At 39.6% G+C, this 72,089-nt stretch overlaps 1 long non-coding RNA gene across 1 annotated transcript; it reads left to right on the forward strand.

Annotated features, from left to right (window-relative positions):
* Positions 1–9,069: 9,069 nt before the first annotated feature.
* On the forward strand, positions 9,070–36,492 carry LOC135318801 (uncharacterized). The gene is made up of 5 exons (XR_010377172.1): positions 9,070–9,299; positions 15,642–15,745; positions 19,043–19,254; positions 32,840–32,976; positions 36,063–36,492. It is a non-coding gene; the product is annotated as an uncharacterized LOC135318801 (long non-coding RNA).
* The last annotated feature ends 35,597 nt before the right edge of the window (positions 36,493–72,089 follow it).

A 72,089-nucleotide genomic window follows, 5' to 3' on the forward strand; every position in this document is an offset into this window, starting at 1 on the left:
TTTTCTCAAACATTTCTGTTTTATTGGACCTATTTTTATTTTTCTCACTCTTCTTATTTATCCCATATAGTTTTATAATTTTCAGAGCACACATTAACTTCACAATTGTTTTTCATGCTCAAATGAGACAAAGTTATTTCTTTTTTATGATGTTTTGGAGTAGAAGAAAAATAAAGTGTAGAATTTTCTTAAAATCTATCTTAAATCCTATATGCTAAAACTAATCAGTCAAAGGGAGGTGGGTGGATGGCTTTGAAAATAAGATTTTAAAATATTGTTTCCTATAAAAATTATAAATCACCCAATTGCTGTGAGGTTGGTCCTTCTAAAGTTAGAATCTACTCCTATTTCTGCTTTTAAACCTCTAATGAGGATTATTCTAGAAAAATCAGCAGACAAACCACTGCACTGACCCCAGAGTCAAGCAATGAGCTGGACACCATTCTGGAATGAAAAGGGCAGCCCTCTAGATCTCAGATAATCAGTCCTTAGGAGGCTGGCACCACATGGGAACCAAGGTGGTCACTCCACATATCCTTCAAAATCACTTTATTATTGATGTGCTTGATCAAGACTGAAGAAGACCTAGTTTATCTCCTATGGTTGTAGGTCAGTCTGGAGAAAGAACCAACGGAGCAAGGTGGCAAGTAAGTGCAGTATTAATCACAGAGAATGAGTAGGAGGGAACGCCTTTAATTCTCTTCTACTCTTAGCTTAGAATACTCTGTGCGACTATCTGTGAGCTTGATGAACCAGCAAGTCAACTCTGTAGCTAGCACCTAGCACATAATAGGTGTTCAATAAAAAGTCTGATGAACTAACAAATTCAGTCCAACGTTGTCATTTTTTCTTCTCCCAATGGCCCCCAAAGTTGAAGTGAACTATCCAGCCAATCATTGACGGAGTCACATAGTGGTCTCCAGCCTTTCGGTTGAAGTCTTGCAAATTCTCTCCCATGTCACCATTGTTTCTCTCCTGTTGAGGAGACTGGCAAAGAGGGCGGTGGGAGTGGAGAGTGGACCTAGACCAAAGGGAAGGCTTGCCAGCTCGCTGTGGAGGTGAGAGTCCCGTCATCCCCTCCCTGGCTCTTCTCTGGGGAGCTTCATCGCAGAATGATGTAACCTTCATGGTCTCAAAAGATCCCAGAAACTTCAGCATCACTTCCAAAATGCTGGAATTGAAGTCATCTGAAATGACTTACTAAGAATTACAACAAAAAAATAATGTTGTATCTAAAGATAGTGCATCAAAATCTGAGTAATTCTCTTATATGAGGCAGACTCATAACAGTCCTTAGGAGAGAAAGGCAGTACATTTTCTGAGAGACTAACAATCATAATTATTTTATTGAGATTAGGCCTCCTGTCACAGTAAGAATGACAATGTTGGAAATTGCTCCATTTTGTGAATTTTCCAGCCATTATCTGGGGAGATCTTTTAAATGTAGAGCAGGCACAAAAGAAAAAGAAATCAAACAACAAAAAATTTACCTGATTCTGTTCTTAATATAATAGTTTCCACCACTTCTTTGGTAGCAAATGTGTGCTAGGGACTTTATAAACCTTACCTCTAAGCTCTGTATATGCCTTGTTCCAGGATCTTGAATGATTGTTGAATCATTATTTAAATTTTAAAAAGTCAGGAAGAGACACTTAGCCTTTGCAAAAGGTTAAATGCGGCAAATGTATCTCCAACTCCTTTAAACTGTCCAGGCCACATGAAGAGGAAGGCGTTGGGGCGGGGGGTGTCCATAATCCACTGCTGTCTTACTGATGTCAGTCCCTCCTACACTCTCTGCCAAATTCAAACAGGATTGGGGTCAGGAGATCTAGCAAGTCGTCCTGGTCCTGTGGCCTTGAGCAAGACTCTTCTGGGTCTCGGCCTTTGCACACATGAAAACGAAATCATTAGAGCTGCTAACAGGGTCCCTTCACATCCTTGCCTTCTATAACCAAGATGTGTAGCTGCTGGTCCAGTGGGGAGACATAGATGAACTTGACATGGTACCTGAAGTCTGTTGCTCCAAGGACAACTCAGAGGAGAACACATCACTGCTGCGCTTCTCCGACAGAAGAACACGGGCCCTCACAGGTCTTTGGCATTCTGGTAGCAAATACGCAAACCTCAGATAAGAATGAAGTCTCTTCCTAGTGCATTAATTTATCTTGAAAATATTTGAGGAAAATTCATTTGTTAACGTTAAAACAAAGACTTCATGATGTAGAATTTCAAATTCTCACAAACATATAAGGTAAAACAGGAGGCAGTAAAGATGCTTGTCACTAAGCATGTGGTTCCTTGGACACCACTTAGATCCACTGCAGTAGTTCTTTGGTGAAAAAGTATGTGAGGTTGTCCGCGGTGGTATCTGGAGGGTAAGCACACTCAGACACACCTTTCTTTCTGAGTCCATGGCAGTCACTGAGGGGGAGTTTTGTTCTAGGACCGCAGAGAACCCTTGAATAGGATGGAGATCTACCAAGGGTAGCAGTGCTGCCATGAATAAAGACGTGCAGGGAGGAAGGGCCCATCAAAACAGGCTGTTTCTTGATTTTGTTGTTGTTGCTGTTGTTGTTAAAGGCAGATTCTTGGGCAGGATGCTTGGCTTTGAAACTCTGTTCCCTGAGACTTTTGGGCTAAACCTAGATTTATCCCCAGAGCCTGCTTTGAGATGAACTGGGTCATCCTTGAGATCCAGAGTTGGTACTTTGCAACCGTAACTGAATCGTTATCTTTCCTGGTGAACCGCAGACACCTCTGCTCATCCCTTTGCTCTCCCCTTGTCTCTGGGCTAAGGCGAGCGTATCCATGTAACCCAACTTCTGGGTCAAACTCTCACGAGATCTCTGGCCTGCTTCCTCATCTAGTAGGAATGCGACATGATAAAAACGCTGCTGAATAACGTGAAGGAAAAGTGTGTGTTCTGTTTGTTCCTCTAGAAATCTCCCTGTGGGAGGAGGAGGAGGGGGTAAGGATGCCGTGGGAGCGGCAGGCGCCTGGGCTACAGGAAGGCGAGACCAAACAACATGCAGACAAAAACAAGCTCATTCTGGGGTTCCACTCCTCTGGGCTGACTTGCCAGGTTTGGCCACAGCTCCTTATCCGTGTTCCAAGCCCACGAGTCTTTTCATTCTCATCTGGTGGTAATATTTAACCTGATCTGAACTCGTTTGGTAGCGAAACCTGATCTGAACTGATGTTAGTCTATTTATAGTCCTTATTTGTAAAACCTAGTGAGAATGTTAATTGATTTTACCACAGAAATATCCATGTATTTGATTACAGCCTACTGAGGGTTTTAATGCAGTAGACCATATATACACCATATAGCTTTCTTAAACCCCCCAATTCTCAATTCTGAAATTCATCTGGCCCCAAAATTTTGTGTAAGAGTCAGTAAGCCCTTATTACCCCAGCCGCCACCTGGAGTAGGGCAAACACGTTAATCCTCACTCCTCACACTTAGAAGCATCTTCCAGAATGTGATCTCATTTAAAGCTAGGATGCAGTATGACGGGGCAAGAGGTGGAGATGCCACCTAGAAGAAAGAGTGACTGACCAGATGCTAGTGTCCCCTGTTGATCTCATTCTTTCCTTGCAGCCAAATCAGCACAGAAAAGCCATTTCTCCAACCTTCTCTTGACAGGACCCACAGCAATCCCACGAGTATCATTTTATTTTTCACTTTATCCGTGGAAGAAATCAAAGCTCAGAAAAACTTTTTTACGATCAGCAGTTAAGGCCCTTGGTCCCTTGATTTTAATAATAAAAGTGTAATAACTCAGTAGGTACCTCCAGCCGGTGTTTAAGTGTTATTTGTATATTACTGCATTTAAACCTCACACCAATCTTAGGAAGTAGGTTATACAGACTGAGGAGACGAAGGCACAGCGAGATTAAGTAACATGCTCAGAGGTGCTCAGAGCCAGATCTGAGCGCAGCTATTCTCACATACTTCAGCACTTTGTCCTGCTGCCTCTTGGCGTCCTTGTTTCCTTGTTTTCTTATCAGAGACCAGGTTACCTCTATAATGATGGGTTGGTGATTATTTAATAAATGTCTCTCTGGAAACTAAAATGCATACAAATATATAACACAAATTCATTGTAAGTTTTGCTGCTATAAAAATCTGTAGGACATAATTCACAAATGGTGATAAAATAACCAATATTCTTTATTATAATTTCCATATAGTCAATTGAGTCTTCATCAATTTTTGCTAAACTTTTTGTCCCTGTGGCTTCTATTAACCAACCAGCGTACTTTTCACATGAACGTTGGTCGATATTTTCCTTTGTGTTATTAAAAGTTATTAATGATAAAAGGAAAGGGAAACAATTAAGACTTATGTCAGAACTTCACTCATTTGTCAATTACTTGAGTGACTTCGCCACATTGGATTACAGTTTCCAAATCTTGAAATGGTTATTGCATCAGTTTTTTTCTATTCCTAATATAAAGATAATATACACTTTTAATATAAATTCATTTAATATGAATTATCAACATTTTCCTCATCACTTTCCTAAGACCAGACAATGAATCAAACCTTCATTTGCATTATTTATCTGTTCCCATGATGTAAATACTCAAGTTTCCATCATGGCGTCACTGAGTGTGGAGTAGGAAAGAAACACGCCGCGGTACACCATTATGCAGTATTTCCACCGTAAAGTTATACTAGACATGAATAATCTCTGGAGCTTTCATGACTAGGGAAATGTGGTAAAATAATTGGGAAGTAAAGAGTTTTGAGTATTTATTAGTTTGCTTTACATATAATTAATCCCAGTGTAAGCTTTTACAATTTAACTTTTTAATAGTGGCTGTGTGTAAAAACTAGCTCACAGAACTCCTAAAAACTCAACAATGGCTCTCATGAGCTGCTTTGCTCTGGCTTCAGTACACATCTGCGTCCAGCCACTGGACACTTGGCTGGACCTGGCCCACTGGATTTTTCCAGAAGCCATTTGACTCAAGGCAGCCTTTACCACAAACTATTTCTCAAATAACTGTTTGCCCGTTTTTCTGGTGCCAAGAGCCTTCCTGGGCTGTTGTTTCTTTCTTTCTTCATTATTAAGGCCTTTCTCAGAGACCGTCCTAATCTTCTCAGCATTTGGAATCTTATTATTTAAAATAAAATTCTTCTGAGATCAGTGAAGGTTTCCCAATAATCCTCTTTGCTGAAATGCCAGGACTGCTCACATCTACATCAAAAATTTAAAAATGCATAAATGGACTAAACAATAAACTGTTTCACTTACGTTTGCTCATTGCTGGCAGGGGAGGTTAGTCACTGTTAAAGGGGGTGGCTTGGAATATAATCTGGGCAAAGCTTCTTTCTTATAGTAACTTTTAAAAGCCTGACATCCTTAGTGAGGCCCCTCTACCACCCACTCAGAGCTGTAAGATGTCACTAGAGTCAACTTACTTCCTAATTCAGGGTCCCCTGACACACTCACCCTTGACTTTGTCACCTCATAAATGTGTCACTTCCCGCACCACCTTCCTTCTTAAGAAAATGTTCTGCCCACCCCGAAGATGTGGACGTCTCTGAGAAACACTGAACCCGAGCCAAGATAAAGGAATTAATTTACTGGACCAACTTACATGAAGTGGCTCCAGTACCCCGGGCCCTGCGACAGACCCAGGAATAACAGGGACAACCCCTGTCTTCAAAGAGTTTACAGACCCAACCAGTGGCTCTCAATCCAAGGGGCACTTTCAAGCTTTAAAATCTACCAGTGTCCAGGTTCCACTCCCAACTAATTAAATCACAATTCCTCGGGGTGGAACATAGGCAAGAGAATTGTTTAAAGCCTCCCCATGTGGTTCTAATGTGAAGCCAGACTTGAAACCCACTGGAATAATAGTTTATCACTTCCTCCCTTTGCATAAGCACAATAAGCCATGCTGTTCTGAATCCTGAACACACACACACACACACACACACACACACACACAAAGAAAATCTTGTTACCTGTTGTGGACCAAGAACCAGTGCTATTAGCATCACCTGGATGCTTATTAGAAATGCAAAATCTCAGGCCCCATCTCAGACTTATTGAAGGAGAACCTGATTTTTAACAAGATCCCCAGGTAATTTAGATGCATGTTAATTTTGGAAAATACTAAACTGAGGCAAAAAAATCCTGTTTTCAAGAAGTTTCCAGTCCACAAGGGAAAGTACATGTACGTACAGATAATTTAAAAATACTGAGTAAGTTCCATGATGAGAGGTGTACAGTTTATTCCAGGAGGAGCCACCTCCAGAAGACAGATGGAGGGGGTGGTGCTGGGCAAAGCTGTGCATGGAGGGTCCAGGTTAACCAGGAAGGACAGGCGGTAGGAATAGCCCGTGTTGCTGAAGCATACGTGGACACAGGGAGGGTGGGAGAGGCAGGCTGCACGTGGCCTGACCCTAAGGTGGCCCTCCACTGGCCTCGGGAGGCAAACCTTAGTCATCCCCCCCTCTTCTGAAAGAGAGCTCACTTCTAAGTGAGTGCTCTTCCAACTTGTCAAGGTAAAGTTGCCTGGTACACACGACTAATGCTCCCCAAACACTTCCTCTGTTACTTGTGTTAGTCAGCTAGGGCTGCCATAACGAGATGACACAGACCTGGTGGCTTACACAAAAGGTGTCTCTTTTCTCATAGTTCTGAGGGCTGGAAGTTAAGATCAAGGTACCAGCAGGACTAGGGTCTGGTGAGGACTCTCCCTGGCTTGGGGGTGGCTGTCTTTGCGCTCTGTCCCCACGTGGGCCTTCCTGTGTGTGGGGGGAGAGGGAGGGATCTCTGATGCCTCTCCTTCGTCTGTAAAGGACACCAGTCCTACTAGATGAGACTCTCTTCATAGCCATTCCCACACGTGTTCCCCAGATTTCTGTCCCTGTAAATTAGAAAATTCAAGCAGTTCTTTCTGAGGGTAGCACACCTCTTTCTCTTGTACTTGAGTCCAGCTGTAGGCCTAGAAGCAAACAGGGGTTGTGGGGTGGGTCTGAGGAGAATCAGCAGGGTGTTGCAAGGCAGCTGCCTCAGGGAAAGCCATTACAGTTTCTCAGGCAACTAAGGGTTAATCCTCTCAGACCCTTAGATCCTCAGTTGGGGGTGGAAAGTCTCCTTCCACTGGCAAAGAAGACTCTTTAGAATTTAGGGGCTCGGTGTCTCCAGGTCCAACAGGGTCTTCCCCCACATTCTCATCCCAACCACCAGGATCTCATTCCTTCCTAATCCATACCCTCACTCTGCCAGTCAACACTCTATGAGGCTGGAAACTCAATTCGCGTGGTAATTCCGCCGTTAGCAGGAGAGAGTCTGGGTTTTGTTTTCAGCATGCCCAGTCTTGTGGTGATAGGAGTTAAAGGTTTCTATCAGAGCTGATGTAGAAGTTTCCAGGTCACTTACGTGGCACTTGAGCTGGGACTTCTAATCCCTGAGCTCATCCCATTTTTTTTTTTCGTTCCCCTACTTTGTCCAGCAACATTAGGAGCAACCTGCCAATCTCATTCTAGTCCATAGTTTGACAAACATGTTTGAAAGTGTCACGTACATGGTCACCCAGACCCTTGCTTCTCATATGTGTTTGATCAGGAGCATCAATGGTGACATTTTGCCTCTCTCTATTGCCAGATCAAGGCATAGAATCAGCGCTCTTCTCTACTGGAAATAGAATCACTGCCTTTTAAATCTAATGAGACTAAAGACCCAACTACAGAAAACCCAGAATCAATTTATAAAGTTCATCCTCAAGATTGTGTTCCTCCAGAACCACTCTTGACGCCAGAATTAATGGTGAGGCCCTAACCCAAAAAGACCAGTGTCCTTATAAGAAGAGGAGACCCCAGAGACCTCTCCCTCTCTCCAGACACACAGAGGAAAGGCCATGTGAGGACGTGGAGACAGAGTGGCTATCTGCAAGCTGGGAAGAGAGATCTCACCAGAAAGCAACCCTGAGAGCATCCTCATCTTGGATGCCCAGCCTCCAGAACTGTGAGAAAGGAAGCGTCTGTTGTTCAAGCCCCCCAGGCTTTGTTATGACAGCCCTAGCAGACTGGCAGCACCCATCACTATTCTCAAGAAAGCATCAGTGGGAAGGTGGTCAGGCGTTAAAAGAAAAAAACAAAGTGAATCATCTCCCCCAACTCTGCCCAAGTCAAATCACCGTGTCAGTGACTCACCCATCTAATCATGCATCTGTTAAACCACCCATTTCTTTAAACATTTAACCAAAATTTGTTGAGTGCTACTCCGTGCCAGACACCGTGCTTGCGTTGGGAATACAGTTATTTGTCTTGTCCTCAAGGAGCTTCAATTCAGTTATGTTCACCGTGACTTTTTAAAATTAATTTTCAATTACACAAGTCAAACGTAAATATAGTCTCCTTTCAAAAGCCACAACCAATAAATTTAAACTCCTGTTACTTCAGCTCATTGCTGCCATTAGGATCTTTAAACTCTGTTATTGGTTTTTTAATTATATATGTACCCACAGAAACTGCTACAATAGGTGTCAACCGGTACTTTTTTTTGCTCAACAATAATATTTTTTAGCATGAGCCATATTGTTATACAAAGATCCAGTCCATTTCTTTTAACTGTTACAGAATAGTGTGTCTTATGAATGCAATGCATTTTGTTGAGTGTTCCACTATTTGTGGGTTGTTTAATTCACTATTTCTTTAAGGAACACCCTTGTACCCATCTCATTACATGCATGTGCAAGTGTAGGGGAAATATGAAAAAGGGGAATTACCGAGTATATGCATTTTTAATTTTCATGAATACTGCTGAGTGCCCTCCAAAATGCTATACTAAGCCATCAGCAATGTGTTGAAGTACCTAGTTCTCCAATCTTCCTGCTCTTTGTCATTCTTTACATTTTTACTTATATGTTTGTTTGCTCAATTTTTGCCTACTTAAATGGTGAAAATGGTGTCTTATTTACTGTTTTATTTTGCATTTTCCTAATTAGTAATGTTGACCTCTAAAAAACAACAGAGCCAGTTATTATACCAGCAAAATGAGTTTGTTTGGGAATAAGCAGAGAATTGCAGTTAGGGACAAGCCAACGATGGAAAACCACAGGCAGGTCCAGAGAACAGAAGAGACAGGCTTGCTTTTACAGAAGAAAGGAGGAAACGGGCTAGGGCTCTGGTGGTTCTCAGCTGCAGGCAGTGGGCAGCTTGCTGCTGGGTCGGAAGGCAGGGCTCTGTGAGCTGTGCTGATATGTGTGTGAAAGCATCCACTTCAAGGCTTCCTGGTTCCTTTAAGTGAGGTTTCCTTCATTTCATTTCAGAGTAGGTACGTAAAATGAGCATCTTTGCATATTTTATTGACCATTTGTATTTTGTCTTCTGTGTGTTACCCATTTATATATTTTGCTCCTTTTTTATGTTGAGATGTCTGGGTTTGGTTTTTTTTTTTTTTTTTTTGTATTGGTTTATAGCCATTCATCACATATTTAAGGGGCTAGTATGTCGTCTGTGAAATGCGTGGCAAAAATCTTCTCCCAGTCTGTTACTTGTATTTTATCTTTGCTTATGGTGTCTTTTTGTTTTGTAGATGTTTTCTTTCTCTCTTTATGTATGGCACAATTTATCAATATATCCTTCCATTTTTGCTTTTTTAAATAAATCATTTCTGAGGTTTTATAACATATATGTAAACATTTTGGTCTTTAATCCATTTAGTTTTCTTTTTTTCTTGCATAAAATGTGAGGAAATCAGAATTTTTTTCTATATGGAGAGCCAAATGTTCCAGTACTATTCTCCCCTAACTGTCAAGTGTCAGTTTTTATTCCAAGTTCTTACATATGCATGTATTTGTTTCTTTATTTCAGTTTCTTTACTATCTACTCTGATCTGTTTCATCTCATGTTGACTCATATGAATACTATAAACTCATAATATCTGCTAACATCTAGTAGGACCAGTTCTTTTTTGCTCTCTGTCAATTTCAGCTTTATTAAAATTCTTACACATTAATTTGAGAGCCTATTTATGATGTTCTATGAAAATTCTGGCAATCACATTAAATTTATGGGCCAATTTTGGAAGAATTGACATCTTTACAATATTGAGTCAAATTTCATAACCTGATTACTTTAAATACACTCACTGACATCCATTACACTCTGAATGTACCCAGCTAGACGAACACACCCAGAACATCCACATACTTCAAATGATATGAGAGATACATACCCTTTCGTGACATCTGCTCTAGTTAATATTATTATGCAATTTAATTAAATATTACACAAACCCACGGCATTCAAAAAGAGAATTATTGTTTCTACCAAAGCTAAATTGAATGCTTTGAAAAGACTCAAGGAAGGGACATTTCTAAAATTAGATGGAAGTGAGAAATTAGTCAAATATTAGGACAAGCAAATTGTGAAATTCTGGAAGGATTCTGCTCTCAGATTGTTTCATCAATACTTTCAACTAGCAGTCTCACTTCAAAGAAAATGAAACTGAACACTGAGATGCTGCCTTTATGGATATCATTTACGCAAAAAAGTCAAAGAGGAACTCCAATCAATGATTTTGCTTAAAAATAAGACAGATCAGCTCTATAGAAAAATATTTGTGAATACATGTGTTACATGTTAAAAGTTGCAATAAAATATTTAAACTTACATTTATCTTTTTCTTTAATTAGTCCATGCCTTAAGAAACTTTTTCTTATCAGTTGACCAGTTATCAGTCCCAATCATGACAGAACAGAGGCTTTCTACAATATTTATCTCCACTTAACCAGGTCTTGTTCAATGTCCTGCAGTAAACATTTTTATCATTTTATCAAAAAGATTCTATTTTTTTGCTAATTTTATTTTTTTAATTGAAGTTTAGTTCAGTTACAAAGTTGTGTTATTTTCTTGTGTACAGCATATTGTTAATTTTCTTTGTAACTGCTTTATAGTTTTGCTACTATTGTGAAAGACATTTTTATCAGTCATATCTTCTAATTGTGTGTTCTGCTGATGAAAGCTACAGAGTTTTGGACATTGGTCTTGTATTGGTCAACTGGTCATTTTGATAGAGCATTTTATTAATCTTAGTATTTTGCTTAACAATTAATTATTAATACATTCTAATGATTATTTGGGAAAGGTTGTATTAGATCATGACATTCTCAGTATGGGTTTTAGGTCAAGTTCCCTAGGAAGTGGACTCTGAGATGGAGATTTTTATGAAAAAAGTTTATTAGGAAGATCCTTCTAGATTCACCCCTGTTGGAGGAGAGGAAGTAGCAGGACTGGGCAGAGGGAGGGGCTGAGTTATGATGCTGTCACAACAAAGACCACAGGGTTTTCCCCCAGAGAGCACCAGAGCTGGGATGGCTCCGAGTTGTTGCAGAGATGAAGCAATAGGACCAGACCTTTATATTCTCACTTATCCAGTCTCTTCATATGAGCCACACCCAGGAAAAGGGTGTGACCTTGAGTAAGGCAGCTCTCTTCAGCCAAGAGCCAACCACCAGGAGGGGGAACTCAGCTAGCTATGAGCTTTCATCCATCAACAGTCATAAGACTGGGAAAGTGAGTGTTCCCGTCATGAAAGAGGAAGATACGGATGACACATGACAGCATCCACTACAATATGAAAGAAAAATTTTGTTCTTTTTTCTTAAGTATTTACATCTCATTGAATTGTTATTACCTTGTAGCATGCATCTAGGCCCTTTACTACCACGCTTACTTAGTAAGAGCAGGCACCTTCAACTTCCTCCTGGGCTTTAACTGGACTTCTGATGGTTCACTGTTACATGATATTTGCTATAAGTTTCTAGTAGACATCCTTTTTTTAGATTAAGAATATTGTCTTTTACTCCAAAATAAAATAACATTTTTATCATGAATAAGTATTGTAATGTATGGAAGCTTTTTGTAACATCCAATGGAATGAATGTATGGGGTTCGCCTTTAATGTTATTTTTTTAACTATAAGTATAATTTACTACACTATCAAACAACTCTTGCATTCCTAAGATAAACCTCATATGATCATAGGTTATTCTATTAAAACACTACTAGATTCTTCTTTTCCTAATAATCTCATTTAGGATTTTCACACCTGTACTGACATTGATCTGTAGTTTTGCGTTCCTTTTTTTCCTAGCTTTGGATTATGGTCATACTGGCCTCATTAAAATAATGAAGTAATTTTCCATCCTTTCTATGCTCAAAAATGATTTGTATTTTGAAAGTTTTTTATTTTTTTGAATGTAGAATTATATATATAATATATATACATTATTTACTTCTTTATGTAGTTTATGACTTTTCTTTTTTTTTAATCAGAGTTGCCACAATCTTTGCTGAGATCTAGGTTCTGGGTTATTAACTTTATTTTGACTTTAATTTCTTTAATTTCTCCTCTTTAATATTTCCTTCTTCTTAATCACTCTGCGTTTGTGCTATTTTGTTATTTGCTTGTTTGGTTTTTTGTCTAACTTTATAAGTTAAAAGCCTAGTTCATTTACTACTTTTTCCTTTGTAAATACATTTCAGAGTATAAAATTTCCCCTAAGAATCGTTTTGGCATCATTCCTATGGATATTAGAAAATCCATTTGTTTTCATTTAGATCTAAATATTTTATAATTTCTATTTTAATTTCCTCTTCGCTCATGAATTTATTAATATGTTTAAATTTATAGACAAATAATGTTGATGCTATGGGGGAAACAGGGAGATATCTTTCTGTGTTTACTTATGAATGTATTGAATTATAATCTTTTTAATGTCTGAGACTCCTTTCATATAACATATACATCTATATACATAAATACACATGCATGACTTTACATATATATATCTCCAAGAGAGAGATGTATGTTATTCCAGTACTCTCTCTGTATATACACTTTGTTTTTAGCTGACTCTGTGTTATTTTGTGGGAAAATTGAGTTAATAATCCCCCACCATGTAATGGATGTAGGCATTTTTCATATAGTTATATTCATTTTTGTTTTATGTAGTTTACTTGTCTTTTTTATGCCCCAAAAATCTTAATTTGCGTGCTTCTTGCTAACAAATTCAAAGAATTTATTTCATATCATAGCAATCATAATTACAACTTTCAAGGGTCACTCAAGAAGCCAACCCTTAAACTTCAACTTCCAACCAGGCTTATTACTGGACCTCATCAGAAGGACGTAAGTGAGAAAAAGACACTATGAGTCACCAAGTGTTCTAAAATACCAACTGGTAAACCCTTTTCCATTCTCCACTCTCCAAACTCCCATCCCCTTTTTCCTCTTTTCCTCTTCTCTTTATCTCCCTAACCTGAGCACACACACACATAAACATACACATGCAAACCTCTCCAGAAAATACTCAGGCTATATACTTGACAGGTTCTATGATCCAGCTTAGCAACAAAGACAACTCAACTAGAGGTTTTAAAAATAAGAGCTATCTATAAAATTAAAAGTTAAAGAAAAAAAGGACCAGCAGAAATGCAGGGTTGGTTCAATATTTGAGAATTAATCACTATGATTGACCACACTGAAAGATTAAGAAAAACATGATTATCAACAGATTCAAATAAAGCATTTGAAAATGTCAGCATCTATTCATGACAACAACTTTCAAACTAGGAATAGAAGGTCACTTCCTTGGTGTAATATCCATGAAATCCTATGGCTAATATCATTTAATAATGAAAGACTGAATACTTCCTCCCTATGATCAGGAATAAAACAAGTTTATCTGTCTCACCGCTTTAATTAAATATTATCTTGAAGGTGCTGGACAGGACAACAAGGCATGAAAAGGAAACAAATGGCATACAGAATGTAAAGGAAGAAAAGCAGTTGTCATAGAGACTGACAGTTGTGAATAGATCACAGATGACATGATCATCTATAAAGAAAAGAGTTTGGGATTGGAATCAAAGTTATTTAATTTTTCCCTCTTTTTATCTATACTTCTTTCATTTTCATTTACTCTTTCTTTAGGATTTTTCCAGAAAAACTTCCAAATTAATAGTATCAAAAGGAAGACTAACTCATAGATTTGGGTAGCCAAAGGAATTATGAGTGACCTAAAAGCAGAACTCATAATGTGGAAAGTTGATATATTTGGTGAAAACAAAATTAAGAATTTCTGCTTAACAAAGGAAACCACTGACACATTTAATAGAAAATGACAATTAGGGAAAATTATTTTCAACACCTAAAGCAATATATGATTGCTACTTAGAATACAAAAAGTCTTCTGAAAATCAATATGCAAAAGATAGAAATTTCAGTAGTAAAATGGGAAAAGGATATGAACAGGCAATTCCAAAACTGTGAAATTCTAATGGCCAACAAGTATATGTAGTGATGTTAAAACACTTGTGTAATCAGAAAAATTTCAGATCAACAAAAGTACAGAGGTTGTTTAATGTTAAGAGATGGTAACTCTTACCCCTGCAGCTGGGAGCACAGCCAGGTACAGGGTTTCTGATGAGCAATGTGGTCCTGTGTAGTCAAACTGAGTCCACATTCACTCTGTGACTGAGAAGTTCAGTCCTGAGAATTCTACTACAAAAAAGGTGCTAACACAAGTCCACAACATATAATGATGTACACTGGATTTGCACTGTGACATCTTTAAGCTAGAATTACTTTTCCAAGAACGCACTTTTCTAAATAACTCTGACTTACTCTAGGGCATGGGGACATTTCATGTGAGATTTGGAAGGCAGAAACAGCCAACACAATCTTTCACATTTGGAAAGTCACTACTGTGCACCAGGCACTATGGCAGTTCATGCACATTGTCACCGATCTGCTAGGTCACCTTGTTGGCCAGCATCTCCTGCAGATCTTGCCAGATTTCCTTCCTTACCTTCTCCATCCTGCTCCAGCAATGAGCATCTCCTGGGAACCCCATACTGGACACATAATTTCCTGGCATCTGGATCTCGGACTTTCCAGCCTCTAGAACTACGAGAAATAAATGTTTGTGTTTAACCCTTCTGGCCTATGACATTTTTATCATAGCAACTCAAAGTAAGACAGGGCTTATCACTCAAGGAAGGGATAAGCAAAATGTGATAAATACCCATCATGAAATACTACGCAGCAGTTAAAAGTGGTGCATGGTATACATGGCAACATGAATAGGTCTTAAAAACAATGCTAGTAAAAAATTAATGACATGAAATCTATAGTGTAATGACTTTTATGAAAAATCTTAAATATAGATATACATACATATATACAGAAAATAACTCTATGACTACATGGTATGTGTCCAAGTCCATACCAAGTCCCTTAGAAGAGGCCAGTAGGGAATGGAGAATAAAATAAATGAAAAAAATAACTGAATCCATGTAGACATATCTATATCAATCAAAGCAAGAGAGAACATTTGCCCAGAGTGTGAACTGAGGATTAAGATTAATTGCCCCTAAAGTCAACAACAACGAAAAAGGAACCATCATCTGAGCATCTGAGGATTTCATTGCTCCCTGTTCCTGTTGACCCTCTGCCATTTTGCCCATTTCCAGGTGTGATCCAGGCTTTCCAAGCTCACCTGCCATTGCTGTCCCTTTAAAGAGAGGTTTTGCTCAGCTGTCTCAGACTAATGGAGTTCTTACACAGTGACCAAAGTCATTCTTGCCACATTTTCCTCCCTCCTACCAGCTTGGAAGCAGACTGTTTGAGGACCACTGGGAGCAAGACCTTTCCTGCTAATAAAAGCCCCAGATGACTGAACATAGGAGACAAGGCAAGATTCGGGACTCAAGGTAGGGATGAATTCCAGCTCCATGGGCCTGACTTCGGACTGTCTATGTCACTGTTTCTGACTCCACAGGGCCTTTGCACATGCTGATCTTCTAAAACACTCTTCCTTCCCCACCTTCACCTAGTTATCCCCTCTTCAACTTATTTCTGAGGCTCATTGTCATTTTGTAGAGAGACACATTTTCCCCTTAACTCCTTAACTGTGTTTAATAACCTTGTATTTTCATAAACACATGTAAATCCTTCTTCAAAGAACTTATCACAGTTCCAGCTCTGCAATTTCTTTTTATGGTTGTTTGAAATTTACCCTACACTGCGAGTCCAGGAGAACAGAGGCTGTGTGTGCTTTTCTCACCATCACCTGCTCAAGGATAGCCTAGAGCCCTGCACTTAGTTAACTGTACTTAGCAAAACTACATTGACTGAATGAGTGCATTTATTTTTTATTGGTTGGCACTTGATCAGTCTAAGTTCCTGGCTCAACAGAGGAGTAGAAAACTGGCTTGAATTAGAGCAGACTCTTAGCCATCGTCTGGCATTCCCAGGCCTAATTTTAGGGCCATGTACATTCACAGGCTAGATTCAAATTAATATATTCTAGTCCTGGGCTTTGCCCTTTAGAAAATTGCTGACAATTGTGAAACCTGTCCTCTGTCTTCCCCTCTGTCTATGCTTTATTTTCTTGTCCTTCACCCTCCTCTTTCCCCTCTCCTCTACACAGAACTATGAAGACATCCTGTGATTAGTTTTGTTAATAACCCTTCAGGTGAAGAGACTAAACTGTAATCAACTGAATAACTCTTGATGCAGGAAATAGACCACATTATATTAATAATCGCTTCTAGACACAAAATTTGATGATTGCATATCACTTTTTTAATGCTCCTGCTAAGAAAATTATAAATTTCATCCCTCTTTACTGAAAAAAAAAGATTACTATTTCACTAAGCCTGCTGTTAAACTGAGATTAATGTTCTATATCTAAAGTACAAATTAACTAATAATTCCTCACACCACACAGCTCAAGAATTTAGAAATCCTGTATGAGGATTTCCTCTGTAAACGTGTGTCGTGAATCTCTGCCTCCTTAGGACATGTACCAAAATGGCATTGTACAGTCACATAGTACTTAACTCCACCCTGAATGTCTCAACTTTGATAAAACTCAAAGGTATTGCACGCCAGAGCTGTCTCCTCCCTGCTTTGCCTTTATTCTCTCTCTCTCCTTGTTTAATTCTTGAGGACACACACACACTATATACACACACACACATATATATATACACACACACATATTTTAATTCATTTATCTTTCCTTTTTAAAAATAGTTAAATATTGGTATTTTTTAAAGTGCTTGAATCTATTAGTTCTTTATCAACCAGATTCTAGAATTAAAAAACATATATATATATATATATATACACACACACACACACACACACATATATATAAAGAGAGAGAAACTCTTTCCATTTGTGATTTTAAGAAATGTGGAGGCACTTCCTGGACTGGATTTCAACCCTGAATCCAAGGCTCTCAGGGAGTTTGGCTCAAAATTCTACTATCACTCTTGAGAAACAATCAGTAACATTTCACATAAACTATTAAAGTATGCATCCCATCAAAATATATATTGCCATGTAGGGACCCATGCAGTTTTACCACAGTTAGCTTTCATTTAGTCTGTACATAACTAAGAAGGCTTGCTTTGAAAGCTGGTAGTGAAGTCATTTGGTAAAATTAGAAGGTTTCTTTCAATGCAAATGACTGTATCCTAATATGTCTTAAAATGCAGGGGGTATTGAAATGCTGCCCCCTCCCTTCAAGCACCATGGCCAACTGTTCTGTCGCTTGCTATGTAACAAACCACTTGTCATGGCTTGAAACAAAAATTGAACCTTCTCTCTCAGAGGTTCTGGGGTGTGCCTGGGGCTCAGCTCCGTGGCTCTCTTTGGGATGTCCCCTGGGCTGGCTGAGTCAGACATCCACTGGGGCTGCAGCCTGAAAGCTTGGTGGGGCTGGGCATAAAAAATCCTTCCCTCAGATGGAGGCTGTTGATACTGATTGTCAACCAGAAGCTCACCTCAGGGGCTTTGGTTTCCCTCACATGAGGGCAGCCCCACTGAAGCCCTGCGCTTCCTCACAGGAAGAGGAAATCCAAGCTACCAAGCAGTCCAGGTGGAAGCTGTGAGACTTCTTATGGGACTGGACCTCAGAAGTTCCAGAACACTGCTTCTGCTTTCCACTGAGTCACTAAGAATGGCCATGATCGACGAGGGGAGGAATTAGATTCGATGTCTTAATGGAGTGGTGGAGGCACACTGCAGAAGAACTGGGAAAGGAGATGCTTTAGCATCCATCCTTGAAAAATACAGTCTGTTTCACTAGTTCAGCCCAACTTAAACCTCAAGGAGACAGAACACCTTCCCAATAGCATCTTTGATTGATCAGAGACAGACAGCATGAGTACTACTTTACCCAGGATGGTGTGAAAAGGTAATGTTATGGTGTAAATTGTATCCCCTAAAATATATATATGTTAATGCTCTAACCCTTGGTACCTCAGAATATGACCTTATTTGGAGATTGTCTTTATAGAGAAGACCAAGTTAAAATTAGAACATTAGATTGGGTGCCATTCCAATATTACTGGTGTTCTTATAAAAAGGGAACATTTGGACATTGAAATACACACACACACACACCATGTGAACATGACGTTGGAGCTTGGGGTGATGCATCTACAAAGCCAGGGAACACCAAAGATTGCTAGCAAACCACCGGACGCCAGGAGAGAGGAATTAAGCGGATACTCCATCACAGCCTTTGGAATGAACCAGCCCTGCCGGCACCCTGATCTCAGATTTTTAGCCAGAATGGTGAGACGATACATTTCTGTTGTTTAAGGCACTCAGTTTGTGGTGGTTTGTTACTCCAGCTCTGGGAAACTTACACAGGTAATAACATTAGATCAGCAGATCTGACCTTTCCCCGGGACTTACCCACCCCCACACTAACATTGACCTACTTCTCGGTAGGCACTAATCACAGGCAAACTCAGAATGACACAGAATGTTTAAAGGAGTTTTCTTCTGAGTCCAATAAAAGATGTAAATATTGTCTACCTACACTTGCCCACTAACAATGAATTGCATGGTTCCATTTTCTTTTTCTTTTTCTCCCTTCCTTTCTTCCTCTCTCTTCTTCCTTCCATCCCTCCTTTCTTCCTTCCTTTCTCTTCTTCTCTCCCCTGTGATCTCAGGAGCACCTCTTTTTTTTTTTTTTTTTTTTTTTTAAGGCTTTCATGCTGATGTCCTGAATAGGTCTTTGGTTTTTTCATTGAGTTTCCTGGGATGACTGTGAACCATGGTTGGACAACCTGCAGACAGAGAATCGGAAGACTAAGCCTGGATTTTGAACACCGAAGTTTTTGGAATCAACATTAAACTCTGGCAAAGAAGACCAGAGCCTCCTAAGAATGTACATTTAGTACCCAGCAGTTTCCTGAGGGTGAGCCTTTAGGATCTGGTGTTAGAGTTGAGATTCCTCCCAGATGTTAAGGGGGCAGCACTCTCCCAGGACCTAGAATCCTTTCAGCTGGAGATTATTAAAAGTTGTCGGGGGGTGGGGGGGGTGTTGACAAGACTTTGCAGGTGTGTTGATTAGCACCTGCAGGCCATTGTGTAGACACCCAAAGGGAAGACCTCAGCAGGATGCCTTCCAAACCCTTCCCCTGAAAGCACGGGAGAAAGCTTGACTTGGCAGAGCTGCCCCAGAGAAAAACCTTGTCTCTCCTCAGCCTAACTCCTCTGTTGTGACAAGGTGTAGTGGCTGGTTTCTGATCCAAGCAGCTCTTGTATGGGCATTCTTCTTTAGTACATTCTATAATGACTGTGGTGCTAGAAAACTGTACATTAAGGTGACATTGATAACAAAGACCACTTGTGAATCTATCTCTTATAAATATTTATTGAAACCAATAGGGCCTAAACTAAATATTCTAATTAGGAATGGCAATTCTGCATGTTTAGATGAGCAAAGAGACTTATCTCTCACACAGTAATATCATTTTTCTCCAATGAACTCACTGAGGGACTCTAGAATGAATTGGATAGTTAAAGACTGTGAAATAACCTCCCAGATTCTCTTGTTCAACCTCCCCATTTTATAGATGAAGAAACAAAGAGCCAGTGAATAAAGTAACCCCAGGTTACAAAGCTGGTTGATAGCAGAGTCCGGAGGGCCAGGAATTTCCATAGGTAACAAGATCTCCTGCAGACAAACTTGGTTCACATTCCTTACTGTCCACCTCCACAACATCTGCCATTGCTAAAAGACCTGTTGGGAATTAAGGTGGCTTTATTTTGTTTGGGGAAGCTGCCACAACCAACTTTGCATAGGGGTGTACATGCTGCAGCAGCTTAGTAGGTAATTTGCAGTGGTCATGACAATATGGGTCCTTTGAGCTAAAACACCCTCTTCCACTTTGCCTTCTACATCTCTGTGCAGGGACCAGCTTCCTTAGAAGGATGCCTTATTACCAGACTTTCACTGAACCTGTTGTTTCATTTGAGGAATGTCACTTATGAAATAGATCTCAAAAGTGAGCCTTGTAGAGTTCCCTAAGAATGTGGAGAAGACAGACACAAACACGTGCGGCTGTTCTTGTTTTTCATAAATGGAGAAAGTAACACCTTTGGTTTGTCAAGGTCAAAGCAGACGAGTAACTTTGCAAAGTTTGTGCTTCTGTTATTTCAATCCTTTTAAAAATACTCGGCACCGTTGTCATTCCCAGGCTGAAAGTCTCTCTCTACCCTCAGTATGATGCTTCTTTTCCCCTTGCTAAGGTTTTCCTTCACAGTCAAATTCAATAGATGATCAGGAAAACATTGTTGGGTTATATGAGCTGTTTGTATATTCTGGAAATCAAGCCCTTTTTTGTTGTATCAATTACAAATATTTTCAGTTGCATTGATTACAAATATTTTCTCCCATTCCATACGTCATCTTTTCATTTTGTTTATGGTTTCCTTTGCTGTGAAAAAGCTTATAAGTTTAATTAGGACCCATTTGTTTATTTTCACTTTTATTTCTATTGTCTTGGTAGACTGATCTAAGAGACTATTGCTGCGATTTCTATCAGAGAACGTTTTGCCTATGTTTTCTTCTAGGAGATATACGGTATCCTGTCTTATGTTTAGTCTTTAAGCCATTTTGGAAAACAATATGGAGATTCCTTAAAAAACTAAAAATAGACTTATTGCATGATCCTGCAATCCCACTTCTGGGCATGTATCTGGAGGAAACTCTAACTTGAAAAGATACATGCAGGCATACATGTTCATAGCAGCACTACTTACAATAGCCAAGACTTGGAAACAACCTAAGTGTCCATTGACAGATAACTGGATAAAGAAGATGTGGTATATATGCACAGTGGAATACTACTTAGCCATAAAAAAGAATGAAATAATGCCATCTGCAGAAGCATGGATGGACATAGAGATTATCATACTTGGTAAGACAGAGAAAGACAAACATCATATGATAATCACTTATATGGGGGCTCTAAAAGAATGGCACAAATGAATTTACTTACAAAAAAGAAACAGACTCACTGACATAAAAAACAAACTTCTGGTTACCCGGGGGGATGGGAGGGGAGAGATAAATTAAGAGTTTGGGATTTTCAGATACACACTACTATATATAAAATAAAAACAAGATCCTACTGTTGAGCACAGAGAACTATATGCAATCTCTTGCAGTAGCCTATAATGATAAAGAATATGAAAAAGAATATATATGTATAACTGAATCAATATCCTGTATACCAGAAACTAACACAACACTGTAAGTCAACTATACTTCAATTTTAAAAAAAGGAAAATATTGCTGGTATGGAGGAGTGGGCCTTCAACTTGAACATGTGTCAGAACCCCTTGGGGGGCTCGACAAAGCAGAATACCAGGCCCCACCTACAGAGTTCTGTTTCAGTGGAGTGGTGGCCAAGAATTTGAATTTCTCACATATTTCCAGGCGATGCTGATTCTGTTGTTCAGGGGACCCCACTATGAGAGCCATTGGTGTGAGTGCTCAACCCGGAACCCCGTGCCCAACCACCTTTTACACACATTCGCCTCCATCCCAGTGCACCTCGACCTGAAAATGGTCCATGTTTGCTACAGCTCCCTTTTCTCTGTACCCCTACTTTCTTTCAATTGTCCCTCCAAATTTAGGGGAAATGAGAAAGAGGAAGAGAGAGATTGTGGAATCCTGACAATCCACATCCAAACCAAGGAAGTTTGATGTCGGTTTTCTTTGTGTGCTGTGTGAATATCCCTCAATCTCTAAACAGCCTAGTCCAGACAAAGAGACGTAATCCACTAGCAGGGTCATTTCGAGCAGCCCCACGATGCTTCACGAGTGTCTAGTAGTAAAGAGGCTGGAAGGAGAGGCAGCGAAGACCTGGCGAGACTTCATCTCTCCCGGACTGTCTGCCTTCAAACCAGACGAGTGCCTCTTAAGCTTTGTGGGCAGAAGCCCGTGACCCCCCTTTTGTGTCTGTGAGGAAGTCAGTAATGAAGAGGCTGTCGCCGGCTGCTTGGAGACCAGCGCGGCTTCCTTGATATTTGCCGTTTGGAATCGCACTTCGCCGTGGTGCATTAGCCAAAATCAGACTTAGAGGCGGCAGGGCCCAGATGGAGGCATAAATAAAACAACAAATACATTTCAAAGGGACCTAATTCTGCTTCTGCTTGTATCCTGATGGAGTAATATGAGCTCCATCTGGGCCTGGGACCCGCACGGTCTGTCCTTCGGTGCCGTCCGGGCCGAAGGGCCCTGTGCACATTAAAATCCAGCAGGTGCACAGCCTCGGTTGTTTTTCTTCCTCAGCTCCTGAGGAAATCATAAACCAAATATATTACTAGAGGATGGTTTCTGGGGTGCCCTGTGAGCAAACGGAGAGGAAAATGGATCAACAAGTGGCCAACGGGGACAGTAAATCAACAGACTAAAGGAGGAGTTTGAATAGACTCTCAGGGGCCTCCGGGGCTCAGCTCAGGACAAGTCCCCTGTCAGTCAGGGCCTGAGCACTGATGTCAAATCCAGCTGGTGCCGGGAGCCCGCTGGCCCTGAGGCAGTGATTGAGCTGTCTGTCAGCTGCTCCGGGCCCACAGGGGCCAACGGGATGCCCTGGGAAGGGTGGTGTTCCTCGGCCCGGAGCTGCTCTGCCCCAGAGCCCAAAACCTACCTTCACATGCATCCCATTTGCTCATTGCCTGCTGTTCTCAGCTCAAAACTCAGCTAGGAAAAGAGATGAATAATCATTCCTGCATCAGAGACTGTGACGGATGCAAGATTGATGTGTTCAGGTCACACCTACTCCTTCCAGGCAGATGAAAACCATTTTCTTCCCAGATTGTAGGGGAGCTCGGCACAGGAGGTTGGTGGAATTCAGGGAAATTGGGAAGACAACCAGAAGAGGGCTTTCCAGGAAACCCTCTCTTGAGCCCCAGGCATCTGACTCCATACAAGCTGTCGGAATCTTGGACACAACTTCCATGCTTTTCTCATCTGCAGAGATTCTCCCCGAAATGAGATGAGATAAGGAAAGCTGATAACATCCAAGGCAACTTGATCATTTCTTCAAGACGTGATTAGATGTGGGGTCTGAAAACCAAAATATTCTTGATTCTTTAGTCTCCTGTTTACATAGAATGGGAGGAATTGCCGAGCATAACAATACTTACAACAACATTGTATTTTCTATGTTCCAGACACCGTTCTGAGGATTTTAACTGTACTAACTCTGAATCCTCATGACTGCCACAGGTAGATATTATTCTTATTCCCATTTTTCAGATAAGAAACCTGAGGCACAGAGAGTTTTAGTGACTTGTCCAAGATTAATTCCCTGCTCTTTATCACTTTACTCTAATGTCTTCACTCATTTATTCAAGAAATATTTATTGAGATGCCACTATGTACCAGAAACTTGCTAAACACTAGCTTTAGAGCACTGTTGAGGACATACAAACCACCCTTCCACAAAGTGACCCTTTGTACCATTTGTTGAAAGAGATCCAAACAATATTTTTTAAAAATCAATTTTAAAAATTCTGGCTGTTGTAAGATTCAGTAACTGTTTTCCCAATGCCTTCTGTTTTACTTATAGAAGTTTTATTTTTGTTGTTTTATTTTTTTCGGTCATGATTTTACAATGGAAGAAAGCAACCCCAGCTTTGTCATGTTGACAGAGGTCAGTTTAAAAGTGAAGGAGGTAATGAAGGATGAAGGATTTGGCACGTGAGGAGCCCTAAAGACCTTGTTTCCTGGTGCAGCCCAAAGAATGCAGATAGACGTGTACCATATCACAGACACACACACCCCACCACCACACACCATGTAGCACACGTGTATACATACCACACCACAGACACACATCACACACAGAAACACCGTAGTACACACGCACAAAACACACATATACACATGCACACGCACAGCATCTCTCTCACACACACGCACACTATGACTTTAAGCCTGTCCGAGAAGCATGAGTGCAAGTTCTTGAGCTGCCTGTGTTATTCCAGTCACAGTAATTTCTGGAATCAGGAGATCACAATATCAAGAGACCATGCAAACATCAATTTTAACACCCCCAGTCTTTGGCTTATACCCATTTTGAGAAAGCTTTTCAATAAATTGGAGCAGATTTCTTATAAGCCTGAAGGAACTGAGCCCAACTGTTCAGATCTCTATTCTTCCATTTTGTGTGGGTTTTGGGGGGAGCTTGGCTGCAAGTGGCTGTCAGCAGTGACTCTAAGACTAAAAAAAAGAAGGAAGTCCTGATTTATGACCCAAAACACTGAGTCTCATTTCAGAAATGTAAAGAGTGCAGGCATACACATACCACATACACACGTGCACACACACCCACCCACGCACACGTGCTCTGCTCATATACACATTTACACACACACAATCGTGTGCCACTCCTACATATACCTACATATATACACACACACCCCACATGTGTCACATGTATACATATATACCCATACACAAGAAACGTACTCTGATATTGATGTTCAAAAAATATCTAGAGACAGTTAATTCTCAAGATGGATTGTTCATTGACAAAAATGCAGGACTTAGCCTTCATCTTTCTTTGTGCTTGCAAATGAGATTTGTAAAAAGACTATCTTAAAAGACTGTCTCATCCATGCAAGAGGCTCTTCTGTCTATAACTAGTAAAACGATACCCTTCAGGATGAAAAATAAAACAGTAGTTAATCATTTATCTAACCGCTTACTATGTGTCAGAAACCACTAAACTGAGCTAGGTTTGTTCTCAGTTGTTCAGAGGCTTGTTTCATGTGAGAAGGGGTGGTGGACAATAATTTTTATTGAGTTGCTCAGATAAGTACCTGGTAGATAAAGACGATATTACCTGATTCCTTGAGGTTTACAAAGACACTAAGCATGCCGAGAATCACACTGCTGATCAAAATCAGGGAGGAAGCTCTGGGGATCAAGAGTAATGTAATTTCTACCTTCCTGCAGGTTTTAGTTACATTATGAGATCCTGAAACCCTAAATCTCTTCTGTCACTTTTTATGGTTTCCTATATCCTGTAGATAGTTTCAAGCTTTTTGTTTCATATTTAAACTTTGGAAGCACAGCTATTTTATAATGTAGGTCTGATAATTCCAAGGTTTGATACTCGTGCTGACCAATGTCTGCTGCTGCCTGCTGCCTCTGCCAGTTCTTACTCAGCCCCTGTGTCCTTGCGTACCTACTTATCTTTGAGTGCATTCTGATCGTTGCTCTTGAAAAATACTCTGCAACCTAGGACCACGAGTTTACCACAGAGGCTTTGTGTTTTCTTCTGCCAGATATCTGGGACACTTCTAGACAGAAACTACCTCAAACCGAAGCTTGAGGTTCTAGGATTCACCCAGGTTATGTATGTCCAGAGCACAAACCTGTATGAGTCAATAGCCATGTATGGGTTAGCTTTCTTCTTTCCCCCTCTCCTTTCCTTCTCTTCTGCTATGCTCAGCACTGATAGAGTTTTTTCTACACTCCCTAACATTAGGGAGAAGAGAATGGATTTACTTCTGGTTCAGCCCTAACTTATAGCTCTTTGGGCTCCCACTTAATTAAAGAGAGTTTCTGATAAAACTCTTAATCCTCAGCATGTCTTTGGACTTTACTTCTGTCCCTCTTATTCCATTGAGCCATTGACCCAAAATCCATGTGTGTTGAATGGGCAAATGTTTCAAAGGACATAAGCAGCCTGGGCGTTCCAATAGTCTACCTACCTTTCTGCATACTGGCTTTCATCCATAAATTGGGATTTTCTCATAATTTTTTAGCACTTCAAAGATTTTAAATTGATTTTTAAATAAAAATTTGATCTAATATTTTTATTGTTTTTGACACAATGATAGACCTGAATAACCTAGACCACAATTACCATAAATAATCTACAAGAGGGCATTTTTAATTTGGAAGCTGAATGGGAAATCTATCTTAATCAATCTAAACTAATGCCTCCCACAGTGCTCTGAGTCTCCTCAGAGGGCTCTGTAGTGCACTGCACATAAGTTCATGTCAGTATTCTACCTGAGACCCTTGACTATACTGGTTATAAATGACTTCTAGATAAAAGGATTGGGAAAAACCCCAAAAATTAACTCCAAAAAGGCTCTTGCATTTTTGTAAATGTTTCAGATGTGCTGGTTGGATGTAGAAATGCATACATACATATTTCTATATATGAACATTTCTATATATTGCATTGCTCAGGTCTTTGATCTTGCTGCTGCAACTGCTGCTACTCCGTGTGTGTGTGTGTGTGTGTGTGTGTGTGTGTGTGCGCGCGCGCATGTACATGATCTACGAGCTTTTGAAAGGTGTGTATAAAATCTCCAGCCACACTTGATGATTTATCTGTTTCTTCCTGAAATTCTACTGGTTGGTGCTTAATGTTATTTACAGCTGTGTTATTAGGTGCATAATGGATCAAAATAGCTATATCTTCCTGTCCTATTGCTCACATTGTGTGTCACCCATCATGCCATATCTAGGTCTATTGACAGAGACCCTCCAGATTATTATCCAATATGGGAGATTTTTGAAAGCACAGTGTGAACACTTTGCAAAATGGCCTGTTTCAGTGGAACGTATCTGCTTAAGGCTTTTTTTCAGATTTATCTTAGATTATATTTTCTCATATAACCACACAGTCCATTTAGACTCAGTTGACTAGCAGTTCATTGAAAAGGCAGACACTATAATTTCACCTCAGAAGGAAAAACCTGTGGAGATCTCTGGTTTCATTAAAAATGAACTAATTGTGGTTATTTGGGGTTTTTTTCCCCAGTTCTAATGTCAAAAGCAATAGTCCCTGAATAAAGAAAATGCCAAAGAATAAAAACAAGCCCATGCATTTAAATTGTAGCATTAGTTTTTAAAAAATAAGGCTGGGCTAGACTGTAATTTTATTACTGAACCACATTTTAATTCTATCTTGCACAAGGTCATTGCACACATGATTTGAGTTCTCCTTAGAGCTTTTACTTATCTTCCTACGAGGCTGAAGAATTTATAGAGACAAAATAGGTAAGGACATTTCTTAGAGAATATGCAATGCAGTTCATCCAGAATGACATCTTGGAGGTTATTTTGTCCTCCCTGGTCTCATATAAGTCATGCTGATGCTGTAAAATATTTGTGAAATTCATAACCAAAGTGTTCTGTTATATAAAAAAATCAAGTACTTCCAGCCAAAGTCCTAATGAGACCAGTCCCAGCTTCACATTCCCCATGAATAATGGAAATGCTCCTCTTGAGAAAGAATGAGATTTTAATTTTATTAGTCCTGATACCAGAAAAATCCCCTCGTGTACTCGTCCTCACTTTAAGGCACCTTTGTGATTATTACTAGATCACTCAGGATTGAGCATTTGAAAATACGATACTTTTCATACAGTAAACCACATACAGTTCATATAGTTCTAGTTTCTAAATATGGAAGTCACAAAAAGGTAGATTCCCATCAACATGTCATATTAGAGAAAAAGAAACTGGCCTTCTTTTGATTTACCTGCTACCACTGAGCATTTCCAGAAAACTGTGCCTTACACAGCACATTAGGATCATAAATGTGTTAATGCATAAAACATCCCATTATTCTTGCTATCTCCTCCAGAGGAGGAAACAGTGATAGAGAGAGATTAATGGATGGACCAAAAGCCATCCAGGAAATTAGTAGCAGGTCTGGGATTAAACTTCTGAGTTCCTGCCACCCACTGTTAAGTAGAAGTCAATAGTCCACGCAGCCTCTCCAGATTCCATTTAAAGCTGTAGTGGAAATGTGGGAGGGGAGGGCACTGCTCATTAGCCTTGGCAGCTGGGTATGCAAATCATCAGCTAAGACACAACTGTGAAAACAACCAGGGAGCCCGGTTACCTTCCAAGTTGTTCAGAAGCCTCCTGCTGTCTCAAAGGTGTCATCCCAACAAAGAAACCTGAAGGCAGAACATGGAGAAATGCCGAGGCCGTTTGAACTGCAAACATCTAAACTACGTCATCTCCACATCCCTGCAGAATGATGCTGTGAACTGCCTCGCAGAGAAGGGAATACCCTGAGAGTCACATTAAAGTCATAAGCAGAAGTAGGGTCCCGAGGTTGCCGCAAGGCCTTCTCCATTGACTTTTTTGTACGATGGCGACTGATGGCTCACAATGGGCTCCTAGCCAGCCTTCGGGCACAAGAGCCAAGGGTCTTACACCGGGAGTTGTTGATGAGATAATGAAGAGTAAAAAGACCTGAAAGAGGTTACTAGGTCTGCCACTTTCCAGCAGGATGAACTTGGGCAAGCTACTTACCTTCCCGTGACCTCATTTTTTTGTGTCTGGAATTCAAATTACTGAAGCTTATATACTACACAGGCCCATTGTGAAGAAATACGAAGAAAAATGAGATGGCAAAGACATCGTTTTTTATAAAATTGAAAGCCTTGAGTCGGTAAAAGGAAATACAATAATTGAACATAAGGTCATCCAGAATAGTTTTTTAAAACTTCAACCTTTTTAAGCAATAAATGTACACTTGTGTATCTGTGATGAACTGAATGTTTTATTTTTCAGTTGCTTGCTTTTAGGACAGCAGTGTGATTGATGACAGGAACATAGGCTTTGGAGCTATACAGACGTGAGTTCAAATCCTGATTCTACTACTTTCTAGCTATAAGCTATTTGATCACTTACTTAGTCTTTCTGACCCTCAATTTCTTCACTTATAAAATAAGAACATCTATACCTACCCTAAAGGGTGTTGTAAGAAAAAGTGTTATGGTAAGGGCAGGCTTATCCATTGTACATGGTAGGTGCTTAACATATGTCAACTCTGATTATTATCAAAGTGAGTTATACAGAAATGTATTCACTCTGCACATACTAACACATTAGGATAAGTAGGGCCATAAGCCATCCAGGGCAGGGTTCTGGATTCTGATAAAGTAGAGATTCTGGTTTTTATGCTCTGATTTACTAGCCACTGGCCCACTACCCTAAACACAGAAGCATAAATCTACAGCGAGTGGTGGGAGGTTTACCCTGGGGTACACCCGAGAAGGCAGTATTGGGGGAGGAAGGCCTGAGGACAGACAGTACACCCAAGACCGGACTCTTTGGGAAGTGAGTTTATAATAATATAGCAATTCAAGAGCCTCCAGTCTGAAGCTGTCTTTCATTAACCCATCAAGTATACCTTAGGTTTCTTGTACGTACTGTGACAGGTACAGAGAAAGACTTTTTAAAGTGTCATAATTTTTTTAAAGTATAAGGCATGGTCCCTACCTTTCAGAAACTCATAATCTAGTTGGTAAAACAAGATTAACACCCTTGGGGTGGGGGTGGGTATAGCTCATGCTTAGCATGCACGAGGTCCTGGGTTCAATCCCCAATACCTCCACTTAAAAAAAAAAAAAAAGATTAACACTCATGAAACAGCTAAATAATAGCCTCCTGCTGCCCTTGGCCCAGATGAGACAAGGCAAACCATTGGGTCGCTCATCTTCTGCAGGTCAAATGCAGAGCTCAGGGAGTTGCAGTTACGCTACTCTTGTAGAGCACATCAGTGTCTCTCCTGGTCCACAGAACTATTCTAGGTCGCCGAGAAAGATCAGCAGAATCCATATGTTCTCACTACGCCACCATTCACTGTGTTGTACAAAAGACTTCCACTTTAGGTCAATGATTAGCCAAATAGAGAGGTACTGAGAAGGGTAAAGGTCATTCCAAAACAGATTAAAGCACACAAATGCACACACACACACATGCACACACTTCCAGCTGCACGCGACTCAGCACACACAACTGGAACTCTTGGGCTCTGGTCCCTCTAAGCGCTGTGTTTCCAGTCACACAAACAAAACACAACCCTCTATTTCAATGGATTGAATGGCCGCCTTCGAAAGAAGTGACGCCTCCATGTTTTCATTATAGTTTAGTTATTTTCTGTATCAACAGTAGGAACTTCACTGCAGCTTCAGAGTAACAGCTCTTTGCCGCTCACCAGTCTGCTGAAATTCTCTCCATTTTCCTCAATAGCTCCTCTTGGCATCAAATTCCTTATCTTCATCAAATACAAAACAGAGGGTGGGGTTGAAAGGCCCTGGAGCGTTTGGGGAAGTACAGTCATTTGCTAAGCCTTACATTTAAAAAGTGATTAGCCAAGGTTTGAGAAATTTCTCAGAGTGACTGTAGTGTGGAACCAAATAAAAAACCACAGAGATATTTGTAGTTTAAATGTTCTTTAAGTAACTGCATTATTACCACAGCACCTCAGAGGCTTCCCCTTTCTGCAGATTGCACATTGTCACCACTTCCTAAATAGCTGGCCTTATTAAAACACTACAGGCTTTTATAAAAATATCTCCTGCTTCGAATATTTTAATATCAGTGTTGAAAGGGGAAGACCTGGTTTTGTCCTACAAAATCCTACCTTTGGGTTTACCACCTGAAAGAAAGGAATTGATTTCAAACCTGCATATGGAGTACAAAATCCATGCCCCAAAGCATGCTTGACACAGAGGTGGATGGAAAAGAATTCACACAGGAGATGGCAGAGATCACTGACACGCTCAAAATGATATGATGAGATTTTCAGGGGTTGGGTTAATCAGATGGTCAGAAGAAGGAGAAAACATTGAGTGCCAAGCTCCCCTCCAAGCTTTTGTTCACTGTTGTTCCTTTTAGTTACTAGCTTTACCTTCAATTGTTCTTATGAAATTAAGTTATCACAATCTATACTGGGATAATGCTTCAATCAACTCAGTTGTGCTCTTGTTCTTGTGTATATATCATCTTGATACTTACTGATTTCCCACCAAGAGATTGAAAATGGTCAGAATGCTCATTTATGTCCCGGCTGTGTCTTGATTAAAGACAGCAGTGGCTATTGGGGAAGAGAGCCCACTGATACAGAAGAAATTTTGGTCCTTTCCCTGGCAGCCTCGTGCCCAAGTTAATGATTCTACAATGTGGGTTTGTTTCCTAGGAAAAAGCATCCCAGTTAGAGCAGGGTTGGGGGAGGCGTGAGTACTTCCCGTCTTCACAGCAGAGTATGTTTGTGGTAGGCTTTTTTTTCCTTTCTGCTAATTCTTGTCCTGAGCAGGTAAGTAGAAATGAATCTCAGGCAAGGAAAAAACAATTTTAAGCACTTCTTGCAGGGGCAAGTGGTATATAACAGGAGACCCAAACAGAAACATTCTGCCCAGGTGCTGGCCTGGTCTTGGTTCCATAACATGCTAGTTAAAATTCTTATCATCACCCAATGACAATCAGTCCCTGGGAATTCTGGAATGGTTGCAAACCTACCATTTCCTGCAATTCATCAAAACCTGGTCTTCAAATAGTCTTGCCTTTCTTCAGAAATATCATCATATATCACAGTCAAGAGAGTTCCCTGTGCTCCTCTTCCCCACTATGTCTGGGTCACCTTTCAGAGCACTTATTTTCATCAGAGGAAACAGTTGGATGGAGTGACCTCTGATGAGACATGTCTAATCTAAGAAAGATGGTTGTTCATGATCTAAATTGCAGATAGGTTAGATGAACTTATCTCCCAGAAGAGCTAGAGCAAGAGAAACAAAACAAAACAACCAAAAATTTCAGCAAGTATTCAGTCTGAGGTTTAGGAGAGAGGAAAACAAACAAACAAACAGACAAACAAACACCCCCAAGGATTCCTGGATTGAATGCAAAAAGAATATAGATTAAGGGCAAGCAGAGCATCCTTGGGACAATGTGGCAAAAAAGAACACTGGATGGAGGAAGTCTGAATGCCAGGTTCTTGTTCCAACTTGCTAGGTTGTTTCTCTCTGGTCTCAGTTTCCTCAGTTCCATGGCCTTCCAGTACTAACATTCTTGAATTCAAATCAAGAGATCACTGTAAAATCAGCTGAGAAGGCTTCATCATCTCTTCTCCCTCAGGAAGGGGAAGGAAATAAGACAAAAGCAGATGCTACACTGAATGGCTAGATCCTTCCCACTGACACAGCCATTGCTCACATCCTGCCTCCCATCTTCTGCAGGGACCTGTTCAAAACCTATGTGGTGAATTCATTTATCAGCTCTAGTATTTTTTTGTGTGGAGTCTTTAGGGTTTTCTATATATAGGTTTTGCATATAGTGACAATTTTACCAAGGGGAACCAATTTGGATCCCTTTTATATCTTTTTCTTGTCTGATTGCTATGGCTAGGATTTTCAGTACTAAGCTGAATAATCAAAACAAATCCTTCTTTTCCCAAAAAGGACCAGAGTCTCCTTTTTCTAGTTGCAAGCTGAGAATAATGTGTTGCTCATCCTTTTATCTCTTTATTTCACATTTTCTAGATACCTGCTGTTTCATTCCTTCATATGGTTGCATGGTCAGAGGTCAAATTTGGGACCTGTTAGAGAAGCTTTACAGACTTCATAGTTAAGGGTCAGCCTGTTTGACATTTCTTCTAGTTCAAACCAGAGACTCCACCGCCTTTGCTCCATTAATCCTCACTTTTGCCCACTCTGTGCAGGACCTTACCTGACATGCTAGAAGGCTTGGAGCATGCCATGAGGAGGTTGCCCAAGTTGGAGGGAGCAAAGCAGAGGAAATAATGACCTCTGTACAAGTGGAACTTGGATCCAAAATGCCAGCAGGGAAGAGCAAAAGGTAACTAGGAAGTGTATGAACTGTCCTTTTGTTTAGTTTGTATTCTCAAGGCTATCTAAAGTTTTTAGATTCACTGAATTGGAAGGGGCTTCAGAGACCATCAAGTCATCTCTGGAATTTTAAATAAATCTCTGGAATTCTTCTTTAATTATAGGTTCTTACTTATATATACTCATACAAATTCACAACACTTTCAAATTTGTTTGAATTTAATACTTCTAATTCACACCTGGGAGTTAAGTTGGGTGCTTATTTAATGCCCTTAACCATAATGTAATTCATCATAATTATGCAAACTAATGTTTCAGGTTCAGAATGGAAGCCCAGCTAGAAACACAATGATTATTGTTTTCTGCTAACATCAACAATAGAGAATATTAGACTATAAAGAGAAATGACACTTCCTCATATAAAAATCTGTGAGTTGCATGAAAATTAGGTCTCTAGCTGCTCTGCTTCATTTTTCAATTGTGCTTTTAAAATTTGCCTTATTTCCCATTTCTTTAGTTAGCCCTCATGTCTTACTTACACAAATTAGTATGTCTTCTGATTAATAATTTTATAGCTGAGTTCAAAATTCCAGTGTCATGCAGGGGAGCTTTTAAAATTATAATTTATTTTTATGGAAAATAGCTTTTTCCTACCTGACCTTTTCACATTCACATGTAATGCGACCCAAGCCATGAGTCACATATCTAATCTGCTATGCCTGGCCCCCCAGGATCCCCTCACTCTGTGCGGAAAATCCCTGGCCTACACCAGAACTTTGCTGTTGTAATTTACTGGCTGATAAATTAGAAAGCCCAAGCTCTGACTTGTTTAGTCCCTGCCTAGGAAAGGGGAAGTTGTACTTGACTAAAAAAAGGAATGCTATCTAATCTATATTGCAGTGGGGCCCTCAGCCCAGCTGGGGGACGCATCCACCACAGGGCCTGTTTCAGGAAATCACATCACATACCATAGCAACGTTCTGGTCGGGATTTGGTTGCCGTCACTTTAATAAGGCAAGTTGTGAAAGAACGAGGGTTTGTAGCTCAGAATAAAATTGTCTCGGAGTATATCCACCCATTTAAGAAGTGTAATTGAATGCCACAACACTTTTACTAGTTGTGGGGGATACAGAGATCAATAAACCATTACTTGACCCCGGGGGCTCGCAGTCTAAGGCGTCCATCCTCCCCCAGAAGGTAGGCACATACCTGAGTTTATCCCATTAGCAAGCAGTTCTTAAGCAAGGCCAGGTCTCATTGCCTCTCGATTGAATGGGAAGAAAGATTCTGTAAACTGACTGAGGTCAGTTAACAAACTTATCAACAACAGAACTTTGTCACCACCCTGTTTTCAGAATGGCTCCCAGGTGTTAAAATTTGAAAACAAAAAAGCATGTATTTTTCTTCTTGTATAAAGTACATTTCTCTTTCACTCATGATTGGGTGAGACCTTTTTGCAAAGAAGAACCATATATGTCAAAGCCTAAATGTTTTAATTCCCTTCTCAATTTTTGCCGAGTCCTGAAGCGGTGCGGTTGTGTATTGATCTTGTAGCTGCTTTTCAGTTTCCTTATTTGGGTCATAAACATACCAATGGCTCTTCCGCATATTTACCAAGTGATCGCTCCCTGCCACTGGAGGGGAATGTACTGGAGAAAGCTCTGAATGTGGAGTTGGATGCTAACGTTCTAGTCCTACCCCTGTTGCTAACTAGCGTGGTGACTTCTTAACCAGCTGCTTCATCTCTCTGTAACTCAGTTACATTCTCCATAGAATCATGGGTTACGTTACACCATCTCGTTACTCCCTTCCCATCCCATAAGTCTAATATTTGTATATTTTAAACAATTACACCTTTGGGGCAAAACATGACTATTCCACTCTCCATAGTAACACATCAAGGGTTGACAGATAGGGACAGGGGAATTAATCTCTGTTTATATTAGAAATAGGCAAACAATTAGAACTACACCCTTGTCTAACTTATCCAGAGCCACCATTTGTTTTTTTATAAATACTGTTAATGACCAGAGAGTCCCAGTTCACTCCTCTCTATCCCTCTTCATTCCATAAGCCCTTCTGCAGACCGATTTCCACTGATTCTGTACTGTATTCCAGGGCTCAGCTCAAAAGCACTCCCACCAAGAAGCCTTCCTCAGTTCCCCCAGCCAGAAAGGCCTCCCTCCTTCACATTCTTCACCCAGGGTGCTACCCTCTCTTGCATTATTTAACTCTTCCTACTGTGTTTTACAATAAGGATGGCTATTTTTAAGTGTTCTTGGGCTTCCTAGAAGGAAAAGCCTGAGTAACTGAGATCCTGGTCCCTGGCCTCTAATTGATGTTCTTAGAAGCCAAGAAAATGTGTAAGTCTCACTCTGATTGGTGGCATTCTTCAGGGCTGTTCAGAGCCATAAAAAAGCTCACGCTCTACCTCTTGTTTGAGTCTCCATCACTTAGGACCCTGTACCCAGAAATGACTCATCCCTCAAGGTGAAGCATTGTCCAACAGACATTCTGATGTGAGACTTAGAAATCCAACCAGTATGTCTGGAAAAGCTACTTTTTGCTCCCATTTTCTTCTTCCTTCCTTGCTTGCTTGCTTCCTTCCTTCCTCCCTTCCTCCCTCCATCCCTCCCTGCCTTTCTTTCTTGCTTGCTTTCTTTTCTTTCTTTCTTTCTTTCTTTCTTTCTTTCTTTCTTTCTTTCTTTCTTTCTTTCTTTCTTTATTTTTCTTTCTTTCTCTCTTTCTCTCTCTCTTGTTCTCTCTCTTTCTCTTTCTCTCTTCCTTCCTTCCTTTCTCTCTCACACATATATAACCATGCTGATTCATTAGAATTCTGCCCCATGTGAAGAGGAAGTCCAAAATTCAGCAAGTTGCTGAGAATTGGGCTCTAACTGATTTCACCAAAAAGTTTACAGATTTACCGAGACTCATGGCTCATCTTCCAAGTCTCCGTCACGGAGTCTGCTACATGACAGCAAAAACGACAAATAAGCTCATGGCCCAGCAGCCAGGAACACTTGGACTTTCTGCATTTTCAATTATTTAGGCCAAAATGAATCACTTGCTTTCTTTTCTTTTTTCTTTTGGAAACAGTTTTACTTCTCATTTCCTCACTGGACACATAATTTTGATTTATAAACCCAACAGTCCCGAGTAAAAGGAAGTTTTAAACAAAGCCGATGCCCCTGCCTTGGGTTGTTTTTCTCCTCTGCCTGCAATATTTTCAGAAAAATGCTTTGACTGGACTTCGTGAAGATGCAAATCCAACTTGTGCCCAGGAAACCTCCTGACTCTGACTCCCCAGGGCCTCTGAGTTCCTCTCGTTCAAGGGCCTCATCTTATAAATTCCACTGAACTTGCTTCAACGGCAATGTACTTTCAACTGGGATAAATCTGTCTTCCAATATTACGTCTTGTAAATCTCACTTTGCAGGGTATTTGCAGTCCAGCTACTGCCTGCTTACTTTATTGACTAGGAATGAATAAATCAGTTTTCCATCTCTCTCCATTGCTGATATTTTGATTTGGGGGCTATTCAGAAGTTTTAGCTCAAAGTGCATGATTATAAAAACATCTCTTGATCTGAAAATTATTTAAGAAACAGACAGTGGAATTTGCATCTCTTGTTGCTATATTCTTAAAAGGAATCTCTCTGTGTTGAAATGGAAGGATAAATATGAGATGGGCAATTTGCCTTAATAGCCTAAAGACAACACATCTATCCCCCCGCATGCCCAGATGTTGGAATGGATATTGATTATAGATAACATTTATTGAATGCTTACTATGTTTGCATGTACTAACATGATTAATGCTCACCATAATCCTTTGAGGTAAGTACCCCGATTGTGTCCATTTTACAGATAAGGAGAGTGAGGCACAGAAAGGTTAAATAATTTGCCAAAGTTTACATGTTAGTAAATGGAAGAGCCTGAATGTAAACCCAGACATCCTGGCTCCAGCAGACTGAGCTATCTCGTTTTAAATGTACAACCTCAGTTCTACGTGTTTTACCATTATCCTTTACAATTACAGAATGCTTTTTTGTCTATAGACCATTATCTCATTTTTGCCTTATAACCTAGGCAGCAATATTATCTGTATTTTACAGATGAGCACACACAGCCAAAGAGTTTAGTGACTTGCTCAAAGACTGTAAGGGTTAAGCCGGTTTCGGGGCCCCATCTTCTAACTTTCACCGTGGTACCCACCCATCCCGGGGCCTCCGTTTCCTCATCTCTATGCAAAGTAGCTAAGGATCCTCCAGTCCTCAACAGCTTGGATCTCTGTACTAAGTATTCTTTCACCTATTTATTGGATACTTCTCTAGACTGTAAACTCCATGAGAACAGGGGCAGGACATCATTGCCTCCTGTGATCCCCACGTCCAGCACAGAGTGGGTGTTCAATAAGTGTCAATGTGCCAGGTACAGTGCTAAGTGCTGGGAGTGCAAAAATGAATGAGGCTTGGCCTGTTAGTCACAGGTGAGGCTCTCAGGAGGCCCCTTTGCAGTTACGTGGCCCCTGCAAGCCCCACAGTCATTATGTGGACAATGGCTCCCACTGTTAAAGTCCACCAAAAGATAATTGACCGTGACGTGAGTTATGTGTCCCAGGCTGAATGGCGCCAGGGTCGATTACTTTATTTTAGAGGCCACAGCAAAGAGGGCCATTTGCAATGTGGGGCTCACATCATTAAAACAACATTTAAGGATTTTATTGTAATCGAAGCAACGGGTTTCCAGTGCGGAGCAGCTATCAAAGTAAAACAACTTGTGCTCTAAACACATCTCCCCAAACTCTCAATAGGACTCAGAGGACACCAGGGAATAGAGCTCTGATGGATAGAAATGGCGTGTCTGATCTGTTTAACTCAGTCACAAGACAAACTTGACCAGCATTTCATCTCTGTCCCAACAAACCTAAGATAACCATCTCCAAGAGATAAAAGTGATTTTTACCGTGTTGACACTCAGGTTTGAAGCTCAGCTTGTTTAGGGTTGCTGGATAAAATACAGGATGCCCAGCTAAATTGGAACTTCCAATGAACAACAAATAATTTTTCATGTAACAATGTACCAGGCAATATTTGGGATATACTTCAAGTGTTTGTTGCTCATATGAAATTCAAATTTACTTGGGCACCCTGTATTTTTATTTGCTAAGTATGGAAACCCTAAGCTTATTGCAAAAGCCAAGCAAATAAAACATCTGTATGTGACTGACCTTGCCTATTTGAAATCGGATAAGATATAGAAGCCAAGGAAGAATGGGAGATTAGGCCCTGAGTGAGGTCTGGCTTTTGGAGGACGTAGACCTACTGTCCTAGACACAGCCTCTGTCATTCATGAGCACGCCAGAGGGAAGGATCATTTTGAACATTTAAGTGTAATGGCCCAGATGCGGGCTCTGGAGTGAGACTGCGGGGATTAAACTCCAGCATTCATCAGTTACTAGCTGTGTGACTTTGGACGTGTTGCTTCCATTTTGCCTGCTTCTGAATGTGTGAAATGGACATAACATTAGTCCCCATCTCATAGAATTTTGTGAGGACTAAATGATTTGCTACAGTGGCTTTAGTAAGCTTTCAATAAACGCTTATCAACTCCACTACCACCATCAACAATCCCACTTCCACAGACACACTGGCTTCAACTAGCAGTTCAGCTAGCTGCAACTTTCCCCTGGATGTCTGTTTCCTTATTTAAAACATCTCAATGCTAAAGAATAGCTGATTCTACTGCTGGAAAGTCACAGAAGTTTGTTCCAAAAACCCTTAAAGAAGGAGGTGATGATGGTTGGGCCCACATTGCACTAAAATAACCAGGTGAAAAAGTAAAGGCTTAGCTGAAAAATTCAGTAGAGATAGCTATTCAGAACACTTTCCATCTCCCAAAAGATGTTTTGGTGAAGATTTAGCGCTTAGTGAAACAGGTTTCTGTAGCCAGACGCAGCCCAAGAGTAACTCAACCATCCATCCGTACATCACTAAAGACAGCTAATATATTGCTGGTCTGTTTCTTTATGCCTTTAGACTCACACCTTCTGTTCAAACAAGTGAAGTCCAGTAGTAATTCTCACCGGAAGGCTGCAAAACTGTGGGAAGGAATATCATTTTAAGGGACTCCATTTATGATATAAGAAGCCATTGTAGCATGTTGTTAATTTTACGCACACAGCGGACTGCTGAAAAGCAAGGAGCACTTGTAGGAAGCCAGAAAAAGATCTCCCGAGATCACTCCACTAGGTGATTGAGTGTCCTTGCCTGGTGCTTTTCAACAGTCAAGACCGGTGAGATATGTGAGCTACATGCCGCACACTCCTTTAACCTTTTGAATCAACCTCGTAACTCCAGCTCTCCCATAATTCTTCAGTGGATGTCTTGAACCAGTTGTAAGATGCCAGAAATCTCTTAGCCAAAAATACTCTATTTACCCGTAATGGAATATCTTTAAGCTTGCCTTGTATGATTTATTTTGTAGTCTCCACATTTTAAAGAGTTTTTTTTTAAGTAAAATTAAGCCCAATGATATTTTATTACATCCAGAACATACAACTTGGATACCTAGGGAAGGGTAATTTGATTCATTTTCAAAAAGTCTAAAAATCACTTTCGAATCATTCCTTTAAAACTACCTCACAACAGTGTAAGGACTTAATTAGTGTTTCTTTCTCTAGAGCACCATCATATGAAGATTTTAATGGATACAAAGTTCTGTGAAAATATTGTTAATAAATAGGCAGGTACAATAACAAGAAAGACAGTCTTTGTAGATAAGGGTCACTGAGGAATCGCTCATACATTGCATCATTAACTCTGCTGGAAATTCAAAAGTGAGAAGTGGTTTATAATTTCCCCATTTTATTTTGATATGCACTAAATAAGCAATATGCTTTGCATAACTCTAAATGCATCTCCTAACATTTTCTTCTAACACAGTATTTTTTTAAAAGTGCTACTTAATCCTGCCATAGACTTAATTTTTTTTTTTAGTTTTTTAAAATATTAAGCACTAGAATAGATCACAAAACAGATCTTAGTACCTGCAAATACCTTGAAAGAGCTTTGCCATTTTGGGGAATTGCTTGTAAGAAGCTGTCTATCTTGCTTTCTTCAGCTGTGGTCTGGTTTTGTTTTTGTTTTTGAGGAAGCCCTAAACTAGTCTTCCTGAAAGCACTCTAAGCCTAAGGGGTGTCCCCATTTGCCCTCACCCCTGCTATTTAAAAAAACTGTCTAATTGCCCCACTGGCAATTCATGGACTGCACTCTTGTTTAACTTTCTATTGCCAAGTTTGGTTATTTAAAAATCTTGACTATAGCCAAGACTAAATTAAGTTATTTCAATTCCTCAAGGTTTGCCTTTTTCACCAGGTATCCGATGCAATTATCATCAATGGACTGCTGGCAAACTGACTCTCAAAGGAAAAAAAAAATAGCCTTGATTTGTAGTGTGTGCTGATTTCCATGGTGTAAATATTCCCAGCAGAGCCAATTGTAAGCTATCAATGATTTAGCAACTGACTCCAAGAATTCCTGAATATTTAATAATCTGCTCTCTCAAATCCACACAAACCAGCTCCAGCACATCAATAGAAGCTGTTGTCAATAACTTTTCTACAGACCACCCGTAAAATTGTGAATTATTTCCTTACACTGGATATTAATTGGCATTTAGTCCTTCATCATGGCACATAAAATTTATTTTAATTTATTTAACATTAAAGAGTGCCTGCTATAGACAAGATGCTATGCTAGTTCTGTGGGGATTGCAAAGATCCAAACATGATCCCTGATTTCCAGAAACCCACAGTCCCTCAGAAAGGGCAGACCATACACAAGAAATCATAATACAAATCTGGCCATGATTAGTGCTATATTAAAAGCACAAATTTAAACAGGAAAACAGGAGAGGAAAAAACACCACATAAACATAGCAGAGGAAAATACCTCTATTTCTAACAGTTTTAGATCAAGTTCAAGCCAGTCAGTGATTTTTTAAAAATAGAAATAGAACATTTGTGCATACTTTTAGTTAAAAGGAACAAGGAAAAAGGGGAATTTATAAAGCTTTAAACCGAGTCTCCCAAAAGATGATGTGATGATTCTGTCCCAAACTGATAATCGTAGTGAACCAAACACTCCTTTTTCTACTTCCAACAGCAAGATCATATTTCTTTTTCTGTTCCTACAGTTGAGCTTGAAATGTCATGTGACCAGATCAGCCTAGTATTAAGCTTTACAATCTCCAAATGCTGTAATGTATTCCCAACCCAACCTCCCAAAATACTATCCCATAATAAGCCAGTAGTGAACAGCACAAATTAGGAAACACCCTGTGGCAGCCACTGTAAAGTGTTTCATTGTTATCACATTTAAATGTATGAGGTCCTACTCTTCCTGGGGCACCTTTCTTCCCGAAGCACTACTTCCAAAGAAATCTTCCCGGCAACATCAACCCATGGTCCCCAGAGGAAGGAACAGGGTCTCCTGCAATGGCTGTGAGCTGGAGATGCCTTAGAGGAATGAAAAGGGCACAGGTCCTGTGGGCTGTTGGTGGTGGAGAACCAGTGAGAGCAAAACACCCAGGAGGAAGAAGCCAGAGTCTAAGCAAATAAGCTAGGGGGACCCCAGAGAAAGAGAACCAAGCATGGCTTTCTTGACATAAGAGGAACCATTTATGGCCTAAGGCATTTTGGGATCTAAGTCTGGCCACAATGCTTGCTCTTGAACAGGTCTCAGTAATGAAGGATCTTAAGGGGAAAAAAGAATGTAGAAAAGAACAACTGTTATTAGGCAAGAGAAGTAACAACAGCGAAGATAATATATCAGTTGTAAAGACTCCCAGTTCTGTTTTGTTGGCAAAGATTAGTCTGAAATGCTCAACCACCAGATCAACTGCAACCTAAGGGATGATGATGTTGAACTTCTCTGACCTTCCTGACTTCAATCAACTAAAGCTTGTTTTCTGTCCACCACCCGAGCCCCTTTATGAATATGCTAAGGGTACTTCCCTAATTTTGCTGTTCGGGAGACACTATCTTGGGACAGATCTCTGGTGTTCCCTTTGCGGCAAGTAATAAACCCTTCTTTCTCCCGATCTTTGACTTGGTTGTGTCTTTTGGCTCCACATCCACCAAGTGGTGAACCCCGTTTTTGGGTTACAAGGGTATTTTTCTGGAGACAGCATTAGGGAACATGATAACATTTAACCCAGGGAAGGAAAAATTTGATGCAGGGCCAGAGAAAAAGGGAGTGATGGAGTAAATGAAAGAAAAAGAAATCATGTCCAGCGCCTAAAGTGGTTTCTTGTGCAAAGCTGGGAAATCCAAGATGGAAGCAACAGATAAGACATCTGTCAAAATCTCTACCTAAACAAAACATTCGATATGAAGTTAAATGATGAAGACAGGAAGAAAAGATAGGAGAAGTGAAGAGCAAAATGGGGCCAGGAGGATACAGAAAAAGTCAGGTGGGAGGCTACTAAAATGATCCATGAAGATTTCAGATAAACATAACCAAGTTTGAAGACAAATGACGACGGAGAAACTGCAGCAATGAGGGCAGATGATTTCCCTCAAGGACCTACGCACAGAGGAGCATCCCATCTTAGAGAATCTGTCTTCCTCTGCCTGGCAGACACCATGGCGGCACTGAGGACAGAACAGCTCATTTTCTACCCTCTTCATCCTCCTCACTCTGGGAAAAAAGCAGATCCTGAGGCCAGCAGGAAAAGAGCAAAGTTCTTAACTGTCATTTCTTCTTACAAGGAAGAAAGAACTAACATTAACTAAACTTTGTTAGCTTACACAAGTCTACTGCAACCCTGAAAGAGATGTTATTATGTCCATTACAGAGATGAGGAAACTAAATCTCAAAGAGGTTAGGTTACACAATTTGCCCCAAATAATATACAGTTGGGATCAGAACCCAGATCTACCTATTTCAAAGTCATTCATCTTTCCTCAACAATACGCCACTTCCCAATCTAGCCACTGATGATTTTCAAAGCCATTTCTTGTCTGTTGGTTTATTTTTACTCTCATAAGAGCCTGTGATGTCCAAGAGAGATGCCATAATCCCTTTTTGAATGGTTGAGGAAACGGAATCTGAAAGTCTGTGATCAGTCTCAGTGTGAGTCTGGGGAAGGACTGACCCCCGGGGTCTTCTCGTTTCTAGGCCTTGCTTTTTCCAAGATAATATATCTCCCTTGTCACAATTAAGCTCAGTATACGGCCATATCCAGAGAACCCACTAAAACACAACTAAACTCTGTATTTTTTACCCCAATTTGAAAGTGTCAAAGATTTACTGAACATATACCACGTTCCTGGTAGTGTACTGGAGTCCAGTCCCCTTACCAGTGTCATAAATAGATTCTGGGAGAAGGGTATAGCTCAGTGGTAGAGCACATGCATGCTTAGCACGCACAAGGTCCTGGGTTCAATCCCCAGTACCGCCACTAAATATACATACATACATACATACACACACACATACCTAATTACCTCCCCCGACAAAAAACAAAGAAAACGAAAAACAAAAAAAGAGATTCCACTGACATCCAATATTAGAAGACAAATGCTTTTTGAAAATAATCTTTTTTTATGATCACAAATGATTTTTAGAAATGATCTTTTTTCTAAATAAATGACCATTTTACTACCGTGCCCAAAGTAGGTTACTTTATGACTCTGTATTTTGCCAAATATGAAATCACTTTCTTCCTGTTCTCTCCCCACTGCCACCACCCTGGTTCAGACATCCGTCACCTCCCAGACAGATCCCTCAGCTGAAATCACTGCAGAGCTAAAAATCACCAGAGAAAAGCCAAGTACAAGTCTCACGAAGAAGGACAATTTTGGCAAACAAATTAAATTATTAGATACAAGCCTGGATAGAAGAGAGCTGAGAAGAAGCTTATTATCAAGTCATATGACTACCATGTTAAGGAACAGGAATGGGACATGAATTTAAAACATACCTAGCCAAGCTGGCCATACTTTCTAATCTATCCAAATAATGTTAAAACCACAGGGTCTCAATGATCTCATTTTCCTCCAAAGGTCTTAAAAACACTATCACCTAGAATTCACCAAACACACCCAGCCATCGTTTATCCAATCCACCCTCCAGAGTGAAAACACAGATCTTACTATTTAATTTCTGTGTTCAGAAACTCTCCATAAATCTAAAGCACAGTCTCTCTACCCTTTGTTTCCCCACATCTATACTTCAACTTTGTTAGTCATCATGTGCAAATATCTTATTCATCTTCATCTTCCCCCTACCTAACACAGGACCTGAGACATTGTAGATACGGCATATTAATGTGGCATTTTTGCTTATAGGCAAAGAAGAGAAACTAAAATCAAACCTGATTAAGCAGAAAGTGGAATCTGGCTTACAGAAAATTTCAGGCACATCTTCTGCAACCTCAAAGATGTAGTCAAAGCCTTGTCTCCATCTACCATCTTCTTTTTGTATGTTAGTTTCTTCCCACGGACGGGCACTGTTTTGCAGATAAGATGGCTACACACAACCCTAGATCCGAATCTTCCCAGCAAAAAGGGGACTTCTCTTTGCTAATGCAGGAAAGTGATCTGGCCTTGCTTGAGTCACACCCTCATCCTTGATTGGTCCCCATGATCGGCCCTGTCTGAATTATTTCTCACTCTGTGGCTCTTAGGGACTGGAGGGTAGCTACAACAAACACTGCTACTGACCACTAGAACCAGGTGCATTTAGGGAGAGGAATTTCCCCCCAAAAGTCATATAGTACCAAGTGGACAAAAATAGCAAATATCTTTTAAACTCAATACATTATAAAATCTTAAATCAGTGCTTTAAGAGAGTACACCCAAGTATGCACAGAAACCACACACTGTGACCATGATGGACACTGAATATCACTGTATGTTTGAACTTGACGATTAACCTCAAAAAGGTGTTATGTGGGACAGTGCTATAGGAAGAGCTTCCCTCATGGGAAAATGTCAAACAATGATGGCCTCTGTTACCCAGCACTACCAGGAGCCCATGATTTCCTCAAGACAGCCGGCTGAAGCTAACTTTAACTTGGAACATTGTGATTAAAGTCCCTCCCTTTGGTTAATTCCCTAGGCTCCAACCAACACCCTTTCCTGGGTTAGAGATCCTGTCTGTGTGTGGAGAGGTGACTAAGATTTGACTAAGCAGTTCAACTCTAATCCGAATGCCTCTGACCATTTAATTCCAGCTGTCAGGGGGGGAAAAAAAGCATTCATAATGCAGAAATGATAGGGTTCAGAGGCTGGATCTGGCAGCCTGCTCAGCCACCTCTGAGTAGACCTTCCAGATGAGGGTGTACGGTCACGGAGTTCACAGAGGTGTTAAGTACCAGAGCATTCCTGAAAAAAAAAACTCTTTGGAATGAAGGTTTGAAAATTACATTCATTTGAAAGTCAAGGAAAGCCTAAAAGGCAAGCCACTACCACTGGCTTTTTGCAGCACAAACAGCAACATAGTCTGTCCCTGGGAAGGTAAAACCCCCGCAATGACAGCCTTGTCTAGACGCGCCCCGTCTGCAGGTCAGTCTGGTTCCCCTGTGCCCACCAAGAGAATGGAGGACACTCAGAGAAGGGACACATGATCATCTTTCCTGATTCTCTGGCCACGTTCTGCCCACAGCAATCAAAAGTTTATGTAGTTAAAGGATAATCAGAGGCAAAGTATATTTCCTTAAAAGAGTCTCAAAAGTCAGACATTTTCTAATTATTCGCTCAAGAGACTGGTCATCTTGAAAGAAAGTTTCCAGACTGTAGCTTCTAAACTATCCTTAATACCTTTATTCCTTCAGTGAAGACCGACAGTAGAGGCAAGGAATAAGGACTTGACCACTAGACCATTTCATTTCGTCTGTTTGTTTCCTGAGTAAAGCACGAATCGCTGCCTTCATTCAATGCATCACAACCCTTCGTGGTTAAGACTAAATCTTGGTTCACGAGACAGCAGATTTCAAATCCCAGTTCTGGCACGTGTCAGCTCTGACACCTTGGACAAATTACGTAAACTTGATAAACCTCAAGTGATGTAAGGTGATGGCATTAAACCTATTTGACAGGATTGCTGAGAGTATTAAATTAGGTAATACATACCAAGTATTTGGGACAGTGTGTAGTATAGAAGGTAACATCCAACAAATGTTACCCTTAATTTATTTCACTAAACACTGCTGAGAGTTCCCCACAAAAAGTGTGCAGCTTCAGTTAGTTCAGTAGCTTGTTCACTTGGGGTAAATTTGTGCTTATGGTTGTGATTTTACTTTACACACATATATGATAGTCACCTTTGCAGCTGAGACTTCCCTAATCACAGAGTGGAAAGAAATATGTATTATCTGACACTGTTCTATTAAAAAGGTAGTCTCACCCAGGTTTCCATGATTTCCAGAAGCTCTGGAACAAACTGGAGAATCACCAATTTGGAAACAAAATATATAACTACTCTGCTTCTAGAGTGGGTGGTGACTTGAGTGGAAAAGGCCCAATGGGAACATTCTGAAGCATTTTTAGAATAATCTGCTGCACAATCCTGGTCCCATAAAAGACCCCAGCAAGGAGAAGATGTCAGAACTCATCCTCAGTGATGACTATTCTAAACACTGAATAACCCCCTTCAGCATCAGGGAATGCAAAGTGTGTGTTTTCCTTCCATACCCATCTGAGACCCTTTGTAGAAGAAGATAGGCAGGTAGACAGGAAGGAAACTGGAAGAAGAGGGGTGGAGGAGGGAAGGAGGCGCCCACAGACCTTTAGCAGTAGGGCACAGACTCACTTTTTGAACATTCGGGGTAGAATTGCAGGACTTCATTCATACCTTCACAACTGATCCCCCCGTGATCAACAACATAGCACAGCTTGTGTTCGTGTGAGAGATTTGTTCCAGTTTTGTGGATTATGTTGGAGATAAGGTTTAATTCTTGGGTCTTACTGGCATGGTGCTATATCCCACTTGGTTACATGTGATGGTAAATATACATCTATCACAACTGATGCTCTCCATAACTCTCTGGAGGTGTGGAGATGTGGTCCTTCCTCATCCTTCCCAACATGAGAAAGCAACCATTTCCTATACTAGGTGCCCTGTCCCCATGTCTTTTTTTGACTTACTGCTACCAAAGTTACACTTTTTCCTTTCTCTAAGACCCAAGCCAGTTTATCAATAGTCTAGGACAGAGCCTAAGCCAATCCAAGGTCTAGACTTTTGTGACTGGATTACTGAGATTCAGGGGAAGGGAGAGTGAGAGAGAGAGAGGTGCACACCACCTCTTCTATTCCCTTACTTAAAACTTTCTCACCCACCACCCTACCTCTAGGTATGTCAATCCTATCTCACATGACAATAAAGCTACATTAGTCAAGACAATATGATGTGCCATAAAGATAGATTTTATATATATATACACATACATATGTGTGTGTATATATATGTGTGTGTATATATATATATGTATATATATATACACGCACACATACATCAGTAGCACAGAAGTAAACCTTTAATTTATAGTTAATTGAATTTCAATGAAACTGCCAGGGCAACTTAACGGGGTAAGGATAAGCTACTCAATAGCCAATGCTAGAATAATTGAATATCCACATGCAAGAAAAAGAACTTAAGCCCTTACTTCACACCATACAAAAAAAATTAACTCAAATGGATCACAGACCTAAATATAATGTCTCAAACTATAAAACTTCTAGAAGAAAGCATAAGAGAACATTTCCATGACCTTATGTTAGGTAAAAAGTTCTTAGATATGATGCTAAAACTATAAGCCATATAAGAAAAAAAATTGATAATTTTGACTTTATCAATTAAAAAAGTTTCATTCTTCAATGAACCATTAAGAAAATGAGAAAACAAGTCACAGAATGAAAGGGAATATTTGCAAATCATGTATCTGATAAAGACTTGTGTTCAGACCATATAAAGAAAACTTTTGATTCAATAATAATAAGATTAACAACCTAAGTTTTAAACAAGCAAACATTTGAATATATATTTCTTCAAATAATATTTACATGAAGAGCTACTGAGCATATGAAAAGCTGCTCAACAGGATTAATCATCAGGGTAATGTAAATTAAAACAACAAGATCCCACTTTGCACTTACTAAGATGGAGATATCAAAAAAGAATGACAATGCCAAACGTGGCAATTATGTGTAGAAACCAGAATATTTTTGACAGTTTCTTAAAAAGTTATATACACTTATCATATGACCCCATAGTTTCTCTCCTAGATATCTACTCTAGAGAAATGAAACCATATGTATTCGCTAACATGCTTGTGGACGTGTGCTGGGAGAATATCAGTGGTATAGGATGAATTGTGGGCTCCCAAAATTCATATGATATTGCCTTAACCTCCTGTGCCTCAGAATATGACTATTTGGAGATAGGGTCTTTAAAGAGGTAGTGAAGGTAAAATGAGGTTATTAGAGTAGGCTCTAATCCAATCCGACTGGTGTCCTTTTAAGAAGAGGAAACTGGGACACAGACATTCTTACACACGGAGGGAATACCATTTGAGGGCATGGGGAGAAGCTGGCCACATACAAACCAGGAGAAAGACCTCAGAAGAAACCAAACCTGCTGACATCTTGATCTGAGACGCATAGCTTCCAAAATTGAAAAAAAATGAAATTCTGTTGTTTCAGCCACCCAGTCTGTAGCGCTTTGTTATGGCAGCCCTAGCAAAGTAATAAAACCAGCCTATCAGGATCTGTACCTTCTTCCTAAACAGCAAAGTGGCCTGACAGACTCACATGGCCCCTTAGTGTTCTACTACCCATATCCCGTATCATGTTAACATTGCCTAGCATCCCAAGATATTTTATCACTTTTACTTTCAGCATATCTCTTGCACAATCTTTTGAATGTGTTTCTCTTCTCAGATAAGTACTTTTCCAAAATATATTTTCAATGTGTACTTTCATAAGACAAACTTTTTGAGGTCTCACATGGCTGGAGATGTTTTTCATTGCCCCCCACATTTGGCAATTTTGCTTGATGTAAAACTCTCTATTCAAAGTTAATTTCCTTCAATATTTTAAAAATATTACTTCATTGTCTTCTTGAATCCAGTGTTGCCATTGAAAAATCTGATATCAGTCTGATTCTTGTTTCTTTTTAGGTGATCTTCACTTTCTCCCTGGAGGTTTGTAGAATTTTTTCTTTGTACTTCATGTTCTTATATATTATCACAATATGCGTAGATGTGGGTTGTCCTTTTCTTTCATGTTTGGCAATCCATTAGCCCTTTCAATCTGAGGTCTTCCTCTTTTTTTAAGTATGAGTAATTTATGTCTATTATTTCTTCAGATTATTTCCTTCCATATGTCTTCACTGTTCTTCTGGGCATCTTATTACGAGATACTGGCACTTGTACTTCCATCTGCCGTAACTATTGGCTTTTTTAATTTGTTTATATGTTTGTTTTCTATTTCCTTATACATTCTTCTGTCTTCTAAAAGAATTTCTCAATTTACTCTTCCAGTTTATTAATTTATTTTTCAGTTGTATCCCATATATTTTTCTTCATTTAAACTTATACTTTATATCTCCATTGTTTTATTATCATTTTGTCTTACAGCTAATATTTATTCCCTTGTAAGCTTAAGTATTTTTATCATATTTGTTTTAAATTCTTAGTCCACTTTTACTAATGTTTCTATCTCACAGGATACATGTAGCGCTCTGGTGTCTAGTTATCTGGGGCTTAGAGCTCATTTTTCCATGAAAGTACCAGCTGCTCTGCCCAGTTTAGACAAGTTAAAAAAGAGAGAATAAGTCCCAGTTTAGAAAGCCTAGGTACCACCAAAGTGATGTGAATTACTCTAATTTGTAGCCAACTGATCAGGCAGCTCCTCTGGTCGGGACTCCTCCTTGAACCTCAAGAGCAAGATGTACTAGGGAGAAGGCAGTGTCCCAAGGCTTTAGTCTGTGAGCCCCGTGAGTCTCAAGGGTAGGGACAAGGTAAGCTTGCCAGCCAGCACCTGTTTTCACGAACTCCTCCCCCAGCAATCCTTTTCTGCTGCCCTGCTACTACCTGGGGTCACCTATCTCTGCAGTGAGTGGGCGGAACAAGAGCAGAAGAGAAAAAGCTTCACTAACCACCTTAGGACACATTCATCCTCTGGCTGCAACTGACCTGCACCAGCACAAGCGGTCTTCTGTCCCCTCAGAGGTTTATTAAAATCTGTTGGTTGGTTTTATTCCTTCATTCTATTTATTTATAATCTTTTCTTCAGGATTACTTTTGGGGAAAGGGTAGCATCTTGACAGGAACCAAATCTTCCTGCGTAAGTTAGACATGGACTCACCACCATTGATAAATGCATGTGAAATTATTTGTTCGCTTATAATAAGACTGATAAATTAAATTAAACGAAGATTATACTCTAACCCCCCAACACCGATCCCAAGTGTCACTGCAATTATCTCTTTTCTTCCATTTAAAAATCAATCTCTAAAAAGTCCATGTCCTTTAACACCCTAACCCTGTCAGTCTGTGTCATTCATTCACTGCCTCTCTGTCAAGAGCTCCAGTGGCCACATTCCTGACAGGGTTTCGACAGGTTCTAGGATGTCAGACATGTTGATTAGCATTTCTATTTGCCTTTAGCCTGTTAAGAATTTGCTAATTAAAGTTACAAAAAAAACCCTCCCAGTTTCAATCAGTCACTAGCATAAAATTATCCACATTGTTTCTAATACAGCAATAATTTTCCTCGTAGAACATTTCAGTCTGTCATTTCCTCAGAACTCAGTCAAGCTTCCTGAGTATTGGCCACATTCATTTAATTCACAATGGTTCCTTCAGTTCACGCCCCACTAACTGAATTCCTTCAGGCACCTTCCTGCTCAGTTAGCTTCGGAATGTGGTGTAGAAGAAACAGCACTAAACTTTAGGGTCAGGTTCTCACACGTGCTCTTACTAGAAACTGTAGCAAAATCACTTCATTGTCCTCAGTTTTTCATCTACAAAATGGGGTCAAAATTGGAAAGACTGACATAAATAATCATAAATGTTCCAAATTCTAGAGTATACATACTTTATCCAGGCTCAACTTAAGCTCATATGTATTTCTACAGACTAGTTAATGTCATTTTCTACTCACTCCTTCAGGCTATCCTTTTTTCCCCTCCTATAATTATTCAGTGCATCCCACACAGTTCAAATATTTATCCACCCTCCCCAAAATACATAATGAATTCAAATCTGTTGGTTGGTTTTATTCAAAGTTATGAGTTTTTGTTTACAATTTATGTACACTATTTACAATAGACAAGACATGGAAGCAACCTAAATGTCCATTGACAGATGACTGGATAAAGAAGATATGGTATATGCATGTGTGTGTGTGTGATGGAATACTACTCGGCCATAAAAAAGAATGAAATAACGCCATTTGCAGCAACATGGATGGACCTAGAGTTATCATACTAACTGAAGTAAATAAGAGAGAGAAAGACAAATATCATATGATATCACTTATATGTGGAATATAAAAAATGACACAAATGAACTTATTTACAAAACAGAAACAAACTCATAGACATAGAAAATAAACTTATGGTTACCAAAGGAGAGAGGAGGGAAGGATAAATTAAGAGTTTGGGATTAGCAGATACAAACTACTGTGTACGGAATAGATAAACAACAAGGTCTTACTGTATAACACAGGGAACTATATTCAATGGCTTGTAGTAACCTGTAATGAAACAGAATACATATATATATATATATATATAAACTGAATCACTATGCTGTATACACAAACTAATATAACACTGTAAGTCAACTATATTTCAATTTTTTAAATGGGGAAAAAAGAATTAAAAAGGGTTTTATTATCATAATTTAGCAATTCATCATCTCGAACTTATAGAGCAGAATCCACCATTAAAAATTTCATTATGGCTAAGCTCCTATCATTATTCCAGACCACCATCTCCGGCCAATTCAAAAATCTTAGGAAATACTTTTTTTAATGTCTTCATTTAGCCTTGACCAATGAACCAGAAATCAGAGTAGCCTGCTTGCCTGACAATGCTTTTGGAAATGCACTGAATTATTTTGAAACTTCTTAAAAAATGTTTGGGTTCAGTGTAAATTGGGAGCAAAGGATGACATTGGCTCCTAGTTTATTTAGTAAAGGCAGCTGCCTTTTTGAAGTACAACTAAGCTGAACTGCTACACAAAGTTCAGTATGCCAGGCTCTTAGCACAAAGCAACTATTTTTGCAAGTAACTTATTTTTCAACAGCATAATGCTTGTAGATTCTGGAAGCTGCTGAGAGAATTTCCTAAGCTCTCACAAATGATTGGATTCATGAGCACACTGGTCCAGTAGTTTCATCAAAGTTAAACAGGAAAATCTCAGCCAAGAAGTCCCAAAGCACACTCAGTTTCTCTTCAGGGTCTTCCCAAGTTGTCCTTCAGACCAACTCCTTGAATTCCAACATCAATGACATTTTTCAGTTTATGCTCCCAGGTCATGATATTTGTGTGATGATCTCTGACTATAAGCTTACAAACATTGAGTCTCTTGTGACTTTAACAGATAAAATGTGCAGCCTGTCTATAATATTTGAGCTCTTTTTCTGATTAGTTTAATTTGTAAACTCCAAAATTGCCTATATTTGCTTAAACATATCCTCAAGTGTGTGTGTGTGTGTGTGTGTGTGTGTGTGTGTGTGTATAGATAGCTGTATCACATTACGTGTACACTAAAGTGTATGCCAGGAGTTAGCAAATATTTTCTATAATGGGTCAGATAGTAAATACTTTTGCTTTCGTGAGCCATAAGGTCTCTGTCACAGGTACTCCACTCGGACATTGTAGCTCAGAAGCAAAGACAGAGAATAAACACATCAATGAATGGGCATGGCTGTGCTCCAACACAACTTTATTCAGAAGACATTCACGGGCTGCAGTTTGCTGACCCTTTGTCTTGGCAGCCTTTCCGTAAAACAACGAGTCCAAGTAATTTTGTACGTAATCTAAAAATGGGCTGGGTTTTTATTTAGCCAAGTGTTAAAGTCTCCGTAAAGAAAGAGAATAGTTTGTATTTTTACTTCAACACAAACAAGCAAGCAGAGATGTATATTGGATTTAGGGTTTTCTTATAATGATTGGAAAGTTAAACACTGTTATGCTCAAATTCAATAATCACTATCATTTATATAAGGCTTTCCAATTTATAAAGTTCTTTGATGCCCTTTATTTCATCTAATCATTGAAAGAACACTAAGAAATAGCTGGGCTTTTTTTTTTTTTAATCTTCTTATTTTGTAGCTGAGGAAACTAAGAGTTTCATGATTTACCCAGAAAGCACTGAAGCCAGTATTTGAACAAAGGCCTGACACCAAAATCATACAACCTTCACCGTTCCAAAACAATGATAGCAAAAATAGCAATCCTGCTTTCAACAATAAGCTTGAAGACATATTTGATGAGCTCTGAATCCAGCAAGTGAGAATGCCAATCAGTTGGCATTTTTTTATTTAATACCCAAATCAATAAACAAAGCTGCAAATCAACACAAAGATGCAAATCAACATACACTGTTGTGTATAGCAGTATGTACCACACAAAACACACCCCTAATTTGTATCTGACAACACAATCACAAATTCAAAATAAGGTTAATTGTAATAAACTGTTCGAGTGAACTTTTCCCAGCTCCTGGTGATGACCAATTCCTTTTATCTCAATATTTTAAAAAAAACTATCTAATAATCCATTTTAGGATTTTTTTTTTAATCTAGAAAATTCAAATGTATTTGTCCATAGTTCCTATATTACAGATTTATGTGTAGAACTTCCGGCACTTCTCCAAATTTTCATAGTAAGTTGATAATTATTGAAATGATTCTGTTACTGCATCTTCCAGTTTTTCCAGTACACAAAGTTGAGTGGTGTGTAAGCCTGAGACAGGAATGTATTATGAGCTGTTAACTGAGTTCTTAGTAGCTGCCCCCTAAACTTAAGTGCCGATTTAAACTTAAGCAAGTGAATGCCAAATTAGAAAAAAGAAAGAGAAAAGGAAGGAAGGAAGGAAGGGAGGAAGGGAGGAAGGAAGGGAGGGAGGGAGGAAGGAAGGAAGGAAGGAAGAAAGGAAGGAAGGAAGGAAGGAAGGAAGGAAGGAAGGAAGGAAGGAAGGAAGGAAGGATAAAAACTGATACATTTCTGCCTTCTCTGCTTTGGTTAACTTAAATGCCTTTCTTTTATTGTTCTTAGTATAAAGATACTTGTTTGGAAATTTATGTCTATAGTTGCAGAATTTTAAAAATATAAACGCATTTTCCACCCTTGCCTCCCAGATCTCATTTTTATTGGCTGTGAACTTTCACCTATTCCCCTAAAGATTTGTACTTCTGTGCCTGCTTTTTCAAAATACGCTTTATTAATCTATAGATAAAGGAGGGAAAAAGGGTTTTATCCCTCAATAATCACTACGTTTTTCCATAAAAAATCAAATTAAGTTGTTTCTTAGGATCCTGCATATTTAATCTCAGAACACAACTGTAATGTGTTTCAGCAGAAAATGCTTATAACCCCTCTGCCCCCCAAGTGCTGTGTGATTGTGCAAAAAGTTCTAAACTTCTGAAAGTCTCACTGCCTTATTTGGGGCATCCCAGAATCAGACCGGAGACAAGGATTTTGAAGCAAGTAACTTATTTGAGGTGGTGGTGGTGGGAGGGGTGATCCCGGAAGCATCATGAGCTAGTGAGCTAGTGAAGTGGGCCAGGGAAGGGACTGCTGGTCCTTCCCACCCCACCCAGGCCTCTCTGTGAGACTGTGTAGAACTCAGCTCAGAACTGTCCCATCAAAGGGCGTGGGAGCTGTGGTATTTATACACCTACTCCTGTCTGTCACTAATTGGAGGCTGCTCCTGAAATGTTAGCTCTGCTGCAATTCTGGCCTGCCTGGAAGTCAAAGGCCACTCTCACACAGAGAGGCGACCCGAGAAGCTGACCTCGTGCAGGAAAACCTGCCGCAGATAACTCCCCACCTAAAACAAAGGCATGTGAGTAAGGGCACAAACAGAGCTTGCTCTGCTCAGTTTTCTCCTTTTCTAATGGGGATAAAAATATTTGCCTCAATTACCTAATGATATGGTTGAAAAGATTAATCACAACTTATAATTATACACCACTTTGTACTTCACAAAGTGTTTGCACAGATATTTTGTAATACATTCTGCACACATTTCTGTAAGAATGTTACACAGTTGACCCTTGAACAGAGTGGAGGTTAGGGGTGCCAACCCCTAAGCTGAAAAAAAAATCCACCTGACTTTACAGGTGACCTTCTGTGTCTGTGGTTTGCATCTTTGGATGCAACCAACCCTGGATTGTGTGATACTGTAATACATTTTATTTTTAAAAGTCCACATATAAGTGGACCCATGCTGTTCAAGCCTGTGCTATTTAAGGAACTCTGAGGCTCAGAAAGAATGATTTGCCTCACATTACAAAACTAGCAATGAGCGAAGATGGGATTTGAACCAGGTATATATCTATCATTTCCAAGCTTTTTTCTTTGCACCATTGCATGTGTGAATATTCTTTGCTAAGTGCAAAGTACTCTGAGAATATAAGGCACAGCTATTCCTCAACAGGGGTTACACCAACTAAATAAATAAACCTATTATTAAATATTCCTCCTATTTATTATCTAGATGGTGTTTTTTATTGAAACTTAGTTGATGCACAATATTACATGAGTTACAGGTGTACAATACAGTGATTCACAATTTTTAAAGGTTATACCCCATTTATAGTTATTATAGAATATTGGCCATATTCCCTATGTTGTACAATATACACTTGTAGTTTATTTCATACTTAATAGTTTGTACCTCTTAATCCCCCAACCCCTTTATTGCCTTTCCCTGCTTTCTTCTCGTTGCTGGTAACCAATAGTTTTTTCTCTATATCTGTGGGTCTGTTTCTTTTTTTGTTAGACTCACTAGTTTGTTGTATTTTTTAGAGTCCACATACAAGTGATATCATACAATATTTGTCTTTCTCTGTCTGACTTATTTCACTTAGCTTAATACCCTCCAAGTCCATCCATGTTGTTGCAAATGGCAAATTTCATTATTTTTTATGGCTAAGTAGTATTCCAGTGTGTGTGTGTGTGTGTGTGTGTGTGTATGTATGTGTGTGAGTGTGTATGTGTGTGTGTGTGTGTATGCCATCTTCTTACAATGAGAGGCTTTGTTATTTGTAACAAGTCCCTTTCAACCACACCTGAGTCTATGTTTATGCTTTTGCTGTGGGTCCTGGTGCACATGAGATTTTGTGCGTGCCCTTTAAGAGTGAAATCTCTATTTCTCCTAGTCCTGTGCGGCTCCCGCAATAAAGCCCTATTGGCCTTCAAAGCCAAATGCTTTGGGGGCTGTCTGCCCATTGCCAAAGCCCCAGCCTGGGGAGCCTGATGTAGGGCTCAGAGCTCACATTCTTGTGGGAAAAATTCTGCAATATAGTTATTCTCCAGTTTGTGGGTCACCTACCTGGGGGGTATGGGATTTGATTACATCATGAGTCTGTCCCTCCTACTCATCTTATGGGAGTTCTTTGTTTATGTCTTTAGTTGTAGAACATTTTTTTGGTACGCTCCAGTCCTTTTCATCGATAGTTGTTCTGTAAATAGTTGTGATTTTAGTGTGCTCATGAAAGGAGGTGAGCTCAGGGTCTTTCTACCCACCAGCTTGGCCCTGAACTGTTCATATACTTTGTATATTAACTTCTTATCAGTCATATCATTTGCAAATATTTTCTCTCATTTATTAGGTTGTTTTTTTGTTTTGTTGATGGTTACTTTCACTGCGCAAAAACTTTTAAGTTTAATAAGGTCTCATTTGTTTATTTTTGCTTTTATTTCCTTTGCTTTGGGGGTCAGACTCACAAAAATATTGCTCTGATTTATGTCAAAGACTGTTCTGCCTATGTTTTCCTCTAGGCATTTTATAGTTTCCCATCTTACACTAGGTCTTTAACCCTTTTTGTGTTTATTTTTGTATATGGTGTTAGAGAATGTTCTTATTTCATTCTTTTACATGCAGCTGTCCGATTTTCCCAGCACCAGTTACTGCAGAAGATAGTGGGTTTGTTTGTTTGTTTTTTTTAAAGTCCATTAGTGAAATGAATGAACGACACAGGTATGTGTTATTTCTGACGCTGGTGTGGCCAACTGGGGAAAAGTGTATGCATATGATCAGCTTCTCTGTGAGCCACTTAATTAAGTCAAGAAGGAAGCAGTACCAAGGCACATCCAGGAACAAAATCAACCAAAAGAAAGACAGATTTATAAGCAGACTGAGAGCTCCCCCATTTTTTGTAGACTCACTATGCACATTATCTTTCTCTAAGGAGCTCGTAAAAGAAAATTAAGTCAGTCCACAGCCTTCACATAGCCTTGGCTGCCTGAGAGCTGAGAGGAGCAAAGGCTGATCTACCTTGGCTTCTGGTTGAGTCCATTTATCCACCAGAAGAGGGTCAGGAGACTCCTCTTATGAAGCAAAGACCTAGGAGAAAGGTAGAAAGCATACACCCACTGTATTCACTAACCAAAATGTTTTCATTAACTTTGCTTACATTACTGACTTGTTCTAAAACTATTTCTGTTCTAGCAAGCAGGCAGTCACTCTGGGGTTTTTCTTTGAATAGTATTGGCCCATTTACTTTGCACTCTTGTACATTAATTTCCCTTCATTTATTAGATTTCTTAAATATACCCACTGCCCACAGATCTGTGGGCATAGGTTCAAAACTAAATGGCACAATTACATGAAATGTAATAGCCAAAGAATATAATTTCATATAAGAGAAGGGTGAGTAGGTAGGGAGTGGAAGGATTTTATCAGGGGAGCCAATGCCAAACTACAAAGGTGCATCTTGAACCACACCCTGCAGGCACTAGGCACAAGGAGTTATTTGCTGGACTCAGTAAATTAGCAAAACCCGTAGAAGTCTGAAGTTGGATTTAAATTTATATGCCAGTAGTTCAAGTGAGATATAAAGCTGACTAAAAAATCATCCCTCTTTCCCTAACCTATGGTTGTATATTTATGGTCAGGAAAGCTAAGAGTAAGTCCTGGAGAAAAAAATCACAAAACTCATCTCATACAGATAGGGCTGAAGTATACAAAATGGAGAAGGAGTGGTTAATAGTTAACATTTATTGAGTACTTACTACATAGCAAGCACTGTTCTAACAGATATAGATATATAGATATGGACATATTCATCTAAACCATACAAGAACATTTCGAGGAGTATTTTATCAATGAGAGATATGAGGCACAGAGAGTTCAAGTAACTTGCCCAAAGTCACACAGCAAGTAGATGGGGGAGCCAGGATTAAATTCAGATAGTCTGACACCAGAGATGGTTATGCTATATTGACTGAAAGGACTAAGCATATGTCCATATCCCAGTGAAGGATGTGCCCATTCATATAACACTTTTTTTTTTTTTTTTTTTTTTGGCAAGGGCACCCTAAGACATCATCAAGATGGATTCAGGAATGGGGAGGCCTGTTTTCCAAGCTACTTTTTCTCTCTTCTTTGTAGGTAGAAGAAATCAACACTTCTTACAGACCTTTCCCTCCCCTTATTCTTTTCTTTTTACTCCTCCCTTTTCGTCCACATAGTCTCTTCTTAGGGGCCAATGCTGTGGCAAAGCAAGTAGGGGAAAGCCTAGAACAGGCATGGAAGAAGGAAGAGATGGTGGGATTACTCTGTTCCCACCTGAGACCCTAACCCTGATCTTGACTCTGCTGGCCTGAATATCAGTATACAATATAGATGTCTATGTTTTAAATGACCTGCATTTATTTCAACTCAATTTAAGCAGCACTACACTGTTATAAGTGAAATGGCATTGGATGAGGGATCCTGTCTCCAAAATAGTAACTTACTGATCATGAGATGATGCTTGAACAAGTTACTTCATGTTTCTGAACCAAGTTTTATATAGATTACAGCAAAATATGGTAAGGAGGTGTAACTTTATTCCATATCCTAGAGATGTTGAGTATTATTTAGCTCAAGGTTTAAAGTAATTAGAACTTCTAAAAATAAAGTAACATGGAGATGTCCAGTTTCAGCTCCAACAGGTAAAGAGCTTAGAAATCATCACTCCCATCCTTAAGACAAGAAAAAAAAAATAAAGGAAAAAAAAAAAACACCTAGAAACCAAAAACTTCTCTTGGGCCCATTAGAGAACTGAGGTTGCAGGGCAAAACAGTACCCCAAATCAAACCACTAACCACCCAAAATTGGGAGATATGGGTGAATACAAAGAATCACAGCCAAGATCTGCATAATTGAAGCAAAAGCCACTGGAGCCATAAATTGGTAGAAACCCGTGGGTAGTAATTCTGAAGAATTTCTGAAGGCGTAGTGAGGACTTGCATGAGAGGGAGAAACTCCCAGAGGCCAAAGTCAAGGAAGCTCCCTACCCTTTTGTGAGTTTTACCTCCAGGAATTCTACCAGGGTCTCATGGTGAAGAGCTAAGAAATATGTGCCCTGGCTCTGGTTGCAGGAGATGAAAAGTGACCATCTTGAAATACACCCAGAACATGGTCCATAACAATGGCCTACTCTTCAGCGGACAAGAGCTGGAGCATTATCCCACCTAAGCAGTTGAGGCAGGAGGCGTTTCCCTGACTTCACTCCTTCCAGCCTTTCTGCTTCACCAAAGGAGGGTGGAGGTGGCACTAAGAAACACTTGTGAAGGTCACAGCCCCACAAAAATATTTAAGATTTAATCATGAGCTTATAGAATGCTTCCCCTCCTCCATACCTTACCAGCACATTAGCAAGGCTCTGGTGTAATACTGGACTACAGGAGCAAGAGCTGCACAATACAGGCGTTCTTTAAGGAGGAGCTCTTAGGGAAGCCCAAAGACAACAGAAGGGGCAGAAATAAGGACACCTGAGGAATTCAAAGCTTCTTTCATCTATAAATACAGCAAACATTAAACACAGCCCAGCTCCTAGCAATCTTACCATAAAGACTCACACTAAATGCCTCTTAAGTTCCTAATACCTGATACATCATGTTTGGCTTTTAACAACAATTACCATGCTAAAAAGGCAAAAAAGAAAAAAAAACAAAAACACAATCTGAAGAGACAAACAAGCATCATGGTCAGGCTCAGACATGGTACAGATTTTGGAGTTACCAGGCAAAGAATTTAAAATATCAAATCGTATATAAAAATATCAAATCATTATGTTGTACACCTAAAACTAACATAATATGGGAAGTCAACTATGCTTCATTGAAAAATTACTAATATAAAAAATCTTTTTAAAAACAGAAGATTGGGGAAACAAAATATATATATAAAATAAAATAACTAACTATGATTAACATGTTAAGAGTTCTAAGTTTTCAAATAAAAATGTGCAAAAAGAAATGGGTAATATAAGCAGAAAGATGGAAACTCTAAGAAAGAATTAAAAGAAATGCTAGAAATCCTGTCCCTCTTTATTGTGGATTGTCCCTAAAATGTTAGCCAGGTTTTTTTCTTTTTCAAAACAAACACTGAAATGGAAATAAATAATGTTTTTGATAAGCTCATCAGAAACTGGACACAGCCAAGAAAAGAATCAGTGAACTTGAAGATGTGTCAATGGACACTTCCCAAACTGAAATGGAGACAGAAAAAAAGAATAATACTAAAAAAAAAAAAAGATGAGAACATCAAAGAATTGTGGGACAATTTCAAAAGATCTAACATATGTGTAATTGGAATACCAGAGGGAAAAGAAAAAGAAAAGAGTAGAAAATATTTGAGGTAATAATGGCAGAGAATTTACTAAAATTAATCCAGGAGGCTCAGAGAACAACAATCAGGAAACTTTCTTTTTATATCCACACGTAAGCATATCCCATTTAAATTGTAGAATTTCAGAAACAAAGAGAAAGTTTTAAAATAAGCCAAAGGAATAAAAACATCTTTACAATAAAAACATCTTACCTACAGAGGAACAAGAATAGAATTGCAGTGGACTTCTCATTAGAAACCATACAAGGAAAAAGAAGGTGAAGTGAAATATTTAAGTACTGAAAACCAAAAACCACCAACCTAGAATTCTATATTCAATGAAATTATCCTTCGGAAGTGAAGGAAATATGACAATCTTCTTAGATAAACAAAAATCTAGGGAATTCAAAGCCAGCAATGAACTCTACAAGAAATGTTAAAAGACATTCTTTAGGGAGAAGAAAAATTATGTAAGTCAGAAACATATTTACCTAAAGAAAGAGCATGAGAAAGAAGTAAATAAAGGTAAAATAAAACCTTTCATTTTTCTTATTCTTAATTGACCTAAAAGAGATTTGTTTAAAATAATAGTACAAATGTATTGGTTGATTGGAGCATATGGACAAGTGAAATGAGTTAAAGTAATGTTTAAGGGACATGGACAGGGAGAAAAATTGAAGTTACATTGTTTTATGGTACCTGCACTATAGGTGAAGCAGGATATGAATTTAGGTTAGTTGTAAATTTAACCTGAAAACCGTACCTAGGAAAACCATAAAATTTTAAAATTTAAAACCAATATCCCAAGAGAGAAAAAAGTTGAATAATATAAAATGCTCAATCAAAATCAAAGAAGGTAGAAAAAGAAGAAGAAAAAAGAAATGAGTAACAAGTACATGACACCAAAAAGGTAATAAAGAAACACTATGAACAATTCTACGCACACAAATAGGTGTAATGGACCAATTCCTTGAAAGACAAAAATTACCAAAACTCACACAAGGAAAAAATAGGTAATCTGAATAGACCTATCACCATTAAATTTAATCAATAATTAATAAACTTGCAAAAAAGAAAGCTCCAGACCCAGATAGTTTCACTGGTGAATTATATCAAATATTTAAGGAAGAAATTATATCAATACTCTAAAATCTCTTCCAGAAAACACAAGCAGAGAGAACACTTCTTAATTAATTCTATGAAGCAAGTTTCACCCTAATATGAAATCTAAATAAACAATGAGTTTTAGTTAACAGTAATCTCTCAATATTCATTCATTCTTTGTAACAAGTGAACTGGACTATAAGATGTCAATGATAGGGGAAATTAGGTATGGAGTATACAGTAGGTCTCTGTACTATTTTTTATAATTTTTCCATAAATCTAAAACTGTTCTAAAAATAGTCTACTTATAAAAAACAGTAACACGAATACATGAATAATCAATGGCTTTTGTATTTGGGCGTACTGAAACTACTTGTCTATAGACATCAAATTCAGATGATAAGTTAACTCCCTGAGTCTTTAGTTGACTTGACATCTTTAGATTCAGCCTAAAGACTGTACGGGCATACATCAGAGATATTGCAGGCTCAGTTCTAGAACACCGCAATAAAGCAAATACCTCAATAAAGCGAGTTGCACAAGATTTTTTGGTTCCTCAGAGCATATAAAGGTTATGTTTACACTGCAAGTCTATACTGTGTGCAATAGTATTATGTCTAAAAAAACAGTGTACATACCTTAATTTAAAAATACTTTGGGGTTAAGCAATGCTAACCATCATCTGAGCCTTCAGTGAGTCACAGTAGTAACATCAAAGGTCACTGATCACAGATCACCATAACAAATATAATAAAAATCCAAAAGTCTGAACTATCATGTGAATTACCAAAATGTAACAAAGAGACACAAAATGAACAAATAATGTTGGAAAAATGGTGATTAATTAGACTTCCTCCCTCGACACAGGGTTGTCACAAAACTTCAATTTGTGGGAAGAAAACAAAAAACCTAAAATATTTTGGAAGAACAATAAAGTGAAGTACAATAAAACAAGGTCTGCACATACTTAGAAAAAAACTAAGTCAGAGGGGGTCATTATCTAAGTTATTCACGAGAATGATCAACTAGTGAGGTAGAAAGTTTGAACTTGAATTATCCTGATTATCCACAGCCATCGAATTCAACAAGAAATGGCTGGGTTTCCTTTGCTTTCAATTCGCTTCTGAATATGTGGTGATATGGCCTCACCACCCTGGGAGACATTCGAGTTGAGCTCACCTGACAGCCGGGACCCTGCCTTCTGCTGAAGGATCACACTCTTGCCCAGTGACTTGGACATATACTCACAGCATGGCTGTCTTGCACCACTGAAGAGAATGTTTCCCTGTGAGAAGGAAAATTAATTTAACAGGACTCTAGCCAGTGCCACCAAATCCATTAGTCTCTGGCTCCAGGGGGCTCACTATGCCAGACGCCCCCAGTTACCACCACACTACCACAGGCTGTAGACCACAGCTCGGGGTTTACAATGCCAAAAGTCAGGTTAGCCTTCCTTCTTCCTGCCACTTATCTTTCAAGCTGGTGTTCCATCCCAGGGGTGCCCCCTCTAAGTAATGCAGTTCCCAGATCAGACCAGGGTGTGGAGAAAATGATGTAGACTCACTGCCACATACAGACTCTGAGACGCCATTGGTTGGGACATGGGTGTGAGGTGCCCAAAGGCAAAGTGATCTGAGATTTCCTGGACTAGCCATTCCACACTCATTTTTTCCAGTCCCTTTCTACCAAAGCCAAAAATGTTACTAGAGTTCCCTCGGGATCTCTAATTGCTCTGGTGGCTTTGGTAATTACTCCGGACTCTTTCCGCTAAAGAGTAAACAATGATGTGTCCTTTTAGATTTCCCACATCCTCTTAATCCAAACCCTCTTCAGATAAGTGTGTGCAGAGGAGACAAAGGCCCTGATAATTTGTACAGTAGAGGGTTCTTTTCCACGTAGTGTCAAGTGTTTGGGGTGTTTGGTTTAATAATGTAATTTTCCTCCTATTATATACCTTTTACTCAAGAAAGCAGAGAATTCATATTGGTTTAGATTCCTAGAAGAATATAAAGGACTGAGTTGAAATGTCTCAGGCAACTGGTAATATCAGAGGTAAAATATTTAAATGCCCTAAAACTTGTCCGCCTGTCTTTAAACCTAGATGCCTCTTGTCAATGAACTACCATCTACTCTCAGAAATGCTACGTGGCGTACCGTATACATCCTGAGTCAAATCCCCCTCCTGGGCACTGGCCCTCCTAAATGCTTTCCATACTGATGAGAAGCTCCTATAGGTGGGCAGGATATTTTTCAGCGCGCCTCCTTGTCATTGTTTGCTGGATTGGTTGACAAGGGTCAACTTTATCCCTGGGGAGAAAAAAAAGAACATTTAACTTCCTACCTGGCCAGACATACTCTGTACTGTCAAACTCTTTGTCAACTAGACTGAATACCAGGCCTGGAGGCAAAAATATAATGAATTTGATTATCTAAAGAAGCTGGAATAGAAAGGAGAAAGGAGTTTAGGTGAGATGAGCAGGACTTTTTAAAAATAGACTGCAGGTGGCTTCAGCGTTGTTGACTTGGTTGGTTGGTTGGTTGATTGGCCATACCACTAAAAAAAAAAATTGTGTTCTTAAATTTGTAGTATTTAATTCAAAATCTAAGGAAAGCAAGCGTTTTCTTCTATGGTTTGGTGTTAGTCTGCTTCAGCTGCCACAACAAGATACCACAGACTGGGTGACTTAAACAATAGACTTTTTTTTTCCCCTCACAGTTCTGAAAGCTACAAATCCATGATCAAGATGGCAGCAAATATGGCCTCCCATGAGCACTCTCTTCCTGGGTTCCAGATGGCTGCCTTTGCGCTATGTGAATGCGTGCTCCGGTGTCTCTTTTAAGAACATGAATTCTAGCCAAAAAAAGGGCTCCACCCTGTGTTAATCACTTCCTTAGGGGACCCATCTCCAAAGAGAGTGCCACTGTGAGTTAAGGCTTCAATATATGAAGGAGAGGAGGGACACAAACATTTAATCCATAACAGGTTTTCTGGAATTTCTTGCTCTCAAAAGAAAAAGAAATCTCATTTGAATAATGGCAAGAGTTACTATATTTATCTACATAATAAACTAGGACAGTAAGAAAATTAGGACTTTCATTATCAAACAGACTTTTCCAGTGCCTACTCTTGTGGATTGACTGTAGAAGCAGTCCCAGTCTGTTCACTTTTCCTGTGTCCATGTCCTTTGGTAAGTCTTACACTAACTCTGCGCTTAGCTATGTGACTTCTTTTGGCCCATAGGACATTAGCAGATGTGAAGCAAGCAGAGTCATAAAAAGGGCTTGTACATTGACTCTTATCTGCTTGCTGCTCTTGGAACCCCGTTGCTATGGGAACAAGGCCAGCCTATTCTGTGGGTTAAGGGACCACCTGGAGGAGAGCTGGGGCACCCCAGGTAACAATCAGGCAGCCTTCAGCTATTTAAACAGTTGACTGCAGAAGTGTGAATGAACCCAGCTGCAATCAGTCATGCCTGGCACAGATAAGCAGTACCACCCAGGCAGCCCAGCCTAAATTGCTGATCTACAGAATCATGAGCTAAATAATTAGTTATTGTTTTAAGACACTAAGTTTCCAGTTGGTTTGTTACACAGCAACAGCAAACTGATACAGCTACAAAGTACTCAGTACTGTGCTATGCCTTTAGAAAATACAGAAGAAATTTTAAATACAATTATAAGTGAGAAGAAAAGACATAGGTGTATGGTATATATGCTGCAAGCATTAATAAGGAGAAAAAAATCACCTTTGGTTGAATGTAATATGATAATACTAATACCAAGGTGTGAGGAAGTTATACATAATCTAGAAATGATTATCTTTATGCAATCCCAGCAGTTTGTATCTCTTTTATAATTACAAGCAATGAGGCTCATTAGCATGAGTAACAGGGGGAAAAGATATCAAAAATGTTTATTTTGCATCCAAGAAAATTCTCTCTCTCTGATTCAATTTATGCTTTGGGAAGCGAGTCAGATCACTTTTTTCTTTTATCCAAATTGCTTTGCCCATTCCTTGAAATTACATATGATGACATAATCCAAGTCCAACTTGGCAAAATAGAGAATTTGCAATTCAAGTCCGGTTTCTCTTCAGTTTTCATTTCCCCTGGGCCCCATTCATATTTCTTACAGACACTTTCCCTTGTGACCCAATCTAATTTGATTCCCTACCACATCTCCTCTAACAAGAGCATCTAAAACTGTTTTGCAGAGATCCTATAAATAATGCTTTGACAATATTTAAAAGATAATATTCAGGAAAAAAAAAAAAAGCTTGGAAAAGGGGAATGGAAAAAAAAGCTCTTTTCAGGACAGTGTCTCCGATTGTGCCTGGATATTACCAAGCCATCTGAGTGATCTATTTTCCCAACTGACTTGACAGAATTGACTTGTTATTTTGGCTTTATATGGAAACAGCCACAATGAGGTGAAAGGGGAAGGAATAAAAAACTGACCAGTCAGAACAAAGCTCTGGAGATGGAGGATGCCCTTTGAGAGGGCTGATATTTGATAAAAAAGCAAAATGCAAAATAACAAAACTACTGACAATTGACCAGGTACCACACTCCACTGGAACTTTTTAAAGTTAGAGAAGGAACTGATGTTCATCTTTCTAGAAAGATCTGACCTCTAGGAAATGGCCATTCTTTGACATTAAGATAAAGAATCTCTAAAATTGTCCTTCATTTCCCGTCTGCGTCCTCCTGGTCCTGTGAGTCTCTTCCCAGTGGCCTCACTGCCCACCAAGCTCTCCTTGCTCTGATTTTAACTGATAACACAGTATTTTAGCTTGCCGGGACTACCACAACAAAGTACCCAAGACTGAGGGACTTAAACAGCAGTAATCTATTTGCTTACAATTCTGGAGGCTAGAAGTCCAAGGTCAAAGAGTCAATAGGAGTGGTTTCTTCTGATGGCCTCTCTTCTTGGCGTATAGATGGCCATCTTCTCCCTGTATCTTCACAGGGTCTTTCCTCTGTGTATGTCTGTGTCCTAACCTCCTCACACAAGGAAACCAATCATGCTGGATTAGTACCCACTCTAATGATTTCATTTTACCTCTTTAAAGACCCTATCTCCAAACATAGTCACAAACTGAGGTACTCGGGGGAATACGACTTCATATAAATTTTGGTGGCAGGGGACACACTTCAGTCCATAACACATCATAAGGTCCTTTATCTCAGAAACCTATTTACCTTTCACCTTACTTCTTCAATATTAAATCAACTTCATTCCTTCCATAACTATGTAAGTGGGATGAAAATCGTTCCAGGTTAAACATACGTGTCAATCAATTTCAAGATGCATCTCAATTTCAGAAATACGGAATGCAAGAAAAAAAAAAGTCTTAGAAGAAATATGGTAATAGATGACTTTGAAAACTAAGAAATCCCTGCAGTTCTCAAAGAACTGAATCTCAATGGTTGGAATTAAATTAAAACCATTATGGTCCATGAAAGAGGGATGGGAAGATGGCACCCCAACTGAGACCAGTTAGCTGCACATTCTAAACACTCCTATTATCACTGAGGAGATTTTTGATGTTGATTGGATAGGGAGTGAGGAAGGGCAGGGAACTGTTCGAACTCCCCCAGAGTTCTTTCATTCAGAAATAGAACACTGTACATTGACCAGGCTTCTTCTTTCAAGACCCTGCATTTTGAATCCCTACAGGGCTCTAGTTCCCCCTCATGGTAAACACATAAATATCCAGTAGGCAGCCAGTAAATGTTGGCTGACTGATTTGGTACCGTCATTTCAGGGATATTAACCCAGGAGTGATATTAACACCAAATGCCTCCATCTTTATTTCTGAGGATGAGGATGTGCTCCTGTTAATCCTAGTACCCACTTCTAATTGAAGGAAAAGTTCCCAGAAGGAACAGCTACCTCCCAGGGGTAAATATGAAACCAAAAATCATAGTCTCTTTCAAATACCTCTCCTCCTTCTACGTCAACACATCACCCCTAAGTAAATAACTTCAACGTTCCAATTGAACATTAAACATTAAAAACAGATAGGAACTGACCTCTAAATGCGTATGTTGACTGACGTCCCCAAGACTGTAGGACAGCCTGCACCTTGCACCGCACTCTCTCCTTGAGACACTTTCATGTTTCTCCCAAATTCTGCCACCAATTTCACCTTACTGCTTCACGACTATTGCTAATGAATGAGGGGCAGGTAAATATCAAAATCAATGTACTCTTTCCCATCCAGAGCATTTGTTCCTGCAATTTCTAAAATAACCCTTTTTGAAAACCATCTTAAAAGGGTGTCACTCTTATTTTGATGTATCTAATGTGTATCTAACCACATAACCCAGGCTGATGAGGTTGCCCTGTTAACTGCTTTTCTCTGGTGAACTGATCAGAAGTCCCCAGGCTAATTATATCATCTGGGAAGCAGGCAGAGGCAGTGGAGGGGAGTGGGTGCCGTTCATTCTAATTTCGCTTCGGCTACGTTGCCGCTGTGCAAAGAGGCTAATTCTTTGGATGTTGACCAGAAAGAAACAAGAGGAAAAACCAGCACAAGCAAGACAAACAGGCTGCTATTCCTGGATCCATAAAAATATACCTTTGGAAGTGGTTTAGTGAGGAAAAAAATATTTTTTAATTCCCACCACAACATTTGTCAGTATAATGTCTTCCTGAATAAACAGTGCTCTGTTGGAGCTAAAGGATACAAGAAGTTTTCCAGCTAAATGACTTTTTTGTTTATTATCAAAGTTATCTACCCAAGTGGATTGCTCGGTCGCTGGCACTTTTAGGTGTAAGGCAAAGGTATTAACTGTGCCCACATCTCTCTTCGTTTTTTAGAGAAGGGCACAAGGGCAAATCATAAGACATCTGAGTGCTGGGAAACTTCTTAGCCTGAGTGTTCTTTCTCAGGAGTCAGCTTTCTCCACCAGTGCCTCTATTCATGTGGGATATAATGTTATTTCATTTTCCTCTGGTCATCTTACATCCCTGGAGAGAGCTTGACTCATGATATAATTATATGCTCGGCCAGTTCCCACTGAGAGTCACTCCAGACTGCCACCAGCCTGCCCCCCGCCGATCTGCCACTCCAATGCCAGAGAGCATGAGCTCTGCCAGAAACAGAGTGACACTTTTTGCAGAACCGTTAATGATGGAGTTCTCAGAGAGCAGTTTGCAATGGCTGTCCTCTTCCCTCCGAGGGGGACAGTGAGCCCTAGAGGCTAGTGACTCACTGCAGAGCCAGCCGATTTGTGGTCTCTGGGGCTGGTCAGAGTCCTCTTTGGCTCATAAAATGGTTCCTGGAGGACATATTTTTTCAGATGTTTGGGAATTTAGGCTTATTCCAGAGGAAATATGAATTCTGTCATTCAAGTCACGGCATAGTCTTGTGTGAGGCCACACTGGGAATGACTGAGGTGGCTCCCCCTACCCTATGGCTTTTTATCTGCCCCTAATTCTACTCCTCCTGGATACTGGCCAATCAGTGCTGTGGAATCCCAGCTCTAGAGGGAACATGGGGAAATCATTTTTAGCCGTTTGACCTCACATGAGTAAATGGTCTTCTCACTTTTTGCGATTTTTCCAGAGCTGGAAGCTCCTCAACCAACTCATTTGAAAGCCATAGCAGAACTTCAGCTCCCAGCATTTGATGTCTTTTTCTTTTCCTATGCCCACCACTAATCCAGACTCTTTCCACTGGGTCTAGCGTCCTAAGCTCCATCAGATCTCATGCCTTCCTGACCTCCTAATCCAATTTTCACATTCCTCATTATTTTTTGTATCATAACACCCAGTTCTTCCTTCACAGCTCTTCTCATTATTTGTAATTATGTATTTATTTGTGTGCTTATTTGCTTAAAGTCCTTCTCCTTCTACTAGGTTGCAAATTTCATGAGCAAAGACATATCCATTATTTTTTTAATTTCACCACTGCTAAACCCGGGAAGTTAGCTTTTAATATCCATTAATTACAATTAATATTATTTCATCATCATCATTAATTGAAAAAATAAGGTTTTCCACATCCATGCAACTAAATTTTCCTTGCTGCTGAAAACCATAACCACTCCCCTTCCCCCACTTTTTCCAATTTTTCTCTTAGACTTATTTCCATATGTACCATAAAGGATCAGGATTCTTTCTAATGGAGAAACCATGAGGAAATGTAGTCCATATATTTTTCTGTCACTTTGATGTTGGATCCTCCTCATGGCCATATGGCCATGAGATTCATCCAAACTGCTTTTTTCCCAGAAGTTCTCAAAAGCTTCCTAGTCTTAATGTGACTGCACCGAGAGCACCCAAAACACCAGGTCAAAAACAGCCAGTTTGCTTCCATTTGCTTCAGCATTTTTACTCCCAAACTCTCTCACTGAATTGGCTAGAAAGCATTCCACTGAGTGACTCTCTACTGTCTGAGACTAGGCCACGGGGCTCAGTAGGAAAACAAGTCAAATGGTCTGAAATAAGGGTAATTTCAGCCCAACTCTTCTCCTTCCCGGGAAGGCAGACTGGGAGTTATGGGGGAGGGCCTGCTGCCTGAATGCGGTGTGTTCCCACATCCTCCACCCCTCAGCAGCCTTGGGCTACATCATAGAGCCTATGAAATGCTTTCCACTGAGGTCCTTGAAGGAAGGGGCCCCGCCGTGCTTTCATTCCACCTGGCTGCCCCAGGCACAGTCATCTCAAGCCAGGCTGTAGTCATCTCGCCTGCCTGTTTCTGAGCTATGACTGAAAAGGCTCCATTCTTGGAGTTAAGATCTCTGAGCTTTCATCTCAGCTCTGCCACTGAAGAATTGTGTATATTTAAATAGGGTTTTCACTTCTTTGAGACTCAGATACTAGAAGAGGAGGCTTCTAACTCATAGGTTCAATATGATCACTTAAATAATGATAATCATCATCCTAGTAACAACAGCAAGGTTTCTGAAAGCACAACGCCTAATACTTCATAGGATCTTCGTAAGTATTTACAGGATCTGCTAAGCCAAGGTGCCCAGGATAATTCATAAGTTTATTGAAATGTGATTTTTAAAAAATTATCAATATCATCACATATTTTTGAACTGTCATTCCTATCAAAGCACTGGGAATGCAATTAAGAAAAATGCCCTGATCTTAAAGAGCTTCTGATTTAGTCAAGGACACACAAAGGAACGATTATGCAGTGCCTAGTAATAAAAAGTAGTGCGCTTTGAGCATCAGATGAATGGCTTGAAAAATAAATGCATCAAATGTCACAGACAGCAACTATTCCTAAGAGTGAAGCAACTGTAGAAATTTTCTGGGAAGAGATAACTTACCACTTTTGTTTCAGTTAGACTTTTCTGTGTAACAAACCACTCCAAAATTCAGCAGCTTAAGAAAAATGATTTTTTTTTTCATGATTCTGTGAGTTGGTTGGGATACCTTTTTGCTAATCTCCTCTAACCTGACTTCTGAAGCTGCATTCAACTGGAAGGCCTGCTGTGCTAGCCATTGCCAATGGTTGTTGATTGGGGATCTTGGTTCTCCTCTGCGTGACCTCAGTGCTCCATTAGGCCTCCCTGCTGTCCTTATGTGGAAGTATCAGAATAGCATCCCAAGAGGGCTAAGTGGAAGCTGCAAGGTCGCTTGAGGCTCAGGCTACAAAACTCACACAATATCATTTCCACTTCAGAACTCTAGTGGCAAAGTCACATTGCACACTGGGATAAGAATTTGTGACCATTAAAAAAATGTATCAAAGCTTAGTTTTGCAAATATCTCTATATAAATTTGTCTTGTCACTACACTGAAAATCTCTTTAGGGCAGGTCAGATGTCTTGCTTACAGTGACTAATATAGAGCCTAAGACAGAGCAAGATCTCAGCAAAGGTTTGCAAGTTATAAGCAAGATCTCAGTAAAGGTTTGTAAGTTATATATTATTACATGTATGCATACTAACAGTGTAATAATAAAAATAGTTTTGCTGACTTCCACCTCTGGTATAAGAGAGTAACAAAGTAGAGTGATCTTCCCAATTTAAACAGTTAAGTAAGTGGAAAGATACATGAAATAATTGTCTTCATATAACAGGCAGTACAGGATAGTGATCCCTGGGAGAAGGGAAAGAAACAAGCTGAGCCCTACAGATGCTCCAGATGCTTGACTATAAAGAGTTTCCAAGGTGTAGTGCTGGGAGGGAAAAGCCAAACAGGGTCTGATGGTGCC

Source organism: Camelus dromedarius, chromosome 21, assembly GCF_036321535.1.
Source record: "Camelus dromedarius isolate mCamDro1 chromosome 21, mCamDro1.pat, whole genome shotgun sequence".
Taxonomy (NCBI): Eukaryota; Metazoa; Chordata; class Mammalia; order Artiodactyla; family Camelidae; genus Camelus; species Camelus dromedarius.